The sequence below is a fragment of the Macrotis lagotis genome, chromosome 1, assembly GCF_037893015.1.
Source record: "Macrotis lagotis isolate mMagLag1 chromosome 1, bilby.v1.9.chrom.fasta, whole genome shotgun sequence".
In the NCBI taxonomy this organism is placed as follows: Eukaryota; Metazoa; Chordata; class Mammalia; order Peramelemorphia; family Peramelidae; genus Macrotis; species Macrotis lagotis.
The window spans coordinates 867,546,339-867,618,427 of NC_133658.1; the positions used below are offsets into that span (position 1 = coordinate 867,546,339).

Consider the following 72,089-nt stretch of genomic DNA (forward strand, 5'->3'; position numbering starts at 1 on the left):
GAAAATAAGAAAGATCAAAGGAGTGAGGGGATGACTGCTCAGCATGGATAAGACTGATAGCAAATGGCTACAATAAAGTAGAACTACCCAACTCTGATTTTTCTTCTGTTTTCTCTGCCAATGAAAATGATCTTTGGAGTGGAAAGGACAGAACAAATATGGCTAAGAGGGAGTAGATGCCCAAGATAAGTACAGAGATAGAAGGAAAACACCTGCTGTAGTTTTCTTTTATGAGCCTGATGACTTGTTGGACTTGGAGAGAATGGGCACCTGAGTTAGCTGAGACCTTGTGAAGTGATCTTTGAAAGACTGGAGAATGGGGGTGGCCCCAGAGGTTTGGGCAAGGACAAATGTCCTGATTTTCAAAACTGATGAGAAATCTACATATTCTAGGTCAGTCAGTTCTATTTCTTTTTTTTTTTATCAACATTCTAGAATGATTGTTTTTGTTTGTTTTTTCCTCCCCACTTAAGAATGGATTTTTAAGGAGATGACAAGTGAACAGTAATTAGCAAGTCAGCCTGGCTTCATCCAGAACAGGTCTTGGGAGGCTAATCTTAACTAATTATTGGACAGAGTTGGTAAAGCAGTAGATAAGGAATGAGATAGATTTGATTGACCTATATTTTAACAAAGTCTTTCATGATATTTTTGTGGAAAAGATGGAGAAATGTGGACTAGACAATCATAACGTTGAGTATATGTGAATGAATACAATCAGTTTTATTTGGTGTTAGCTTAGAAGAATGTCTCTAGAATCTGTGCTTTTTAACTTTTTCCTTAAAAAAATGACATATAAAGGCATTTGAATAAAAGGAATGAAAGGACATTTATCAGGCACTTACTATGTGCCAGACCCTGTACCAAGCACTGGAAATACAAGTACTTAGCAAGTAAGATTGTTCCTGCCCTCAAAGAGCTTATGTTCTAATAGAGAAGAGAATATGTAGAATTGGGGAGAGGGGAGAGAAATATGCAAGTTGTTCTGGTTTAGAAATGGTCCAGAAGTATGTTGCATACCCATATTCCAGGAAAGGATCACCTATCAGAGTCTAGGGTCTTAGGGGAAGAGTTCAATTTTTGATCAGAAGAGAATGAAGATGATTGTATAGGTGCTATACTCATCAAATTGGCAGATAATACAAAGCAGGGAGGAGTAGCTAGTAGGCATGGTGGGTAGAATACTAGCATTGGAATCAAGAAGACAAGTTCTTGAGTTCAAATCTGATCTCTAGCTGTGTGACCTTGGGCAAGTACTCAACAGTAAAATAAGCTGGAAAAGGAAATGACAAACTACTTTGCTGCAAAAATCCCAAATGGGGTCATGGAAAGTTAGATATAACTGAAAATGACTGAACAGCAAGAGCAAAGCTAGAACCATGAATAACGAACCCAGGATCCAAAAATATATTAACCGGCTAGAATATTAGGTCAAATAGAATGAAATGAAATTGAATAGGAATAATTATAAATACTTACACAGTGTACAGAACAAAAGAAGTGACAGACCGACTATACTCTGTAGCATCAAGTCACACATAAGTATTAAGTTCAGTTCTCACATTTCATTTATTTTTATTTTATTTGTTTCTTTGAAGTCTAGCCCAGGCTGGAAATGCAAAACAGCTTAAAGCCAGACTTAAATTCTGATGGGTATAGAAGCTTAGCCCTGCTCAGTTTCCAACCCAGACTAGTCCCCATTCTCCCAATAACCACTCCCCTGGAAGGTAGTTACTACAGATGCCCAATAAGCTTTAACCTTGTTATAGTGATTCACCAGCCTCTGTCTCCCTTTTGGGAGGCACTACAAGGTACTCACTCACCCAATTTAGAAAAGAACATTGACAAGGTGGTGAGGCGATTAAATTGTCCCACCTATAATAAAAGAGACTGAGGCAGATAGCTGAGCCAATGACACTTTATCAAAGGGTCCATGGTCCCCTCTAATGAAGCAAATCTCAGAACTTTCTCATGATCTGAGATACTATCTCCTTTTAGTGCCCTGGTTTTCTAGGCCCTGATATGTCAAACATGGAACAATTTCATTGATTGATATGTTCATAGGCTAGACTAAGCAAGAATAAGTAAAATAAAATATCAGCAAGGTCACAATTTGGACATGGTAAAAAGATCTTCATTGACAGGTAGTCATAAGATGGATGGTAGGGATTGTACATATTTACTAGGTGGTCATAAGATGGTCCCTTGTTTTTGATGAAAGAAAGAGAATGGTCCACAGATACAAAATAAATTGGAGAACTTTGCATGAAGTTGAGTCACCTCTGCCTTGTCTTATCACGAAAACAAGGAAAAACAAGGGTGGAGGGCCTCTAGCTAGTTTCCTAAGATTGCACAAGTGATCTTACCATCCTGTACTTCACGGCTCTGGGACTTAACATACAGAACTTACAATCATATCAGATTGATTGATACTGATTAAAATTTGAGTAGGGGTTCTCACTCATTAAATCAACTTTCTCATTGGAAAGCATTTATAGAAGAGCAACCAAGATGGTAGAGACAACTGATTGGTACCATGGACCTGGAAATAGGAATATCTGTGTCTGTGTTCAGATCTAACACTCAGACGCTCACTAACAAGTTACTTCACCCTGTTTGCCTCAGTTTCTTCATCTGTGAAAGGAGCTGGAGAAGGAAATGCCAAACTAATATCTTTGCTAAGAAAACCCCAAATGGGGAAATGATAACTAAAATGACTCAACAGCCACAATTCCTAGGGCTATTGTGAGGTTTGACTGAGAAATGTAATGTACTTTGGAAACCTTAAAAACACTATACACAAAAGCAAGAACAAAACAGTTCCTAAGAATATTATATTAATGGAGACAATTTGGAAATATAGAGATCTGATGATGTTTGTCTCAAAGACAAGACCATGACATCAGGAAGCTGATGGCATGACATGCATGGGAATTGGATTTGAGTGAGGGGGTCCTGTGCTAAATCAACAATTACTTTCTTCTCTTGAACCATCTGATCCAATGGCTGGATATAGATCAAGATGACTAGAGATGGCCCTGGATGCAAAGCAATCAGGATTAATCGACTCCCCAACACCAAACAGGTAGTAGATGTCAAGTGTCTGGAGGTCAAATTTGAATTCAGGTCCTCCTGACTCCAGGGATGATATTCTATCTATTACACCACTTTGTGACAGACATATACAAAATAAATGCAAGAGGTATTAGAAAAGTAGTGCTGGTAAAGGTAGTGGTGAATTAAGTTTTGAAGACAGTGAAAGATTCTACAGGGCAAAAAGGAGGAAGAGAATTCTTGGTCCAGGGAATGAATAGTACAAAAGACCAGGAGAGGTGGAGGGTCAAGTGAAGAATAGTTAGAAGGTCAATTCGGCAAGAGTGTAAAATAGAAAAAAGGAGTAATGTAAAATGATGTTGGAGAGGGAGGTTGAGGCCAAGTCATGAAAAGCCTGAAGAGTCTAAGATAACAGATTTCCAGTCAAAATGGCTTCCCCAATTGTGCCACCTGCCTATTCCAACAAAATTCATAGTAAAAATCTGTACCAGACTGGGTAATAAGCAATAAATACAATGAGAAACCATTGTAAGCAACTTTTTCCACCCTAAAACACACAAAAAGTCAGCCATGCATCAGAAAAGGGCCACCAATAAAACTAGAACCAGTGACTATGAAGCCAGAACCTTCTAACTGTAGAGATTGGTCATGGACATGTGTGGTTTTTCAGTCATGAAATAGCAAGAGTGAAGACTCTTCTGAGAAAGTCTCAGAGTTGTCAGAAAACCTGGAGCGGGAGCAGCTAGGTGGCACAGTGAAGCTGGTGGAGCACCAGCCCTGGAGTCAGGAGTCTCTGAGTTCAAATCCTGCCTCAAACACTTAATAATTAATTAGCATGTGACCTTGAGCAAGTCATTTAACCCCATTGCCTTACCAAAAAAAAAAAAAAAAAGAAATAAAGAAAGAAAGCCTGGAGTATGAGAATTTAAAAGCCTTAGACTGAAATATAGCATTCAGATTGGTATAATTCGGGGATCTCAAATTCTGAGTATTCTTTTCCAAAACATCATAGTTAACTGAGGATCCAGCACTCTGAACCTCAAAGATTCATGGAAGTCTAATCCTAGAAAGTGTAGGTCAACATAGGAACCCATGAGATCCATGGTAAGATTCAGGGTCAATGACCCCACCCCAAAATGGACACAAAGCCCTGATTCAGGAACTAAAACCAAAGAGATACTGATGGGAAAAAACCCACCTATGTGTATTGTGTATTTGTGTGCGTGTGTGCGTGTGTGTTTATTAGATTTAGAGTTCTCTCCAAAAGAGAGAGTAACTCTTTTAAAAACTCCAAGTAGAGACTTAAAGGGGGGGGGGGGAGGATGGATTTTATACTAGAAAAAAAAGAGTTTAGAAGCAAAAAAGGTTAATCTTGTCCAGAGTAAAATTAACTTATTTCCTGAAAACTAAAGTATACTAAACAGAAATCAATAATTCCTTGAAGCAGAAAGAAATATTTTAAAAATTAAGACTTCAAATATATAAGATATCTGAAATTTAAAAACTTAACTGACAGAATACAGCCCAAGTAGAGATCATTTAAGAATATTTGAACTCCTTGAAAACCACAAGTTTTTTAAAAAGTCTAGATATATATTTCAAAAAATCATAAATGAGAACTTCCCAAATCTTTTACAACCAGAAGAAAAAACAAAGATAGAAAGAATATGTTCATCTCCTCCTAAAAGAAACTCCTAAAGGAGAAAAGCCCCAGGAATTTTGTAGTCAGAATCCAGAATTCCATGTCAAAAAAAATATTTCAAATATCCAGAAAGAAGCAGTTCAAGAACCAAGGAATAACCATCAGAATCACACAAGATCTAGCAACTTCTACTACAAAGGAGAAGAGATCTTGGAATACAACATTCCCAAAGACAAAGGATATAGACTTACAGACAAGACTGATTCATCCTTCAAAACTGGGGTTGGGACAGGGGGAAGGAATCTGAAATAAAAAAGAAGACATTCAAGATAATTTGGGATTATCCTGGGTAGTATGAATTGATGAAGAGTAAAGGGAACAGAACCAAGAGAATAATTTATAAAAACATAATAACATTATAAAAAAAAATCTGAAACACTTAAGAGATCTGATCAGTACAAAAACTAATAGAGAATCTATGATAAAATGTATTACTCAACTCCTAACATACAGATGGTCGATATGGTGGAGAAAGAGACAAATTTCTGGGGTCATGTGAGGAAACAAACCCAGATAATCTTGTACCTGAGTCTTAAGGGCCCCTCTAGTGGAGTAGAAAGAGAAGAAGCCCTGAGTTTTGACTTTTGGCCCCTACTAACCAAAGTGAATTTGCTATTTAAGACTCAATGCTCTTTTCTGTAAAATGGGAGCATTAGATTGGATGATTTCCAAAGTTACTTCCAATTCTGAATTTCACCATCTCTTTGAGCTCTTATTGAAGTCAGTAGTTCTTGGGCCCTGGGGGAAGGAGCCAAGTAATTGGTCAGTAATTAACCTATGTCCCTTCTCTGGAAACTATCCAGGACCTTCTGAGAGAGAGGCAAGTGGTCCTGTCTCATTAGCCAGGAGCACACTGTGCCTTCTGCTGTCCTTGGGGAGCTGCCATCTATTATGATGTTGCATAACGGGGAAGCAAATTTAACAAGCCATTCAGACACCATGGCCCTGGTTACCAAAAGGTAGGAGTTAAGAGACTACCTGCAGAGTTTTACCTTTTCTCTTGGGGCCCAGAAGGCAACTTGTTAGCAGCACAGGGGCAGGTAAGTCTGAACGTGGATGTGGTTTCTATCCTCTATGTAGGGTATTTAGCCATTTTGAACAGTCCTAGGAGGTCACTTTGTCCTTTCACCTTAGCGAAAGATTTACAGGGAGGAAGTATGATACAGAGGAAAGAGCATTGGTCTTGAAGCCAGGAAGCCCTGGATGTAGTTATTGACATTCCTTATTAACTATGTGATTCTGAACAAGTCACTTGCCTTTTTTGAGGGGATTTCAGTTTTTAAACTATAAAGTGAGAAAGTTGAACTTAGTGATCTCTTAAGCCCCTGCTAGTTTTGAATCTGGGTCAAGAGTTGGTCCTGCTCCTTATTGACCAGTGACTTTATGCAAAACAAATAAACTCTTTGGCCTCAGTTTCCTCATCTGTAAAAGGAAGGCAGGGGAGGGGGCTTAAACTGTCCTAAAGGTCCCATTCAATTTCTTTTTTTTTTTTAGGTTTTTGCAAGGCTAATGGGGTTAAGTGGCTTGCCCAAGGCCACACAGCTAGGTAATTATTAAGTGTCTGAGACAGGATTTGAGCCCAGGTACTCCTGACTCCAGGGCCGATGCTTTATCCATTGTGCCACCTAGCCTCCCCCCATTCAATTTCAAAAATATGATCCTGTCATGCTTTTCAGCTCTAGTATACTATGAGTCTGGGTAATTTTAATTATATGGCATTCAGCCTCAGGTTTCTAATAACTAAACATTTATTGGCACTACTGGATGGGGGCAGGGTGGTGCTATTGGAGTACAAAGATGAGTAAGACACAGCCCTGCCCTCAGGGAGCTCCCATTCTATTAGGGTAGATAAGACAGTGATACAGAGGGTGAGGCAGAGTGTTTTAGTGGCATAAGGGAGGTGTGGATGGTTCCTTTTGCTTTGGGAAAATCAGAAAAGGGGGAAAATGAGATCTTTTTCTTCAGGGGATAGGGAAGTCTTCCTAGAGGAAGTGATATTCAAACTGAGAGAGCTTTGAAGGATGGGAAGAATTTCACAGGTATATGAAGGACAAAGAGCATTCCAGGTAGCAGGAACAAAATGAGTAAAGTTATAAAGACTGAAAAATAGAGGTGGGTTCAATGAATAGTGAGGAAGTTCACAGTTATATGTCATAGTGGACAGAACACTGGACTTGAGAGTGAAAAAGATCCATGTCAAAATCTTGCCTTAGCCACTAGCTGAGAGATCCTGAGCTATAACTTTTCTGTCCTTCAGTTTCCTCACTGTAAAACAGGAATAATACTATCATCACCTTCAAAAGATGATAAGAATATAATGTTGTGGATCTAATATGAGCAGGGTAAGAAAATTTCATCCAGTTTGGGGCAGAGAATATCAATAGCCAATAAACACTTTTGAAACTTTTCTAGGTACCAGGTACTATGTTACATCCTAGGAATATTTAAAAAAAGAAAAGTAAAAATCAATCCCTTCCCTTAAAAACCACAAAATCTTTTTTTTTTTAGGTTTTTGCAAGGCAAATGGGGTTAAGTGGCTTGCTCAAGGCCACACAGCTAGGTAATTATTATTAAGTGTCTGAGGTCGGATTTGAACTCAGCCTGACTCCCAGGGTCCGTGCTCTATCCACTGCACCACCTAGCCACCCCCAAAACCACAAAATCTAATGGAGACAACAAGAAAATAAACAAACAAGAAAAATAGGAAAATAATTAAGAGAGAAGACACTAGCATAGAACTGAGAGGTTAGAAAAGGCTTCCTGTAAAAGATGAGATTTTAGTTGGGAATCAGAAACTGGGAAAGAAAATAGAGGAGGGAGAACAATGGGATAGGGAACAGCCAGAGAAAATGCCCAAAATTGAAAGATGGAGTGTCTTACTCCCTATCCCTGGAAGAAAAGATTTCATTTTTCCCCTCTTCCGATCCTCCCAAAGCTTGAGGTCTCAAAGTCTTCCTTATACCATTTATAACACTTTGCCTCATCCTCTGTATCATTGACTTATTAACCTATTAGAATAGAACTCCCTGAGGTCAATGCTGTATTTTACTCACCTTTATGCTTCAGTCATAGACCAGGCAAGAGGCTAATAGTATTGAATGAAAGGGTACTGGGGGTGGGGCAGGAATAAGATCTAAGAAGACTAAAGGTAGGAAGGGGGCTAAATTCTGAAAGACAAATGCCAAACAGAGCATTTTCTATTTGTACCTGAAGGCATTAGGGAGCCACTGGAGTTTATATGGTAAGGGAGTGAAATGGTCAGACTTGCACTTTAGGAAATCACTTTAGTGGTAGAATGAATAGAGAGGTGTGGGGAGGACTTGAGGTAGGCAATCCTACCAGAAATCTATTTCAATAACCCAAGCTTAAATAAGCTTAAAACACCCATGTCAGATCTGGGAAGGCACAGAATGTCAGAGCTGGGAGGACTCCAGTGTGGAGAGGGTCAGAGCAGAAAGAGGACATAAATTAATATTAATGGTGCAAAGGTGAAATCACCAGACCTAGAAAACAAATTGGTTATGGAAGTTGAGAGAGAGAGAAGAATCCAGTTGGACTCCGAGGTTGTGGGCCTGAGAAAATGGGAGGATGATGTTGCCTTTGGAAATGAAAAAGAGGAGATAATTTAAGGGGGAAGACAATGAGCTCAGTTATGTATATGTTGAGTTTATGGAGAAAGTAACATGAGGAAACACGATAAAATCCAACTGATTTCAAATTGTGGAAGCAATTAAATGACAAGAAAACAAATCTGAAGTCTATTCCATATGTGGTAGGGAATCCTTAAAGATTTTTTGACCATAGAAAAGGGAAGAAAGAGAGGGATAAGGGTAGGAACATCATGGGGATAGTAAATAGAATTTGACCCCAATGGACAAATTATAGGGATTTTCTTCTGTGACTTATAGTCAAGGCCACTGGCAAAGAATGAATAAGCCTCCCAAGGGAATAATTTTGAAAAGGACAAGCCTCATTTGGATTGAAATGTTTGATCCGTTTATTAGAGAAAAAAACAACACCCTATTGACCTTATAGACACACCTTGGGTGTTCTAATGGGACTCAGTCAAGGTGGGGTCAGAAGAGAGTGAGGTTTGGCTAGTTAGGGGAAGTAGTTTTGAAGACAGGAAAGGTTATAGATTGATATTGGGGAGGGCAAAGTGTGGCAATAACACGACTCTTTCGGAAGTCTGCATTTATCGAGTCACTCATATTGCAAGCTCAAAGTCAATCACCCAGCATCTGTCCATGACCACTCCTGTCTCCCCACCCATGCCCATAGGAGCAACCCTGAGTCAGTCATCCAGTTGCAGAGGCACAGCCTCTTCCTTGTTTCAGATGTTTTCAAGAGGACAGGGTCTTATCCTTATGGTTGTTCCCTACTTAGAAATATTGTCAACTTCCACTGGAAGGAGGCATCATATAGAAGTTTCTGAACTTGAAGTTCCTGTCTTCTTGCAGAGGAGAGTCTTTGAAAAGTCTTCTAGAATATTAGATTTGGGAAACAAAAATGTAAAAGGGAAAGGGACCCTGAAAAATAGAATGTCAGGGCAAGGAGACACTCAATATTAAGAGAACTTTAACATCCCAAATCAAAGAGCTTAAGGAGCCTTAACACAGAGAATGTCCAAGCCAGAAGGGACTTTAGAATGTAGAACTAGGAAGAACCTTAGAACACAAACTGTGGAGAGAACCTTGAATCCACTATATGGAACTGGGAAGGACTTTAGAACACAAAATGTCAGAGTTGGAAGATTCCTAGAACAGAGAATGTCAGAGCCAGGAGGTCCCTTAGAATACAGAATATCAGAGCTGGGAGGATCCCCTAAAACACAACTTGGAGAACCTTAAAATCTAAAATGTCAGAGTCAGGAAGAACTATAGTATATAGAAACTGTCCATTCCAAGACCTCTCCTAATAATACTATTCTGAGTCTTTGAGTGTATTTATTTTTAAACTATCATCTTGAGGAGGGCAGGAACTTCCAACTCAGAAGTCATCTTGACCCAATATTTTCAGTTTATAAGCTAGAAGAGGAAAGGTGAAGACACCTGTCCAAAGGGACTGTGTCTTAGCTAAGATTCCACAGTTAGTAAATAGTTAGCAGAGCCAGGTCATGGATCCCCATCCTAATACTATGTCTCTCTACAAATAAGACAATTTTCAGTAGAGTTTAGTCCTTTTGTATTTTTCTTTCCATCAAGCACAATTCAGAATGAGTCCATGAGAATCTTTGCCCCTGAAACAAGGAGATTAGGTGAACTGGGTTAATGAGAGAGTGGGGTTAAGGCTGGGGCTACAAAAGGGGAGGTTTGGGGCACACACAGGGGTGAAGGGAAGGGTGAGGTCCACATTGTTGGATTAGAGGTTGGGCTGAGTTCCTCCACTCCCAGTGTCAGGAAAGAAGCCTTCTCTGCCCAGTTCCCCACATGTCAGGTGCAGAAAGGAACCTGGACCAAGTCACAAAACTTTGGGGGCTCAGTTCTCTCAATAAAATCCAAATGCAGAACCTTGCCCTCAAACTCTTCCATTGATCTGATCCCTTCTCCCATCTTCCCTTTTGAATCTCATCAAATAATTTCTTGGTGCTCCCTAATAAGTCTCTTTTGAATGGTCTCTTGTACTAATACATATAGAGAGACTTTTTGGGGAGCACCAAGAAATATATATGTATATTCTTATATAGTTATGTTATAGTGCTAGTATAATATAACAAAACATTATTATATGATATGTAATAAAACATATATAATATATAGTATAAATTTATATCATATCGCATCATATTGTATCACATATCATATGTCTCCTTAGTGTACACTATTGGCAATTGCTGATTTTTATCTTTGTTCTTTTGCCTAGATTAGTCATGGGAGAATAATCAGTCATATTTGTATATAACATTCTGAGGTTTACAAAGTACATTCCCCACAACATCCTTGTGGGGGAAACAGTGCAAGTATTATCTATTCAAATGAAAGGAGACCCAGCTTTAGAGAATTTGGGTTGCTTACCCATAGCCATACAGCTAAATTAAAACCAGGATTTGAACCCAAACTTCTTCTGAATCAAGGTCTGCATCTCTTTTTCCTATTTCAGGTCAGGATGATTTGATCAATCATTGTTCAGTGGTGTCTGACTCTTCCTGACCCCATTTGGGTCTCCTTGGCAAAGATTCCAGAATGGTTCGCCATTTCCTTCTCCAGCTCATTTTTATAGAGGGCGAAACTGAGGCAAAAGGGATAAATGACCTGCCCAAGGTCATACAATTAATAAGTATCTGAGACCACATTGTAACTCCATTTTCCTTACTCTAGGCTCAGTACTCTACCTACTATGGCACCACTCAGCTACCCCGATATATTTATAATTAAAAGAGGCTTTTAAGATCATCTTATCCTACCACTTTATTTTACAGACTGAAAAAAAGGAATGTGACTTGTCCAAAGCCACAAAGGTAAAAAGTGATAGATCATCCAGGTTTTCCTGATTCCAAATCCAATGTTCTTCTCAGGTTCACTTCCTTAGCCTGGCATTCAAGGTCCTGACATCCCAGCTACACCCTCATTTTCCAGTACTGTCTCACAGACTCCCTTTTCACATACTCTAGGCTCCAGCCAAACTAAAGTATGAATGGCATCCAAATTCAATATTCTTTTCACTCCAAAACATTGTTTTGTGGGAAACCATGAAGCCTGGGTGATTGACTTTGATATTGTATTACAATAGATAAAAAAAAAAAGATAGTTTCGGAGCCAGAGGGTCTGAGTTTGAATCCTGACTCTGTCACTAATTTCCTGGGTGACCTTGGACAAATTATTTCATTTCCCAGAGCCTTGGTTTCCTCATCAATAAAATGAGAGGGTTGGACTAAATGTTAAGATCTGAGATCTCCTTTCATTCTGTGATTCTATGGGTCTTAATTTTTCCATCTGTTAAACGGGACAATTGGACGAACTTCCCCCAGAGGTCCCTCCTGGTTCTCATTCTATGATCCAGTCTTCCTCTGTGGGTCGCCTCTCAGGCCTGTTGTGGCCCTAGCTCCTCTGGACCTAAGCCTTTGAACTCTCTAAGGTTTTTGCAGAGTCTCAGGTCCATGGCTAACCATGGCAGTCAAGAGGTTGCAGGGAGGAAGGATGCAGGAAATTCTCCAGGCTGCTGCAACAAGCAGGCGATTCTAGGCTCCTACACCCTCTCACATGGGGTTCTGGTGCTGGGGAGTGGAAATTGGGCGGGGTTCTTGCCCTCTGGGGTTGAGAGAGAGAGGGAAGGGATTCAGGGCAGGTCCCTTTAAAAGGTGGGGCGGCTTCTTGAGGCTGGTGTGAAATGTGTCACCCACAGGCAGCCTGGGAATTAGCCCCCTATTTGTTGTCTCCAGGAGGAGATGGTGGGGGGCAGTGAGTAGGTTCCATATCTTAGACGACTTCCATGAAAGCGGAAAGGAATAGGGCCTGGGGTGTCCTGGGAAAAATCTCTGTAGGAAGGGTTTAATTCAAGTTTCAGTCCTCTCACACAACTACCAATCTGTCAAGGTAGTCTCTAGCAAAGTCTTAAAATTCACAATTTATTTCTATAACCCCTTATGATTTCTCTCTTTATTCACATCAATCCTTTATTTTACAGAGGAAGAAATGGAAACTCACAGAAATTAACTGGGTCACCCATAGCCCCTTAGACCTACAACTAAACAATCAACCACAGATTGGGACTAAGGGCTTCTCATGCTCAAGTGAAAAATCAGAAAGAGCTCAGAGCTTAGGTATGGATCCTTACTCTATTCCCCAACTTGATCTATTATCTTGGCATGTCACACCCTCTCTCTAGGTTTCTGGCTATTCACCTGCAAAAGGAGGAAATTGGGCTAGTTGGAATTTTAGAGACTACAATTCTAATATTGTATTCTAAGGTCTTCCTAGCTCTGACATTCTGGGTCGTCCCTGCTCTGACATTCTGTGTTATAAGCACTGTTCACCCCAACACCAAACCCAGTTCTGACATTCTATGTGCTCTGGTTCTTTCTAGCATAAATGAATATAAGTCCATTAGATAGTGTAAATGTACGAAGAGATGATGGAAGAGAATTGCTTTGAACTACAGTTATAGCTAGAAACAGTAACAAGGACCTTCTAGTCAACTGTCCAGCCTAGTTGCAGAGTTGTTGAGAATCCTATTTCCTGGGACAGAATCATTGATGTCAGTTTGAAAGGATCCTAGGAGTCATCTAGTTGAATTTGTACCTGAACAAGAATCTCCTGATGAATGTTCCCAACATGGGATCATTCATTCCTTTGCTTTAAGATTTCCAAGGAAGGAGAACTCACCATCTCCTGAGAGAACACACACCATTTGGTTGTTGTTGTCATTCAATCATTTCGGATTCTTGGTGGTCCTATTTGGGGTTTTCTTGGCAAAGATACCAGAGTGATTTATTTTTTTTTCTTCTCCTGTTCATTTTACAGATGAGGAACCTGGGACAGAGTTAAGTGCCTTGCCCACAGTCATACAGCTAGTAACTGAGTCTGGATTTGAACTCATGAAGATGGGTCTTCCTACCCCAAGACCACCATTCAGCATTCTATCCATTGCATTACCTAGTTGCCCTATACCATTTGGAAATGACTAATTTTTAGAAAATTTCCCTTTACATTGAATCTAAAACTGTTTCTCAGTGTCCCAATCCCTCACCTCCATTGATTCTGATTTCTAGGGCCAAAAAGAACAAGTCTAATCCCATCTCTATTCTAAGACTTGAAGACAGATCTCAAATCCTCCCAGTGCTTTCCATTGGACAAATTAAACATACCCAGTTCTTTCTGTCCTATAATGGCACCATCTTGCTATCCTGGTTGCCGTCAGCAGAATTCTCTTAAGTTTATCAAGATCCTTTCTAAATGGAATTGTCAAAATTGAATTCAATAGTCTGATCAGAATGGACCCATAGATGCTCTTTCATGCTGAACCTCTGCTTTTCTAAAAGCAATCTGTGATGACATTGATTTTTTCTGGCTGCCATATTGCATTGTTGAGTCATAGTGAGTTTGAGGTCCTTAGATTTCTTTCAAGCAAAGGCCCTCCATTCTTCTGTGGAAGGGGCAAATGATCCAGGGATTGGAGAAAACCAACCCAGGGGCATTGCAAGTGAACAAACAGACTGAAATCTAAAAAACAAATAATTTTTTAAAAACATCTTAATCTTGGGTTGTGTGAATGACTCCCACTGGAGGCCAAAAAGGACTGGAGGTTTCTATCCACCCACAACTCCACCCCTTTTGGTTCCCCATGCTGGGCCTCCCAACTAAAGAGACCAGAAAACTCAGCCAGAACAGAGCTGCTGATTTGATAATCAGACTTCCACGCTAATGGAAGAGAGCCAACTTAGAGATAATACCAAACAATGCATAATTTAATACTTATTTCTCTTTGGATTTCAAAGGTATTGTTGTTTGGTTGTTTGTGACCAACACATTTACATTTCTATTTATAGATTCACAGAATGTCAACCCTGGGAAGGGCCTTAGGACATAGAATGCCAGCCTTAGGAGGGCCTTTAGAACACCGAGGGTCAATAGAACATAAACTATCAGAGCTGGGAGGACTTAGAATGCGGAATGTCAGAGCTGGGAGGGTCCTTATAACACTGAACATCAGAATTGGGAGGGTCCTTATAACATGGAAAGACAGACCTGGGAGGGTCTTTAGAACACAGGATGTCAGAATTGGAAAGGCACAGAATGTCATACCTGGGAAGACAAGTCCAGTTTGAAATTTAAAATTTACTATAGTGTAATGTTTTGTCTCCCACTTAAAAAAAAAAATCTTGTTGTAAGGTATGGTTATCCAGAAAAGGAGGAAAGGAAGGATTGTAGCTAACTTAACAAAATATATCAGTAAAAATGTATTTAAAAAAAATTATTGTGTTAATCTCAGATACTCAAAAGCTCCAGTGGAGGTGCGCTCATCCATTTTGGTGTTGCCTCTATAATAATCAGCTTTTTAAGCCCTTTCTGTGTCCCAATTGCTATCCTAAGTATTGAAGATACAAAAGACAAGTCTCTGCTTTCAAGGTGCTCATAACCCAATGGGGGAGACAATATGTCAACAATTATGTAAACATAAGACATATACAGGGTAAACTGGAAGTTACTTATTGAAGGAAGGCACTGTAATTGAGGGCAATTGGGAAAGAGTTGTAGAAAGTGGGATTTGAGCTAGGACTTGAAGTAAACCAGGGTCAACAGACGTAAAGATGAGGAAGGAGAGTATCCCATATATGGAAGATGTCAGTGAAAATGTCCAAAGTTGAGAAGTAGTGGATTATTTTGGAGGAACAACAAGAAGCTGTCATCAAAGAGCATATAGAGGGAAGAGGGAACAGTTCAGGGGTAAGACTGGAAAGAAGGCACCTATACTTACCTCATTCTAAAGGATACTTGCCCATTTCTTCCCATTACATCAGCACAGGGGTCCATTCTACATGTTCTAGTCTAGGCTTTCCTTGAAGATAAGCTACACAGAGGAAAAAATAAAATAACAAACTGCAGGTGGATAAATGAGAGTTGTTTACAAGGTACTAAAGCCTGGCTGGGTGTGGAGGAGTTAAGAAAATTGCCCAACTGATATTATCCACTTATTAACCTAGGGGAAAAGGCACAATTCTTAGTAAGGACAATGATCGTATACTCTGTGACAAATGTTTATGACTTTCAAGTTTACCCCCCCTCTCCAGTTTTCTTTCAAAGATATCTTCTATATCTAGACTATAATTGAGAGCAATTGGGAAAGATTTGTTATAAAAGGTGGAATTTTAGCTAGGACTTGAAGGAAACCAGAAGGATGAATGAATGACGCCTCTGTCTGGATTTTTACACCTCTGAAAGAGGCAAAAACTCTAATTCAGGACTTGATTTATTGTTTTGTTGATTATCTACACTTAAGAAAATGATAAAGAAAATGTTAATAATGCCAATTAAACCTATAAGTGTGTCTCACATTTTTGGAGAGCTGGTTATTAAATATTTACTGGTACAGAATTTATATTCCAACCCCCCTGACTAAGTCTTTGGAAGAGAGAGGGACTTCGGGTTTACCTGTAAAGTGACTAGTAAAATTAAAGTCCATGCAAACGGTGCCCTCTGTTGGCCAGCCCCACTATTCTTTACTAGCAGGTCACCACCTGAGAAATTTCACTATGTTGTTTGCTGCAATGGGTTGGATATAGGAAAATGGACTTTCTAGTCCTGGCCTGAAAACTGATTATATGTGTGCTCTTGAGAAAGTTATTTCACATTCTACCTCATTTCCTCCACTTGAAAATGAAGGAATTGTCAAGTGCATGTAGACATGCATGTATGTATGTGGATGTGTATGCCTTGGGCGTGTGTGTGTGTGTATACACATGTTTTGTCTGGGTGTATTTATAACTGTGTATATGTGTGTTTGGGTGTTTATTGTGTGTTCACATGTATTATGTAGAGATGTATAATGTGTGGCATGTGTGTTTATGTATGTTAATGCATGTGTGTATATTAAGGTGTGTAGATATGCATGGGTGTGGCATATAGATCTAGACATATACATGAATATGGATGTTAACATAAGCCACAAACATATAAAAAGTCTTAAATTACAATGTCCCTTCTGATATTCTTTATTTCAAGACCCCTTCCAGTTCTAATAGATTATTTTGAAAAATCTCTTTGACATCCTATGTCTAAGGTCCCTTCTAATTCTGACATTGGAAGGACTAACATTCTATGTATTCCAAGAGTCTCTCAAACCTAATTTCCTAAGACTTCGTGACAAGATAAAAGTAGTTTCCTAATTTTTTTTTTGTATTTCCATTTGTATTTTAAATTTTCATTTTTTAATTAAGAACTTGGCACATGTGGGTATTCCAATATACTAAAAAGGACAGAAAATGAGCATTGCATATGAAAATGTGAATTTCTATTGCACATAGCTTGGGTTTTTAATTAGCATACTAAGTGTATATTAAATTTGACAGTAGTGAAGTGTATTATAAATTTAGCAGTTGTTCCAACACTGCTTGCCCCTCTTTTCTATTCTCTTCTAGGTTTAATTTGTGTTCCTTTCTTTTCTTTTTTTGTTTGTGCTTCTTTGAATGTGGGGTGTATAGAGATGTGTGTGTTTTTGTGGGGTGTGTATGGGGTGTGTTGTGTGATCATCAAATCTTGAAAAATTCAATTTTTTTCATTGCTACTTGACGCCTCCTGGTGTTTGTTCTGAGGATGTGCAGCCGTTTTTAGTTCGAGATTAAAAAAAAAATACCTGGAATCTTTCTTCAAGGACCTTTGACTTTAGTGTTGACTTCCAGCCTTGAGAGAGAGAAGATAGAAGGGGTCAATCCCATTCCAAATTGCTTAAAGGAAAGAAAGACACAAGAATTCATCATTGAGAATATACAACAGGAGCAGATGGTCTCCATCATGTTCCCATTCCCAGTCTCTATTCCCAGTTTACTACTACAGAGACTACTGGTGATTATGACTCCCTTTGGGTGAGATCCAGGACTGTCTCTCTTGGCTGAGCTGAATGATCTCGCTCCCAAAGAGAGAGCTCCTTCACTGTATTATCTGGTATATACTTTCCTATGAGGACCTTCTCTGGTTTCTATTTTGTTATAATTTGGATAAATGGATTTTCATTTCTTAGTTGTATGTATGACTGACATACAAATGTTTTAATTTTGCTTAAAACATGTTTTTCTCAAGGATTCCTTTGCCACAGGTTTGGCAACAGCTCTTTCTCCCTTCCCTGAAGAGCCTCCAGGAGTCGTTCCTGCCAAGATGCTTCACTCTTACTAATGATACCTAACCTAGCAGTTTTGCCTGCCACAGACCAGGGGGCTGAATGAGTATTTGTCAATTGTTGATGGAGAGGGGAGAAGTGCCTATCTGATACCAACAGAGAGTGCAACATTGAGAATATTTGGGGAAGCTCACTTTAAAATGTGTCTGTAATTGGGGAGGCTAGGTGGCACAGTGGATAAAGCACCGGCCCTGGAGTCAGGAATACCTGGGTTCACATCCGGTCTCGGACACTTAATAATTACCTAGCTGTGTGGCCTTGGGCAAGCCACTTAACCCCATTTGCCTTGCAAAAACCTAAAAAAAAATGTGTCTATAATAAGCACAACCCCCCACAGTCTCTAGTCTGATAATGCCTTCTCACTATCTAGGCTAGATCAGGATCCCCTCCTTTCCCACCTCCCCATATATCTCCAAAAATCATCCCTGATGTTAACTTCCATCACAGCTTATTTCTCTGGTGTCTCAGTTCCTTAATATTACATTTAAAGAACTGGGATCACAGAATACAGAATATCAGAGCCAGGTAGTTCTTAGAACACAGAATGTCAGATTTGGGAGACCCCCTTAGAACACAGGATGTCAAAGCTGGGAAGGCTCTTAGAATACAGAATGTCAGACTGGGAGAGCTTTAGAATGCAGAATATCAAAGGTGAAAGGGTCCTTAGAACATAGAAAGTCAGAGGTGGGAGGGTCCTTAGAACACAAAATATCAGTGGAAGGAGGACCTTAGAACACAGAATGTCATATCTGTGAAGGACCTTAGAACACAGAACATCAGGGCCAGAAGGTCCTTAGAACACAAGATGATAGAGGTGAGAGGTTGCTTAGGATAGTTAATTTTTCAGCTGGGGTGGGAGGAGAGAAGTCTTAGATCATGGAGAGTTGGAGAACATAAATTACTAAAACAGAAAGGCACCCTGTGCCATAATGAATCTCATACTGATTCTAGAATGCTAGGACCATGATTACAGTCCTCTCACTGATATTTATTCCTGTGGCCTTGAAAAGTCACTTCTTTGGGGCTCTTTTCTCATCAATAATATGAGAGGGTTAGACTAGATTTCTCCTTGAGTCCTGTTTGGACTATTGCAATGGGATATTTGTTGCTGGGTCTGCCTGCATGAAATCTTTCCTCTCTCCAATCCATCTTCCATTTCAAGGGAATGTTCTTCCTAAAATTCTAAGTCACTTCCATCTCTAAATATGGTGGGTTCAAAAATATTTATAGCCACTTTTATTGTAGTGACAAAGAATTGAAAATTGAGGGGATATCCATCAGTTGGAGAATGACTGAACAAGTTATAGTATATGAATGTGATGGTGTACTATTGTGCTATCAGAAATCATGAGTGGGTGGACTTCAGAGAAGACTGAAGGACTTGCTTGAACTGATGCTGAATGAAGTGAGCTGACCCAGGAGAACATGGTACACATTAACAGCAACATTGTTCAATGATCAGCTATGATGGACATGGCTCCTTTCACCATTTCAGAGATCAAGGACTATGCTGAGAGACCAGATATGAACAACGCCTTTCATATCTGGAGAAAAAGTTATTCTTTCATAATACGACTAATATGAAAATATGTTAAACATGATTATGCATGCACAATTTATATCAGATTGCTCGCTGCCATGGGGAGAGGGCAGGGAAGAGAGGGTATTAGAAAAATGTGGAACTCAAAAGCTTGCAAAAGGATGAAAGTTGAAAGCTATCTTTGCATCTTTTGGAAAAAATTAAAATAATAAATTTATTATTTTCTTTCTTTTGGAGGCAATTGGGGTTAAGTGACTTGCTCAGAGTCACACAGCTAGTAAGTGTCTGAAGTCAGATTTGAATTTAAAATGAATTTAAAATTTTAAATGAATTGTATAAATGAATTTAAAATGAATTGTATTTTAAAAAATGGCAAATCACTCCGGTATCTCTGCCAAGAAAACCCCAGTTGGGGTCATGAAACATCAGACACAACTGAAATGACTAAACAACAACAATGTTGAGATTGTTTTCTAAGTCTAAACTTTTTAATATTAGGTAGACAGAGATCCTTATGTGAGGTTCAGTGACCCCCATTTCTATTTAAGTCCTTTGCTTCCGAGTACTGAGAATATTTTTTAAAAAAATGCTGACAAGAGCAATGAGACAAGAATAACAAATGCAAAAAATAAAGATGTCACTTGTCACTCTGTCCACTTTGTCTTACAGAAACCAACTTCATTTGTCAAGGTAATTTTAGCATGTCCATTTCCCAATCCTCCTCATCTTCTTACAAAAAAAAATGAACTATTTTTCTATAGTTGTTCTATAAGTCAATAAAAAGGTCAATAAGAATTTATCAAGCCCCTTCTATGTCCCAGGCTCTGTGCTAAGTGCTGGGTTTACAAAAAAAGTCAGAAGATAGTCCCTGCTTTCAAGAAGCTTATAATCTAATGGAGCAGACAAAATGCAAACAACTATGTAAAAATAAAGTATAGAAGATAGATTTTTCTATATCTATATGATATGTATTATATGGATATCTATAACTGGCTATAGTAAATCAGAAATAATCCACAGAGGGAAGCGTTGGTATTAAGGGGAGCCATGATAGGCTTCCTGGAGAAAGTTGGGTTTTATTTGAAAGGTTTGAGAAAGGGAGACCAATCAACAGGTGATGATAACAGTCCAAGGGAGAGACGAGGAGAACTTGCACCAGAACAGTGTCAGTGTCAGAGGAGAAAAGGGGTCCTGTCATGAGAGATGTAAAGATAAAATACATAGTTCATAACAAGTGACTGTAAATGGGATGAAGTGGGGAATAAGGGAGTGAGGAGTCCAGGATGACACGCCTAGGCTGCGAACTGTTCTTAGCCACTAGGTGGCGCCATAATGCTATACCTGGAGTGAGGAACACCTGCTTTAAGTACCTCCTCATTGCCTAGCTGTGCGACCCTGGGCAAATCACTTAACTTTAATCCGCTTCAGTTTCCTCAATTGTAGAATGGGGGTGATAGTAATGCAAGGCTATTGTAAGAATCAAATGACATACTATTATTTTTTTTTTTTAGGTTTTGCAAGGCAATGGGGATAAGTGGCTTGCCCAAGGCCACACAGCTAGGTAATTATCAAATGTCTGAGACCGGATTTGAACTCCGGTCCTCCTGACTCCAGGGCCGGTGCTCTATCCACTGCACCACCTAGCCGCCCAGAGCTACTATTTTTAAAGTGCTTGAAACGTATAGTTCAGTTCATGTTTGACTCTCCATGACTCTCTTTGAGGTTTTCTTTCTTTTTAATTAAAAAAAAAATTTAAATGTTTATTTTAAGGCAATGGGGTTAAGAGTGACTTGTCTGGGGCAGCTAACTAACCTAGTGGATAGAGCACCAGCCCTGGAGTCAGGAGGACCTGAGTTCAAATCTGGTCTCAGACACATAATAACTGCCTAGATGTGTGACCTTGGGCAAGTCACTTAACTCCATTGCCTTGCTTTAAAAAAGAGTGACTTGCCCAAGGTCACACAGCTAGGCAATTATTATTAAGTGTCTGAGGTCAAACTTGAACTCAGTCCATCTGGCTCCAGGGCTACTGATCTATCCACTTTGCCACCTAACTGCCCCCCTTTTCCCTTGTAAATAGCATTTTATTTTTTCCCAAATACATGTAAAGATATTTTCAATATTCATTTTTATAAGATTTTATAAGATTTTGAGTTTCAGGTTTTTTCCTCCCTCCTTTCCCTTCCCCAATCTGACATAGGGTTATACATGTGCCATCATGTAAAACTAATTTCCACATTAGTCATGTTGTGATAGAAGAAAAAGAATAAAAGGAGAAAGCCATAGAAAAACACTAAAAAAAAATGAAAATAGGATGCTTCAATCTTTACTCAGAAATTTCTTTTTCTGGATTTAAATAGCATTTTCCCATCATGAGCCTTTGGAGAATCATCTCCAACCATTGTATTACTGAGAAAAGCTAAATCAAACATATTGATGATCATAAAATACTACTGTTACTGTGTATATTGTTCTCCTGATTTTTCTCACTTCACTCAGCATCAGTTCCAGGTTTTTCTGAAATCTACCTGCTCATCATTTCTTATAGCAGAATAATTTTCCATTACATTCAAATTTCACAACTTGTTGAACATTCCACATTGATGGGCATTCCCTCAATTTCCAATTCTTTGCCACTACAAAAAGAGTTGCTATTAATATTTTTGTTCAGGTACCTTTCTTCTTTTTTTTTAAGATCTCCTTGGAATCTGTTAGTAGTTTTGCTGGATCAAAGTTTGATTGCCCTTTGGGCATAAATAATACCATTTGGGATTTTCTTTTTTTCCTTTGGAATTTTTAAAAGTATAATTTAAAACTATTGTGTGCCAGTAAAATACATTAATTTTTTCAAATGTAAAATTTTATCAACTATTAAAGCATTTGTAAAAACCACAATCCTACTTCAGCTTTTATTATACATTATCTATAGGAAAATATTAATTTTAAAATTAGGAAACATAAATTATGCTTTTAATGTAGAAGAGATGATTTGATTTGAGACAATACCATATAAGAAAATCAACCCAGAAAACATTCAACTTTCATAGGTTACCAAACTCAACCAATGTTACAAAATGTCAGTTTTAAGAACCAGTACTAGGAAATCTTCATGTAATTGTATTTCTGTACTCCATTATAAATCAAGTTTATTTATTTAAAAAACAAAAAAGCTGAAACTTTTTTTAGTGTGAGCAAGTATTCCGAGTAGCTCATTTCCACACTAATTATCATAATTCCAATGAGAAATCAGTTGACCCAATGAAATTGTGCAACCTAGCCATAGAATCATTTCCCCTCATATATTCTGTTTTGGGCAACTTCACAGTCAGTGACTACCACTGTTTTCACTTCAATTATGAGGTTTTTCTACCCAATATGGTCAAAACCTAAGATTCAATCTTTTGCAAAATCAGTTTATAACTTTGTATCACAAAAAAATAGTGTCAAGAACTGTTTTGGTCTTCCTTGAGTCATGTAACCAAAAAGATGGAAGAAAAGAAAGTTCCTCCAACCCTCCTAATTTCTTAAATCTCTCCAAAATAGGAATTATGCACAAGAGATTAAGCAATTTCAGTTATCTTAATGGTCTAGAACACTAAAACCCCTCAAAAATGTGAAAATCCAATGAACTAGTAGCAGAGGAGGCTGATTTCTAATACCTAACATATTCAGTGAGCACTCAAGACACTACTACCCTCTTTGTGGACAAGACTACACAAACAGACACTGTCCTTCCTATCCTAGGGAAAACCAAAAGACAGCATGTCATCAGTGCTCTGATACTGAGAAATAGAAGAAACTAGAGTAGGACACTATGTGTGACATTCCTCTAAATCTGAGGAAAAAACTCAAGATCCCAGTGAAGCCAGTTCTCTCCCCAGAAATCACTTGAGGCAAAGGCTGAGAATGTTGAAACATGAAAAGTTCAGATTGGGAGGAAGTTGAGGGATTTGAGATCCAAACTCCAGGGTAGCCTTTTCCCAAAGGGGAAGGAGTCAGAAACGGAACAATAAGAGGAATAAAGGGAAAAGATCTCAGAAGGAAGAAAGTACAGTTAAACATTTTGAGGATAAGAAAATAAATCCAAAGAAAATATTAATAACAGAAGAGAATAATGTCTCCAGATAGGCTAAAAGACTGTTGGCATCTTTAAATGAATATTGTAAGACAAAGCAAAAGGAATGCTTTTTTAAGGTTTTTTTGGCAAAATAATGGGATTAAGTGGCTTGTCCAAGGCCACACAGCTAGGTAATTATTAAGTGTCTGAGGCCGGATTTGAACTCAGGTACTCCTGAACTCCAGGGCCGGTGCTCTATCCACTGTGCCACCTAACCACCCTCAAAATGAATCTTGATAAAACAGAGAATCCTATTGATTCCCAAGAGAATATATTCTTAAAGCAGGTCATTCCTGAATGATTTAGAAGAGAAATAGAATAAGAAAAACATAATTTATTAATTATTCAGCACAAATAATTTAAAAATGGACAAACTTGAATCCACAGAGACAAAGTTCACCAAAGAAATAAAAAAGAGAGAATAATCAATTTGGAATACAGACATATAAAAGAAGGACTTTTTGAAAGAAGAAAAGCAAAAAGCAATAATGTTTTTTAAAACGACTCCAAAATATATTGATTTTGAAGCTAGACTTAGTAGAGACAATGTAAGAAATATAAAACTCCCAGAAGAACATTATAGCTAAACACTATAATGCAAGAAATAATTTAAGAAAATTGCCTAGAACTTCAGAACATAGAAAACAAAGTTTCAATTGAGAGAAGTCATAGGTAACAACCATAAAAAATGTCTTAATCCAAACACCAAGATGCATACTGGTTAAATTTAACATTTCCAAAGACAAACAATAAATGTCACAAGTGAATAGGAAAGAGACTTTCAAGTGTAAAGAAAAGGAAATGCAAATAATTCAAAACTATTCTGCATCGACCAGAAAATGCTGAAGTAAATGTAAATAACATGTTATAAAGAACAAAGGACTTCAAGATACAACCCAAGATGTTATGCTGTGCAAATTTGATATCATTAATAATAACAACAAAATGATGAATATTCAAATTTTTAAAAGAGATGCTTTCTGTATGTCAGAAAGAAATGCAGACCTGACAAATTATTTGCTTGTCAAATACCCCAGACAACAGGAATAAAAGAAAGATAAAAAAAAAAAAAACATAGCAATCAAGGACAGAAAAAAAACAGTATAACAACAGAGATATCATTAATAGATTTCTTTCTAAAAGTGTACAAAGAGGGGCAGCTAGGTGGCGCAGTGGATAAAGCACTGGCCCTGGAGTCAAGAGGACCTGAGTTTAAATTCATCCTCAGACACTTAATAATTGCCTAGCTATGTGACCTTGGGCAAGTCACTTAACCCCATTGCCTTATAAAAAAACAAAAATAAAAACAAAATCTGTTGGTTTAAAAATACACAAAGAGAAAAGAATGAAAGAAGAAGACAACTAAAAGTGAAGATGGAGAAATAGGCATGAAATATCATGTACCAAAGTATTCACCATCCCACCTAAAGATGGATCAGTTTCTGGTGAGACTAAACTACAAAAGAGGAAGGTGAATAAAAAGAAGGTAAGGAAGAAGACAAAGAGGAATATGGGGTGTATTCTAATCAAGTCAAATGAAAGGGAAATAACTCCTACTTTCTATCAGGAAGAAGAAAACCTACAGAACAAGAACAATGTTCAAGGAGGCAAGAGGATGGAGGGAATGAAATAGATGCAAAGAAAAAGGTAAGCTTTATTTCATTTGTTGGATGGGGTCCCATTGATGAATACTCTCATGGAGGTTACTTTACAGTGGGTATATATTCTATAGAGATTTGATGCTTAGAGATACCACTCATCTTGCCTCAGAAGAAGGGGAATCAGAGATCCTGGGAACAACTCAGAAGAGATAGAACCAGAAAGGTATAAATCTGGGCTAAGGATTCTTTGGCAAATGGGAAAAAAATAAATGATCATGAATAAGGCAAAGGTTAATAATGAACAGAACAATTGGGGCAGAGGGAAATTCCTGCAATTGATCAACAGTATTTTTACCACATACAAGCACTGATATTTCTAAAAATGAAAAAACAGAAAAGATCTGCAAGGCCCTAACAGAAACTTTTTAAAGAGGAAACCTAAAATAGGTACCACAGAAGCTTTAATTCTTTGAGAATGTGAGAAACAAAGGAAAAAATTTAAGGATTGGGGCAGCTAGGTGGTGCAGTGCCCTGGAGTCAGGAAGACCTGAGTTCAAATTTGGCCTCAAACCACTTAATAATTATCTAGCTATGTGACCTTGGGCAAGTCACATAACTGCACTGCCTTGTAAAATCAAAAAAAAAAATAGGGCTATAAATTGTGTTAAAAAAAAGTTTAAAAATCTTAAATCAAAAAAAGGAAGGAAAATAAAATCCTTTGTACAAAAAAGTACAGAAAATGAAATTAAAAAAAAGAATGGACAAAATAAGCTTAAGTAATGAACAAAAGAGATTTTACTTGACTACTTAAGAATGGGGGGAAAGGAAAAGAATTAAACAATTAGGTAAAAAGAAGGAAGAAAAAGGAACTAATAGGTTAAATAAAGCTTCAAAACTAGGGAAGGGGTAAGAAATAGAATTAAAGGACCTATGAAAATTTATAGTAAGCTAATAAAATTGAGAGTGCAAAGAAGTAGAGAAATATCTTCAAAAACATAAAATATACAAACTAATAGAAGAATAAATAGAAATATTAAATACTCCAACTTCAGGGAAGGAAATAGAACTAGCTATAAAAGAATACCAAAAGGTGGGGAGAAAAATCTGTCAGAATCAATGGATTTGCAGAATTCTATCAAACTTTTTTTTTTTGCAAGGCAATGGGGTTTGCCTAAGGCCACAGAGCTAGGTAATTATTAAGTATCTGAGGCCAGATTTGAACTCAGGTACTCCTGACTCCAGGGCCAGTGCTCTGCTGTGCCACCTAGCTGCCCCTTCATCAAACTTTTGAAGAACATGTTCTCATGCTACATGAATTATTCTCAAAAATTGATAAGAAAATTGATAAAGAACATTACTTTTTATTTCTTTTAGTCCTACTACCTAAACTAGGTAAGAAAGAATTTTTAAAAATCCATAAATCATTATAATTTGTAAAGTATCAGTTAAAAAAATTTAGATGAAATCCTGTCAAACAGACTACAGTGATGAATCAAAGAAATCATTCATCATGATCAATTTATTATTCATTTTATACCAGAGATTCAAGATAGTTCAACATTAGAAAAATAATCATATATATAGAATTTATCATATTAAAAACAAATGCTTCAAAGTCACAGGATAATCTCAATAAATGTAGTGAAAAACTTTTGACAAATCACAACACTTAAGTATCAATATGCAGTGGGGACACATCAGAGTCTTTACCAATAAATATATATAAGCCAAACAAGATTGCTCATTTTCCCTAGTATTATTTTATATACTTCTGGAAATGCTAGCAATAGCAACAATAATATAAGAGAAAAAAATTGAATATAAAAAGATAGGTTAAAAAAGTTATCAATATTTGCTGAAGATCTGATGGCTTATTTTTTAAAAATCTAAGAAAATCAGCAGATACTAATGAAACAATTAATAGCTTCAGTAAAGTTGAAATCCACAAAATAAACTCTCAAAAATCAACAGCATTTTATATAATAATAAAATCTAAAATGCAACAATAGAAAAGGAAACCCCATTCTAAATAACAACAAAATATATAAACTATCTAGGAGTTCATCTACCAAAGTGTACAAAATATTTGTATTAATTCAATTACAAAATATTCCTTAAAGACAATTTTTAAATGGTTACAGAAATATTCAGTGTTTATGGTGAGTCATACCAATATAATAAAAATGACAATACTTGTCAACATCAATAAAATGATCAAAGGAATACCTTTCATTAGTATTGTCAAAATCTAATAGAAATGGAAATTGCTAAAATGTTCATAAAAATTCCCTGCAGGCTACATGTTGGATTAAAAAGCTGTATATTAATATTATCAATGTGATTTATTATACTTGTAATTTATTTTGTTAAATATTTACCATTTGCATTTTAAACTTGTTTGGTCTGCTGTTAGGATTGGTATGGGTTGCATGTAGGATGTGAGTCAGATCTCTGATACCTAAGTCCATGCATCAATTGGGAATGGTTCTTAACCTTATGAATTCTGTCCAGTTTCATATATATATATAATTTGAGAAATAAAACATTTATTTTAGAAATTTGCTGCAAAGTTTTTTTTTGTTTCCTTCTTTTCTTCTAGTTGTATCTATATTGTTTCAAGCTTGCAGAAACTTTAAAAATTTTATATAATAAAAAATATCCATTTTACTTCTATTGCTTCATTATGAACTCTTCACTCATCCATTGATTTAACAGATTTCTTCCATGTTTCACTGATTTATTTATGATAATTTCTTATTGAAATTAAATGCCTATTTTGAGCTTATCTTGGGATTTGTTATGACAGACAACATTTCAGTTCTCTCAGCAGTTTTTGTTGAATAATGAGTGTGCACAAATAGTTTCTCAAACACTAGGTTTGTTATGCTCACTTGTTTCTGTATATAGTGTACCTTAATTGTTCCATTAATCAACCATTTTATTTCTTATCCAGTGCCAGATTGTTTTCGATAACTACAACTTTATACAATAGATTGAGATCTAGTACTGTTAGACCCACCCCTACATTTTTATTCCATTGTTATTCTTGCCTTTTTGCTCCTCCAAATGAATTTTGTTATTATTTTTAGCTCTATAGAATAATTCTTTGATATGGCACTGAATAAGTAAATTAATTGGAGTATTGTCATTTTTATTATGGTCACTAGATAATCCAGTGAGTAAAGTGCCAAGCCTGCAATCAGGATGACTCATCTTTGTCAGTTAGGATTTGGTCTCAGACACTTATTAGCTCTGTAGCCCTGGGCAAGTCACTTAACCTTATTTAACTCGTTTCTTCAACTGCAAAATGTAGTAAAAAAATAGAACAAATGGTTTTCACAATAACTGCAAAATATTCACAACCACATGAAAACTTGCTCCCAATTACAAACAAGAGATGCAAATCCAAATAACTCTGAGGTTTTACTTCATGCCTTGAAAACTGGTAAAAATGACCAAAAAATGGCAACAGTCAATGTTGGAAGAGTTGTGGGAAGATAGGCACACTAATACATTGTTGATGGAACTAGAAATGATATAAGCATTTGGGAAGCAATTTGGAATTAAGCAACTAATGTGACTAAAGTATCCCTATCCTTTGAACTAGAGACTCCATTATGGAGCCTATACCCCTAGGAAGCCACTGGGGAAAAAAAACAAAACAAAATATATACTCCAAAATATTTATAGTAACATTTTTTTGTAATAGTGCAGAATTAGAAACAAATGCCCAACTATTGGGAAATGGTTGAACATTGTGGTATATGAATGACATAGAATACTACTGTGCTAAAAGAAATGATTATTGTAGTAAATACCAAAAAAGCACACAAAGATCTATATGAACCGGTGTAAAATGAAGTAAAGAGAGCCAAGAAACCAATACACACAGTAACTATAACAAGGTAAATGGAGAGAACAACTGCATAATTAAAAAGTAAAAGTAAATATATCAAAATTATAAAGATCAAAGGAAGAGATATGAGAATATTTTTCCAACCCACCCCTTTTTGGAGGTGGGGTTCACAGATATCACACAAACTAATAGAAGATTAGAGATCTTAAATTATCCAGTCTCTAGTAAGGAAATAGGACTAACTGAAAAGGAACAATCAAATAGGGAGCAGGAGTCTGCCAGTCTCTAAGGATCTGCAGATTCTATCACACTTTTAGGTTTTGTTTTGCTTTTTTTTTTGCAAGGCAATGGGGTTAAGTGACTTGCCCAAGGCCACACAGCTAGGTAATTATTAAGTGTCTGAGGTCGTATTTGAACTCAGGGACTCCTGACTCCAGGGTCGGTGCTCTATCCACTGCACCACCTAGCCGCCCCTCTATCACACTTTTGAAGGACAATTAAAACCCATGAAACATAAATTGTTCTCAAAAATTGATTTAGAAAATTGAGAAAAAACCTTACATAAAATTCTTATTATGAAACCATGTATACATTTATTGATCAGTCTTTCTGACTTTTTTTTCCCCTTTCTTAAAAAAACACAATTTGCCATAAGGACTAGTTCCCAGGAGAGGGGGGGAGTGGGATACATGGAATACCACAAATAGAAAACATCAATAAAAAATTAAAGCAATATACTATTCTATTGTTTTCTGTTATTTCTAATGGTATGCAATAATTTTGTATTTTTGAACTTTTTTTCCTATATATTTGAAGGTCTCTTCTGGTCATTTGAAAAATTTGTTGTCATTGGAATTATTAAGTTTGACCTCTTTGTGTAATGGAGAAAGCTTATTTTTTTAATGGGGGTGACCTATATACTATTTCAATTGCTTTCTTCTGTTATTTTCTAAATTAGGTGAGTTCTGGTTTGGGTATGACTCAGGTCAATTCCCTGGTAGTTAATGTTCAATACTGGAATAAAATGAAAAACTCATAGATAATCCAATGGTTAACAAACCTCAAGCAGAATAGGAGAAGGATATAACAAGAATTATCTTTGAGGTCATCTCTCCACTATCAATACATTGGGGCCAGCTGGTACTAGCTCTCTAATAATTTTTAAATTTTCAATTTGATCATTTGTACTTCAGAAATCAGAAAATGCTACAAATTGGGGCCTGATTCATTGCTTTGTGGATTACCTAAATTTGAGAAAGTAATGGGGGAAATGTCAATAGTGCAGATTAAATTGAAAGGTGTATATGGGTGTTGTTTTTTTTTTTCTGGGATAACTAGTTGCTAAACATTTACCTGTACATACCTGTGGACACCTCAGGTCAAATGAGCTGAGTGAAATTTTTCCGATTAAATTGTTAGTCATAGTATTTCTTGATAACGGTTTTGCAATTAGATGTCTAGGAAGTGATATCAATAGTCTAAGTCTTCTAAACCAATCAAATTTCAAAGCTAGTTTCAATATTTTTAAAAATTGGGTGGGGTGTTGCAAAGCAATGGGATTAAATGACTTGCCTAAGATCACACAGCTAGGTAATTTTAATTATCTTAGGTCCCATTTGAACTCAGGTCCGCCTGACTCTGCTTGGGCCAGTGCTCTGTCCACTGCACCACCTAGCTATCCCTAGTCCCAATACTTTTAAAGGAAAAGCTAGCTTAACTTGTATAAAGGAAAGGATTAGAATATTGCTTCCCAAAAATGATATTCAGGTTTTAAATTTGCCATATTCTGTGATTCTTTTTGTTTTTGTTTTGTTTTGTTTGACCACTTTTTTTAATTTTTAAGTAATATTTTATTTTTTCCCAGCAACATGTAAAGATTTAGCACTCATCTTTTAAAATTTTAGAGTTCCTAGTTTTCTCTCTTCATCCCTCACCTCCCCTCTCCCTGAGAGAGTAAGCAATTTGCTTTAGGTCACATATGTGCATTCTTGCAAAGCATATTTCCATATTAATCATGTTGTGAAAGAAGACAAAGACTCAAACAAAGAAGAAACTATGGAAAATAAATAGAAAATGAAAAATAGTGTGCTTCAATCTACATTCAACTCCATAAATTCTTGCTCTGGAAGAGCATCATAAGTCCTTTGGACTTGTATTACTGAGAATAATTATGTCATTCACAGTTGATCATCATATGATATTGCTGTTACTGTGTACTGCATTCAGATTCTGTTTAGTTCATATAAATCTTTCCAGTTTTTTGAAATCAGCCTGCTCATCATTTCTTATAGCATAGTAATATTCCATTAAAAACATAGAGCACAACTTGTTCAGCCATTCCACAATTAATGGTGATCCTCTCAATTTCCAATTCTTTGCTACTACAAAAATAACTGCTATAAATGTTTTTGTTCAGATAGGGATATGATTCTTAAGGTTCCTCTGTGTCTGCTGTGTTCAAATTCAAAGACTGATTATTATATAGAGAGATCATTTATTCTTTTTTTTTTTTTAGGTTTTTGCAAGGCAAACGGGGTTAAGTGGCTTGCCCAAGGCCACACAGCTAGGTAATTATTAAGTGTCTGAAACTGGATTTGAACCCAGGTACTCCTGACTCCAAATCTTTGGGTTTTTAGCTTTTATTCCCTTTATATTTCCCTATAATGTTCTGATTCTACCACCTTTGTTGATAAGTGCTTTCTTATGCCTGGACTGCAAAACTACTTCAGTCTCTTCTCATGATAGATTTAGCTTTCACAAGAGCTGGTCCTTGAGTACCCTCTGGAAAGAGACAACCTGCCCAAATTGAATTTCTGTCCCTTTTCTTTCAGAGTTCTCTGCATTAGTTCCTCCCTTGGCTTTCTTGCTTCCTTTTGCTGGGCTATCTTAGTATCTGATGCTTTTTTAAAGGCAGGTATGGAAAATGTGCTGGAAAGAGTCTTTGCAAGGGGATTCCTAATCTGGGGCTGCCCTAGGCAGAAGACAGTATGCTCCCCTACAATCCTTCCTCATATGGGTGAGCAGAATCAATGTCTGTACTTGTTGTTCTGGAGGTGAAGTATGTCAATAAGGTCCCTGTTGCAAAAGGAGATTCCATTTGCACCTCTAAGCAAAAGTTTGCAGAATGGTCTATATGTCCTTTCAGGGACTGGTAGATAAAGGGTGATGAGTAAGAACATATGTTTTCAGATATTATTCATGAGATTTTTTAACCTTATTGTAAAGTTCTTAGTCACCCTGTACATTCAATTCCTCTATGTGTGGTATATAATTCCTCTTTCTAAAGACTGTCTTAGATGATGCAGAATTTGAACTCTCCATTTAAAAAAAGCTTACTTTTTTTTGTTCTTTCAGTTCCAGGCATTTTCTTTAACCATCTCCTAGGTCTGGAATTCTCTGCCTCATGGCTTCCTTTAAATCCTTTTCCCAATCCCTCTTAATTCTGGTGCCTTCCCTCTTTTAATTTTTTCCTAGTTATTCCAAATGTAACTCACATATATTTGCTTATTGTCTTCTCCATTAGATTGGGGCCAGGGCAGGGACTAGCTTTTACCTCTTTTTGTATCCTCAGTATTTAGCACAGTAATAAATGTTTACTGACTGTAGTCCTTGCCCATCTATAGTGCCTCTTTAGATGATATAGGAAATCTTTCTTCTTCTCCCATTTAATTAAACCATCTCTGTTTTCTTGGCTTAGAGTAATAAAAGTAAAGAAAGAATAATAATATCTAAAATTTATGGAGGTTTCAGGTTTGCAAAATACTTTGCAAATACTAATTCAATTCTCACAGTGATCCCTGGAATATAGGTGCTATTATTCTCATTTTACAAATGAGTAAAATGAGGCAAAGAGATTAAATAACTTCTCTAGGTTCAGACACCTTGTGTCTGAGGCTGAATTATGGACTTCAGGACAAGCATCACAGCCACTGTACCACCTAGGTAGCACAATTCTGCTTATTGCTCTCTCTCTCTCTCCTGGCACCTAAACCTCACTCTTCTGAATAGTACCTGAATAACCAAAACCAACTCTCTTCTTCCTCTGAAACAACTGGGCCAGGCTACTTCAGTAATTCCAGAGCTACTTCCTGAAAGATTTCTTAAAGGGATTGAAGCAGCTGCTCCTATTTCAGACAGCTACACCAAGGGATGGAATTTGGAGTCAAGGGAGAGGGAGATTTTGTGGTCCCCATCACATAGATTGTGTGTTATTCTCCTGTATTAGTTGAATTTGGGCCTCAATTTTGTTGAGGAGTAAGATGAGATGGGCTCCAACATCCCATATGATCCTACTGGACTAGGAGTCCCTGAGGACAGGGACCATATATCTTGATTTTTTTTTTTTACCCCTCCCAAGTAGGTACTAAATAAAATGGTGAATGACTAAAAAAAATGAATGGATAAGTGAATGAATGAGTGAAATTATAGAAATATACAGTCAGTTTGAATGACATGAGAGAGCAAAAGATGATCATGAGAATGAAACATATACTGAGACAGAGATAGAAATAAGAACTGGTCCTGCCTAGTTTCCTTTCCTGTGAAGATCCCTTTTCTCCTTCTGAAGTCCCTAAGGTCAGAATTAACTGAAAGTGGGCTTCAAGTTCCCAATTTCAGACAGGTTCTCATCAGTCTATTTCCACAGGACTTCCATGAGTTTGTGGGTATCTGTGTTTTCTTAAATTTACCTGGAAATTGTTGTCGTTTTTTTAATGGTTTCATGAGTTCTCAAGGTGAATATTACCCAATGATTACTATTTCAGTTAGCTTTATGGGACTTTATGGGGAAATGACAGGTAAGCTCTTTTTTATTAAAAATATATTCTATATTCTACTTATTATTAAACACACCAAGAACAAAGTTAGGCCCGCTTCACAACTATTTGCAAGTGAATTCATCACACTTCTCAGGTACTCCCCCTAAATTTTCATTCAGATGATTTGGCTGTTTGTATTCCTCCTTCTTCTGATATGTCCTTTTTGGGTTCATGGTTTTTTTGGTTTGTTGGGGTTTTTTTTAAATTTTTACTTTTTGCTTTCCATTGTTTGATAAAGGTCTCTCCATATTTTTGTGTGTTCCCTATGCTTATAAGTTCATAGAATCCATTTGGTCCAACTGAGAAAAGCTAAGAGAGGTACCCAAGGTCACACAGGAATTAAGTAATAGAGCTGAATTTGAATTCAGATCCCATGATTCTAAATTGTATGGGAAAATCCCTTGTTTTTTCCACTGGATCACATTGCTGATGATCTCTAATTAGCTCTCAAAGTGCTTTTTACCCTGTTGAGAGAGACCCAGACACAGCCTCAGATCTCTAAGAGGTCTGATGAGGAATGCAGTGACTTGCCCTCAAGGAACTCCTGGGGATCTTGGGGAAAGTCATAGTTCCTGCCCTCAGAAAGCACTCCATTAGAATGTGAGCTCCTTAAGAGCAGAGAGTATCTCACCTTTATCTTTGTACCAGTCTAGAGACATACTTGACTCAGGGCAAGAGCTCACTGATGATAGGGTTTTTGGTCCTTGACATCAGGGAGGCAATGCATGTTACAGAGTGTGTGTGTGGGGGGGTGTTGTACTAAGCTCCCAGTCTCACTTTCTCCTCTGGAATCATCTGAGTCTAGGGGTCAAATATGGATCAGGATGGCTGGAGATAGCCCTGGAAATGAGGCAATCAGGGTTAAATGACTTGCCCAAAGTCACAGCTTAGTAAAGTGTCGGAGACTGGATTTGAACTTTACCTACTGTGACATCTAGTTTCCTAAATACTTGTTTAGTTACTGCCCTGAGGAGTCCCAGACCTGACCTGGCATCAGAGAATAATAAATTTAGTTAAAAGGCATGGAGCGGAGGTGACCTGCCCAAGGCCACAGAGTCAGTTCACATAAGACTCTGAGTTTTGAACCTAGGTTCTCTCTTGTACTATACTAGGTGGATGAAGATAATGACATTTTTTAAAAACTACCATTATATGTAGCTGGAGAAAGAAAGGAAAGAAGAAAGAAGGAGAGGGAGAGGGGGAGAGAGAGAGAGAGAGAGAGAGAGAGAGAGAGAGAGAGAGAGAGAAGAAAAAGAAAGAGAAAGGAAAGAAAAAGGAAAGAATGAAAGAAAGAGTAAATAAAGAAGTTTTTATGAACTTTAAGGCTTGTAAATGTTTAACATCAATGAAATGACCTCTGTCCTCAGAGAGCTCTGCCATTCTCCCTCTTCCCTCCCCCTCCCATGCCTCTTTTGGAAGAGATCTTGGATTTTTTGTTGCATCTTTTCTAACATACAGAGTGTGTACTTAGGAAGAAGGGGAAACAGAGTACTGCTTCCAGGAAGCTTTAGGGGAGAAGGTTGTCCCCTAAGGTGCCCCCAGTCTGATGAAGAGATTCACACACATCCTCATTGTCCAAGAAGAAAGTTCAAGGGCCAGGAGCCTCTCCTGATAGTCTTTGGGAGTCTTGGGGAGAGCTGAGACACAGATCAGCACCAGCCAATAGATCTGGGAAGCTAGATGGCACAGTGGATAGAGCACTGGCCTTGGGGTCAGAAGGACAGAAGTTTGAATCCATTTTCTGATACTTACTAGCTGTATGATCTTGGGCAAGTCACTCAACCCTGACTGCCTGGCATCCAGGGCCGTCTCCAGTCACCCAAATGATTCTGGAGGAGAAAGCGAGGCTGGTAACTCAGCACAGCCCCCCCCCCCCCCATCCAGTTCACGTGTTTGTCATGGTATCATTTCCCTGATATCAAGGGCTTCTTCGGGAATGAAGAACAAACTGGAATTTAAGGTGAGAACCCCAGCCCCACCTTTTATGGGCAGTGGGGATCACAGCCAGGTCTTCATGGCCTCCTTTAATCAGAAAGGGCTAGAGTTTTGTGATAGGGAGTTCTGATGATGGTGAAGATGATGATGTTTGTCCTTCAGGACATCAGGGAGGTGATGCCATGACAAGCAGGAGAATTGGATTTGAGTGAGGGAGTGCTGGGCTAAGCCACCAGCCTCACTTTCTCTTCTAGGCCCACCGGGATGCAAGGCAATCAAGCTGAAGTGACTTGCCTAAGGTCACACAGCTAGTGAGTCAAATCTGAGACTGGATTCCAACTCCGGTCCTCCTGACTCCAAGGCCAGTGCTCCATCCAGCGCCCCACCTAGCTGCTACCAGGTGGACTCCAGCCAGGCACACCAGCTCCGCCTTCTGCCAATGTTGACACCGCACCCCGTTTTCCCCACGTTCCTGCGGGGGCCGAGGGCCTGGGGTTGAAGTGCACCTCCCATTCCCCTCCCTCTGCGGGCCCCTCCACACCCCTGAACTTTACGCTGGGGAGCCCGGCCTGGGCCTCAGGTTTCCCCGCCAGGCTCGGGAAAGCCCCGGGCAAATGGGGAAGAAAACGGGGGACGGGTGGGGCCAGGCCGGGCCCTGTTGGGGAGAGCCGGGCCGGCCCAGGGCTGGGAGGACCGGGTGAGAGCCGAGCCGGGCCGGCCCCAGCTGAAGAGTGGAGCCGCGCCCACCGGGCCCGGAGCCCCGACCATGGCCGGGGGCAGCCTCTGGGCCCCGCTGCTTCTCTGCCTCCTGCCGCCAGCTCTGGGTAAGGGGCGGCCCGGCTGGGCCCCGGCTCGGGGGGCGGCCCGGCTGGGCCCCGGCTCGGGGGGCGGCCCGGCTGGGCCCCGGCTCGGGGGGCGGCCCGGCTGGGAGGCTGGGCCCGGGGCTGCGGGAGAGGCGGGCCGCCCCTCAGACAGCGGGTCTTCTGGTTCTCCGGGGCTGTGAGTAGAGTCTGCCGGGAGACGTGCAGGGGCCGAGGGCCGGAGACTGCAAGCCGGCGCCTTCCTTTGCTGCCAGTTGCCTGGCCTCCTTTTCTTCCCTCCTCCTCCTCCTCCTCCTCCTCCTCTCTCCTCCCCCGCCCCTTTCCTCCCTCTTCTCCCCCTTTTCGTCCTGTCTCCTTCCCTTGTGCAAGCTCAAACAGGTCCCATTCTCACCGGGAGAACTGGGGTGGGGGGAACCAGACCCTAACCCTAATGAGCCCCTGGCATGGGTTGTGGGGCCCCAAATTCACTTAATGGGCAAGCCTCGGCTGTCACCACTTTAAGGTCCGAAGGAGGACATTTCCTCCCTGGAAGTTGCTGTACCAATGAAATCACGGTTGACACTCCAAAAAGCAACAATAACTGCCTTGGCCAGAATTTTGTATCTGAATCTTTAAGGTTCTGGAAACACATAACTCCCCTGGTTCTTTCTTTGGAAGCATGTGCAGTGGATGTGATACTTGATGTCTCTCGCAGCTCTATGTTTGTCCTAAAGGTCCTTCTCAGTTCTAACAGTCAATGTTCTAAGGGTCCTTCTCAGTTCTAACATTCATTGTTCTAAGGGTTCTTTTCAGTTCTAACATCAGGGTTCTAAAGGTCTTACTCAGTTTTAACATTCCGTGTGCTAACAACCCTCCCAGCTCTTAACTTTGCTTTTTCAAGGACCCTCCAAACTCCAACATTCTGTGTTCTAAAGTTCCTCGTAGCTCAAGTTTGCTGTGTCTGAAAATCCCTTTGGCCTCTTCCAGCTGTGACATTCTGTAAAGGTGGACATTCTTGGCCCCTTGGTCTCATATCTCTTTTACCTAACTTAGATAAGCGAATGGGCGTTGCTCTGTCAAACTGAGACCTGGGAAAGATCTAGCTTTAAAAGTCCAAAGTTTCCCACTGCACCCAGGGTCACCTCCAGTCCTGCTGATTTATATCTGGCCACTGGATCCAGAAGACTCTGGAAGATTTTTGCATCATTCTCTCATCAAATCTAATTCACTTGTAGGTTATGACATCACCTTCCTGTTGTCATGGTTTTCTTTAGAAATGAAGGACATACAACAGCAGCATATAAGAACTCCCAGTTCTAACATTCCATGTTCTGAAGTCTTTTTCAGTTCTGACAATTTGTTTTAACAACTCTCCCAATTCTAATATTCGATATCCTTAAGTCTCTTCTAGCTCTGAAAGTCTCAGTTCTAACAACTCTTTCAGTTCTGACATTCTATGTTCTTTTTATAAAAGTTCTTTTTTTAAACTTAAATACAAAAAATTTTTTTCCATGTACTCACCAGAACCTGAGATGATTCAAAATATACTTTTTTTGTTCCCTGTTGTGCTTTTTTCTTTATTTTTCCCCCTCTCCCTCACAAGAAAGCTACAATTAAGCTTGGATTATACATACATACTTTATACCATATACATAGTTTTGTATATATTTCCAAACATACACACATCCATACACCCAGACACATACTCATATACACACACACACAGATATATCTACATACATATTCATAGATATCTATAATTGTATACATTATTCCCATAAACATTCATAGACATAAATGTAAGACTGTATTATACTGATTTACACTTGTCGTCTGTTTTTCTGAAGGTGGATAGTATCCTTCTTCAAAGTTTTTCCACATTATCTAAATCCATCAGTTCACCATTTTCTCTACCACAGCGCCTTCTATTATCGAGTTGTTTTAATTGTCTAAAATAATTTTGATTAATATTGATGACATGCAGTATAGTTTTCCAGTTTTTCTCTTTTGATTCATTCTATTTTTGACATTCAATGTTCAGCAAACCCTCCCAGTTCTGATATTCTGTATTCTAAGGTTCCCTCTAGCTTTGACTTTCCTGTGTGTGTGAGAATGCCTTTGGTCCCTTCCAGGTTTGGCATTCTGTGATTCTGCCTTGTGTCATAGCAGCCTCATGAGGGAGAGTAGTGGCAGTGTGTTTATCCTCATTTTGTTGTTGTTCAGTTGTGTCTGACTCTTCATAATTTCATGGGCCCTTGCCTAAGATCCTAGAGTAGCTTGCCAATTTCTTCTCCAGCTGCTCAAAGCAACCAAAGTTAAATGATTTGCCCAGAGTCATACAATTATAAGTGTCTGAGGCTGGATTTGATCTAGGATCTTTGTCTCCAGGCTGACTAATTTTAAAGAAAAAAACAGGCCTGGGGAGAAGAAATAACTTTTCAGTTTTTCACAGAAAGCTGAGAACACAATTGGAACTAGATTCCAGGTTTCTTTTCTGAATTCTAGCTTTATATTTTTTCTACTGGGTCACATATGTTCTTCCTAAAATTCATATAAGGGCAGCTAGGTAGTGTAGTAGTACCAGCCCTGGAGTCAGGAGGATCTGAGTTCAAATCTAGGCTTAGACACTTAATAATTACTTTGCTTTGTGACCTTGGGCAAGTCATTTAACTCCATTGATTTGAAAAACAAAAACAAAAAACCCTTGCAAATATATGTTTCCCTTACCCTCAACATTCACAGGAGTGCTTGCCAGGTCCAGGAATGCACACACACACACACACACACACTCCTGAGAGTTCTTGGGTTCTTGTCCTAGGCTGCACTGACCTACTGCAAGGGGCCTAGAGTTTCCGAGGTATCCATCACTGCCTAACCTAAAGTAAATTGTTTATTTACCTTTTCTGGATTTTAGAGCCAACCCTCAAAATAGATTGCTGGGTTTATAAAACTCTGATATGACTTATCCTTTCATTCCCACCCCCCAAAAGAAAGCCCATATCACAGGATTTAGAGCTGGAAAGACCTTAATGAATATCTAGGCCAGAGATTCTTAACTTGGAAAAGAAATTCAGAGGATAAACTTGACTGGGAAAAAAATTTACATCCATGCTTTCCTCAACCTTGGTCTCCTTTATAAACCTGTATATTTTATTTTTATATATCTATATCTATATCTATACCTATACCTATATCTGCATCTACATCTACATCTCTATCTCTATCTATCTCTATCTCTATCTCTATCATCTCTATCTCTATCTCTATCATCTCTATCTCTATCTCCATCTCCATCTCTATCTCTATCTCTAGCTCTCTCTAGCTCTCTCTATCTCTATCTCTCTCCATCTCTATCTCTCTCTCTATCTCTATCTCTCTCTATCTCTATCTCTATCTCTCTCTATCTCTATCTCTATTATCTCTATCTCTATCATCTCTATCTCTATCTCTCTATCTCTATCTCTCTATCTCTGTCTCTATCTCTATCTCTCTATTTCTATCTCTCTCTATCTCTATCTCTCTCTATCTATATTTATATCATCTCTATCTCTATCTCTATCTCTCTCTATCTCTACCTCTATCTCTATATCTCTCTGTCTCTATCTCTATCCCTATCTCCATCTCCATCTCCATCTCTATCTCCATCTCTCTCTCTATATCTGTCTCTATCTCTATCTCTATCTCTATCTCTATCTCTATCATCTCTATCTCTATCTCCATCTCTATCTCTATCTCTATCTATATCATCTATATCTATAATCTATCTATATCTATATCTATATCTATATCTCTATCTCTCTCTATCTCTATCTCTCTCTATCTCTATCTATATCTCTATATATCTCTCTCTATCTCTCTCTCTATCTCTCTCTATCTCTATCTATCTCTATCTCTATCTCTCTCTGTCTCTATCTCCATCTCCATCTCCATCTCTATCTCCATCTCTCTCTCTCTCTCTCTCTCTCTCTCTATATATATATATATATATATATGTCTCTATCTCTATCTACCTCTATCTCTGTCTCTGTCTCTGTCTCTATCCCTATCTCTATCATCTCTATCTCTCTCTATCTCTATCACTCTCTATAACTATATCATCTATATCTCTATCTCTCTATCTCTATCTCTCTATCTCTATCTCCATCTCCATCTCTATCTCTATCTCCATCTCTCTATACATCTGTCTCTATCTCTATCATCTATATCTATATCTATATCTATATCTATATCTATATCTATATCTATATCTAATCTATATCATCTATATCTCTATCTATATCATCTATATCTCTATCTCTCTCTATCTCTATCTCTCTCTATCTCTATCTCTATCATCTATATCTCTATCTCTCTATCTCTCTCTGTCTCTATCTTTATCTCTATCTCTATGTCCATCTCCATCTCCATCTCTCTCTATCTCCATCTCTCTCTATATATATATATCTGTCTCTATCTCTATCTCTATCTATCTCTGTCTCTATCTCTATCTTTATCATCTCTATCTCTCTTTATCTCTATCACTCTCTATCTATAACTATATCATCTATATCTCTATCTCTCTATCTCTATCTCTCTCTATCTCTATCTTCATATCCATCTCTATCTCCATCTCCATCTCTATCTCTATCTCCATCTATATATATATATATCTGTCTCTATCTCTATCTCTATCATCTATATCTATATCTAATCTATAGAATCTATATCTATATCTCTGTCTCTCTATCTCTATCTCTATCTCTCTCTATCTCTATCCCTATTTCTCTCTATCTCTATCATCTATATCTATATCTCTCTATCTCTCTCTATATCATTTGTATCTCTCTATCTCTATCTCTCTCTATCTCTATCTATCTCATCTATATCTCTATCTCTCTATCTCTGTCTATCTCTATCTCTCTCTGTCTCTATCTCTATCTCTATCTCCATTTCCATCTCTATCTCTATTTCCATCTCTCTCTATATATATCTCTCTCTCTCTATCTCTGTCTATCTCTATCTCTATCTCTATCTCTCTATATCTATATCATCTATATCTATCTATATCTATATCATCTATGTCTATATCTATATCTATCATATCTCTATCTCTATCTCTCTCTATCTCTATCTCCATCTCCATCTCTATCTCTATCTCTATCTCCATCTCTCTATATATATCTGTCTCTATCTCTATCTCTATCTCTCTCTCTCTGTCTCTATCTCTATCTCCATCTCCATCTCTATCTCTATCTCCATCTCCATCTCTCTCTATATATCTGTCTCTATCTCTATCTCTATCTCTATCTCTATCTCTGTCTCTATATCTATATCTCCATCTCTATCTCTATCTCCATCTCTCTCTATATATCTATCTCTATCTCTCTCTATCTCCATCTCATCTCTCTATATATCTATCTCTATATATCTCTATCATCTCTATATCTATCTCTATCTCTATATCATCTATATCTATCTATATCTATATCTATCTATATCTATATCTATATCTATATCTATATCTATCATCTCTATCTCTATCTCTCTCTATCTCTCTCTCTATCTATCTCTATCTCTATCTCCATCTCTATCTCCATCTCCATATCCATCTCTCTCTATATATATCTATCTCTATCTCTATCTCCATCTCTATCTCTATCTCTATCTCTATCTCTATTTCTATCTCTATCTCTATCTCTATCATCTCTATCTCTATCTCTCTCTATCTATCTATCTCTATCTCTATCTCCATTTCTATCTCTATCTCCATCTCCATCTCTCTATATATCTATCTATCTCTATCTCCATCTCCATCTCTATTTCTCTCTCTACATATATATCTATCTCTATCTCTATTTCTATCTCTATCTCTATCTCTCTCTATCTCTATCTCTATCTCTATCTGTATCTCTCTCTCTATCTATCTATCTCTATCTCTATCTATCTCTATCTTCATCTCCATCTTTATCTCCATCTCCATCTCTATCTCTAGCTCTAGCTCTATCTATATCTATATTTATCTATTTAACTATATTCTGATAAATGGTCAAAAGGTTTCATCAGATTGTAACAGGAATCCATAATGCAAAAAAAGGTAAGAACCTTCAATCTATATCGACATTCTAATTTTACAGATGAAGAAACTGAGGCTAGGAGAGGGAGAATGACAACCATTGCCCAGCTACAGTAGTGGCACATAGTAGACATTTAATAAGTTTTGGGGGATTGTAGCAAAACCAGAATCTTCAAAGTAAAAGAAACTTTTGAAGCCATTTTCCCAAGTATAACTGGATGATCTGTTTTAGGTCAAAGGCCTCAAGAATAGGAAATTCCTCAAAGAAATGCTTTCTCTCTTTCATTAAAAACTATATATGGTATTGTACTATATAAACATAAATAATATATGAAATAGCACAGATAATTTTAGTTTACTACTGATATTGCAGTATCCCTCTCCAATCCCTCCCAAGATAACAACCATTCCTTATAATACTAAATAAAAATGATGAAAAAATAAATTTACTCAAATCAACTAAGAAATCTGCTAAGTCTAATAATAGATGATATTCCCTTCTGCATAAGAGATATTTTCTCCTTTCTCCTTTCTGGGACCAGCCTCAGGCACTTTCATTTAGTTATTTTTCATCCAGGCCAGCAGTTTCTAAGACAGAGCTGAGTGAGGATAGAGATGCACTTCTTATAACAGGAAGATTGTCTAACTTTTCCTAGGGCTCAGTTTCCTCATCTGTAAGATGAGAAGTTTGACTCTTGTGGCCTCCAAGGGCCTTCCTAGCATGAAATCTATGATCTGAGAATGCCATTCTCCTTTCCCCAGCCAGTTCTGTTCTAGGAAAGACACTGAAACTTTTTTAGATCAGAATCCATAGTCTTGTTTCCCCTTAGCATCAGTGCTGACTCTGGGAGAATTGTTCTGTGAATATTAACAATAATAATAGTAACTAATGTTTATTTAAAGTTTTAAGGTTTGCAAAGCATTTTCTGGGTGTCACCCCACTTAATCCTCACAATGACCCTGAGAAGTAGGTGATAGTATTCCCATTTTACAAATGAGGAAACTGAGGTACTGAGCTAGTAAGTATCTGAGGTAGGATTCAAGTTCAAGTCTTCTTAGCTCCAAAACTAATACTCTATCTATTGTACCCCTAGTTTTCTCTGATCTCATTAAGAAAGGAAACTATTTAATCTGAGCAAATGTGAGCTTGGCCCAGGGTGAGACATAGCCATGTCTACCTAAGCAGAGCTTTATCCACCTGATACCTGAGAGCTTCTGAGGATTATAACTCTCACATGGCAACTTTAAGTTTCCAAGGCACTTTCCTCAAAACAGAAATGGCGATAGAACATATAAGAAATGTCATCCCTGTTTGACAGATAAGGAAATTAAAGCCACATGAAATAGTATCTAGAAACTTAAGGTACTGGCCCCACCACTTAACTAGCTATGTGACTTTGATTAAGTCATTCCCCCCATGCCTCAGTTTCCTCATCTGTCATAAGGGTAAGGGAATGAAATTCAGAGCTCAAAGTTATCTTAGAGGCCATCTTTCCCAGTACATTCATGAGGATATTGAGGCCCAGGAAGATTCATTGCTATCCCTAGGGTCCCACAGATGGTGGCTGATCTGGAATTTGAACTTTGACTCTAAATCCATTGCTTTTTCCTTAATACCACAGCGCTTTCTTCATAAAATTGAACTAATGGGACTCTCTGGCCTTCTCCAGCTTTGTTTCTGTTTCTATTATGATGTCAGAAAAATGATGATGATAATGATATTTGTCCTTAATTCCCAAAGAAGACCCTAGCATCAGGGAAGTGATGCCATGACAAGCACATATATTAGATTGGGGGAGGGGGGTGCTGTATTAAGTCACCAGCCTTACTTTCTCCTCCAGAGTCATCTGGAGCCAGTGACCAGCTATGAATCAGGACACCTGGAGAGAACCCTGCATGTGAGGCAATCAGGGTTAAGTGACTTTATAAAATGAGGGAGTTAGACTCAGTGACTTCTAAAGCCTTTTCCAGTTCTGAACTCCAAAATTCCTTTACCCATCTTTTATGATTTCATCTTGCCCTATATCTTGTGACTTGTATGATTTTAGAATAAATAAACATTTAAATCCTTCACTTTGGAAATTGTCCCAGAGAAAGGTGTGTTCACACTTCCCAGAAATGGCAGTTGTTTTGCAATCCATTGTTACTTCTTCCCTCCACTGAGCCCTTGGGCCCTCAGAAGCATCTATTAGACGTTCCCAATTGCCATAGAAATCATTCACTGAATGGTCAGAGGTTAGAAAGGGAAATGGGACCCTGTAGAAAGTACATAGGGTCAGAGAGCCAATGTTGAAAATGTAAAAGATACTAGATTAGGGAGAAGAAGGATTCTCTTACTGAAGTACCTAGCTGAGATTTAATAGCAAAAATATGTAGGGGACTCAGTCATCTTGGTTTTGTGACTTCCTTCAACTCTGTTTAGTGTACACAGCATAGGAACAAAGGTGGGAGTTTGAATTTTGGAAAGATATGATGAACAATTAATAAGACATGAGGGCAAGGCAATGAAATTGGGAAGGGAAGTTGAGTGATGGCCTGAAAAAGAAGAGAGGCAGGGAGTGTCATAAATACAGTAAAGACAAAAAATAAGGGAAGAAATCACAAGATAGGGAGAGATGAAATGATAACAGATCGTGATTGGACAAAGGAATTGTGAAGTTCAGAGGATTTTAAGTTTAGGACTGAAAAGGACTTTTAATCTAACTCTCACATTTTATTTTATTTTTAACAAATATTTTATATTTATATTTCCTACTACATACAATGGTACTTTTTGCCAATCATTTTTTTGGCAAGGTTTTGAGTTTTATATTTTTTTCTTCCTCCCTCCCTTCCCTTCCCCCTGCCCCCAATAGAAAGCAATCTGAAATAGGCTTTACATTTTGGCGGGGAGAGCAAGGCAGTGAGGTTAAGTGACTTGCCCGAGGTCACACAGCTAGGCAATTATTAAGTGTCTGAGTCTGGATTTGAACCCAGGTCCTCCTGACTCCAGAGCCGATGCACTGTCCACCGTGTTACCTAGCTGCCCCAATGCTTTACATTTGTAAGAATGTAAATGCTAAACATAGATCAAAATCTAACATATTGTGAAAGAAGAATCAGATCCAAAGAGAAGAAAGAAAACATTAGTAACTCTCCTATTTAAAAAAAAAAAGACTGGAAAGATTTTTTTTTTAAAATGTCACATTCTCGAGGGGCAGCAAGGTGGCGCAGTGGATAGAGCATCGGCTCTGGAGTCAGGAGTACCTAAGTTCAAATTCAGCCTCAGACACTTAATAATTGCCTAGCTGTGTGGCCTCGGACAAGCCACTTAACCCCATTTACCTTACAAAAAACCCCCCCAAAAACCTAAAAAAAAAAATGTCACATTCTAAAGGATTTTCAAAGTCAAACAGGATTTTTATATTTTATTCTGGTGGTAGAAAGGAGACATTAGACTTTATTTTAAGGATATGGGGCCCTCAGGATAGCCTGCTCCTCTTGCAGCACTGGTGTGTCTGCCATTTTAGTGTTCACTACAGTAGATCCTGGTCACAGCTGTACTTTAGGAGGCTTTGGGGGAATATCTGAGTGAAGGATAGCATGGATTGAAATCCACCAACAAGCTATTACAATAGTCCAGGAGTAAAGAGGTCATGTACCAGGATAGGATGGCAGCAGTGTCAGAAGAGAGGAGGTATTTACAAGAGATGTTAATGAAGGAAAAGTTGACAAACTATAGAATTGGTTACTGGTTGGCTATGGGATGTGAGAGAGAGTGAGGCATCAAATGATGGCAAAGTTAGATTGAGAGCCTATGTGATGGGAGAGAATGGTGTCCAAACACAGATAGTAAGTGTCTGAGCCAGGAGTCTAGTCCAAATCTTCTACAATGCACTCCCTCATAGGGAAACAGAACATTTAGAAGTGATGACAATATCAAGGCTATGGCCATCCCTTTATATAGCTGAAGTGGAGGAGAGAAATAGTTGAAGATGGGACTTAAGTAGTTGATGAAATGGGAAGTTAGAATATTTGAGGGAACATCAACCTGTATGTTGAAGGCCTCTCACCTGAGGGCAAGAGTGGAGATGGAGAGGGAGACAATGACTCAGACACTAATTTCACTGAGGGTGGGTAGATAAGAGCTGTTGGATTCTGACTTGGGTAATAAGCTTGAATAATATGAAGGTCAAACAAGAGGAGGTTATTTCATAATGGTGATAGGCAGCTAGGTGGTACAATGGATATTTAGCTCTGTGATCCTGGGCAAGTCACTCCTTTCTGCCTCAGTTTCTTCATCTGTAAAATGAAGATAATAAGAGCACACATCTCCAAAGGTTGTTATGGAATCAAATGGGGTAATATTTTTAAAATTCTCTGCAAACCTTAAAATATTATGCTAAAGTGCTAGCTATGGTTTATTATTATTATTATTATTATTATTATTATTATTATTATTATTATTATTATTATACTATTGGGGCAGCTAGGTGACTCTATACAGAGAGCACCAGACTTGGAATCAGACCTGGGGGAGAAAGTGAGAAAAAAAAGAAAAAGAAAGGAAATTTACCTGATAGCTTTATTATATATGTAAAAGGAATAGCAAGTTGCATACAATAGATTTGTAGTTTCATGTGGAATCATCTTTTTTATCATACTATGTTAGGGAAATGCTCATTTTACTAAAAATAAAATAAATGTGAAAAATTTCAGACTCAGACACTTGTTAGATCCTGGGCAAGTCACTTCACCCTATTTGCCTCAGTTTCTTCATCTGGAAAATAAGGTAGAGAAGGAAATGGAAAACTATTTTAATATCTCTGCCAAGAAAACCCCAAAAAAGGTCACAAAGAATTGAATAGGACTGAAATACCTGAACAATAATGGTGCTACTGATAAAGGGAGAGTCTGGAGGTGATGATGGGAAAGTCCAAAATTGGAGTTTCAGACAACCTTTTTTTTTAGGGTTTTTTTGGCAAGGCAAATGGGGTTAAGTGGCTTGCCCAAGGCCACACAGCTAGGTAATTATTAAGTGTTTGAGACCAGATTTGAACCCAGGTACTCCTGACTTCAGGACTGGTGCTTTGTCCACTGTACCACCTAGCCACCCCTTCAGACAACCTTTTCTAACCCTACAGGGAGCCCAGTGTTGGCCCGTCCACAGAATGTGACCCTGATTTTCCGCAACTTCAGTGTCTATCTAGCATGGTGCCCAGGATCCAACTATCCCAACAATATCACTTATACGGTGAATTATCAGAGGTAGGTAGAGGCTTCTGGCTTGAGGGAGATGGGAATGTAGAAGAGGAATGGGGGGGGAGGAATTGGGAGAGTTTTGGAGTGTTTGGAGAAATTGCAAGGTGAGGTCAAGGCTAACTGAGACCTACAGCCTCACTGGGCCAGTTGCTTCAATTCAGTTCAAGTCAACAAATACTAATATTAAATATTATGAAAAATCCAGCCCTCTACTGGGTGATTTGGAGATAGGGTGGGGTGGGGAATATATAGCTTTGTTCTCAAGAAACTCAAGAAATTAGGGTTATGGATTTCCCTTTAGTGGGGAACTTAGATGTCATTCAGATTAACTCTTTAAATTTACATATGAGGGAAATGAGTCTAGAAGGTTAGAAGTGAATTGTTCAAGCTCATACAACTAGTAACTGCCTTAAGTCAGAATCTGAGCTCAGGTCTTCTTGACTCCAGGGTCACCCACTACTCTTATCAGCCTTTATAAACTATTGTTATTTTGTTGTTTTGTCCTTGTTCTTGAAGGACCATGACATCAGGGAAATGATGCCATGACTTGCAATTGAATTGTATTTAAGTGAGGCAGGACTGTGCTAAGTCACCAGTCTCACTTTCTCCTCCAGAGCCATGTAGGTGAAGTGACAAGATATAAATCAGGATGTTGGGAGATGGCCCTATACAAACTAGACATGAGGCAGAGGGGAACAGCTAAGATTATGAAAGGTCTGGAGACCAGTTGACAAGTCAGTCAACAAACCTTTATCATGTAGCAGACACTAGATTAAAGGCTGCAGTGAACTCTGCAAGGATTGGTAGGGAACAATGGGATGCTTAGGTGAGAGAAGATTGAGAGGTGCAGAATGGCTGACTTCAAGTATGTGGAGCGAATCCCATGGAAAAGTTTTGTTCTACTTGATCTCAAGAGCTAAATCCCAAGACCTAAATGATAGGGACAATTCTAAAGAGGTGGATTTAAAATCAGTGCAAGGAAGACCATCTGGAGGATTGGCAGCCCAATTCTATGGTCAAAGGACTTGGTTTCATATCATATCTTGGGTGCTTACTACCATTTATGATGCTGGGCAAGCTCCTTCCCCTTTTGAGCTAAATAATGGTTGAAATCCCTTCAAACCCTAGTTTGGTGAGGTAATCATGAAAGTGGAAAGGACTGGCCCATGATCCAACATAACAATTCAGATCATGAGTGCTCCATCACTGGAAATCTCCAAGCAGAACTAAGTTGGATGGTCTCTTCTGGGAGCTCCCCAAGGAAACTGAGCTGGGACATGAATGATAATGACTGCTCACATTCCTAGATTCCATTAAAGTTTACAAAACCCTGTCCTCTTGGCATTCTGGCAAGGCAAAAAAGAGCAGGCATAATTATTTGTGTTGTAAAAGTGGGGAAACTGAATCTACAAGAGTGTCTTGGTAGCTTACAAAGGTTTGTTGGGAAGGGCCTCTAGTTGTAAACCAGGAACTTGGCCATGAGTAGACACCAGGAGCTGGGGCCCCATGATCCTTGTTAGCTGTCTTTTATGCCTGTGTTATCCTGAGAAGTCAATTAATCCCTGTTCCTCCTCTGTAAAATGAACTGGTTGAACTAAATGAGCTTTAGTTCTGGAACTACCAACTTATGATGTATCATCTACTCCTTCCTCAGCATTGAGAATGAGCGCTGGAGGAAGGTCAAACATTGTATGAGGATAACCATGGAAGAATGTAACCTCACCTGCCTGAAGCATCAGGATCTATACCTCAAATTTAAGGCAAGAGTCCGGGCAATGGCTCCTGGAATCCACTCCACCTGGGTAGAATCCCCCATCCTGGATTATTTCTTTGATGGTAAATTTCTGTTTCTCTTCCTTTTTACTCTCTACCTTTTACTTCTCAAAAATCCATAATTAAAAAATTCATAGATAAATACTAAAGAATAGTATTGATTGTTAAGAACTCATTTATATTGCATTCATTCATTCACTTTGTTTGTTAAGCTAAGAATTATAAAGATCTGGTTTCACATCCCAATATTAATCAGATGTCTATGGACAAACCATTTAGTTTCAGTCTCACACAACTCTAAAACAAAAGATTATAGAACATTTGTAATCAATAGAGAAAGCTCATACTCCAGCAATCTCAGAGGCTCATGATACACTAATGCTCTCTATAAAGATAATAGTATAATGTGTTTTCAGTTGCCTTGATTATTTCTCCATGAACCAAAAGGATGGAAGGGCCTTCAAATGTCCATCTGCAAGAGTTCTCACAAATCATAATTCCTATCCTTCTCCTTCCTTCCTGTTGTCAGGATGGATCTTCTTCCTAATTTTCCTATTTCTGTCCAGTCAATCAGATTCAAAACCTCAGAGCCATCCCCAATGCTTCCTCATTCCTCATCCCTAATGCAGAATCAGTTTACAAGTCTTATTGAGTCTGGTTGATTGACCATGAGTGAACAAGTATTTCTTAAGCATCTAATATGTTCCAGTCATTTTACAAAGAAAGGCAAAAATAGTCTTTTCCCTCAGGGCATTCACATTCTAATTGGAGAGACAACAGGAGAAGTAAAAAAAGAGAGAAATCAGAAAGGGGAGGAATTAGCCACTAGTGAGGAGAAGGAACCCCAAAAGACCTACAGAAGGTAGGATTCATTTACTCCATAAAACAAATTCTTTTCATGGCATTACACCATACCCTTCTGACCAGGAGTGGATAGTATGTTTCATCAACAATCTTTTCTAATTATGGGTGGCCACTGTCTTGATGGAAGTTTTTACAAATGCTCTTCTTCCTCACCCCTCCCTCCCACAGTTACAAACTCCCTTCAAGTCATATCTGAGGTCACCTCCTACAAGAAGTCTTTCTTGATTTCCACCTGGCATACCCCTTCTACCCTATCCTCTCCCTTCAGAAAATCAAACCCAGGCCCACTGATTTCATATCTGCTGACCTTTTTCCAGTGCCTGTTAATAAGTCCCCTAAGGCTGAGGATTGAACAGGAGGGAGAGAAGTCATAGATATTTCCTGAGCTCTTCTGAGAGCTTATCCTAGCTTAGGTATAGAATTTTCCTCCCTAGAGGGAGGGAGTCAGATAAGATAACCTTGGAAGAGCCCTCCACTATTCCTACTCCATACCAATTGACCTCTTCTATATATGACAGTGGAACCAGCCCCACCCATACTGACCTGGATTTGGAACAAGGAGATGTTAAGCATCAATGCCACCTATGAGTTGCCTCACTGTGTAGGCCTTATGAGCCTGAAATATGAGGTGGAATTCTGGAAGGAGGGGAACCCAAACAAGGTAAAGAATATAGCTGTGATCAGCACTTTCTCTCCCACATTCTATCCATCCCTTCTGACATCCCAAATATCCTTCCTCCCTGTAAAACCATTCTCTGCCTCATTCTATTTTAGCCTAGTGCCATTATTATTTTTAAAATATTACTGATGTATTTTGAGTTTTTACATTACCTTCATTTCCAATATGTCCATCCTTCCTCCTTTGGCAGCGAGTAAACCATATAATAAAGACTGAAAAAGCCAAAGAAAAAGTAGATTTTAAGTTTTATATTTTATTTATTTTTTTTTCAGCTACATGCAATGGTAATTTTCAACAACCATTTTTTCCCCAAGATTTTGAGTTTTACATTTTTCTTCCTCCCTTCCTTCCCTCCTCTCCAGTGGCAAGCAATCTAACATAAGCTACATATGTATAACCATGCTAAACATAGATCCATATTAATTATGTTGTGAAAAAAAGAATCAAATCCAAAGAGAACAAAACATTAGAAGAAAAAAAGACATAATACACAACACAACTTTTAAAAATTGAAGATAGACAGCTTTGGTCTGCATTTAAACTCCACAGCTCCTTCTCTGGATATGGATGATATTTTTTCCATCACAAGACATTTAGAATTGTCTCTGATTATACTGATGAAATGACAAGTTCATCATAGTCGATCATCATCTAATGTTGCTGTTAGTGTGTACAATGTTCTTTTGGTTCTGCTCGCTTCACTCACATGCAGGTTTTTCCAGGCTATTTTGAAGTTCTATTCTCATGGTTTCTTAGAGAACTAAAGTGTTCCATCACATTCATATACCACAATTTGTTTAATCATTCCCCAATGGATGAGCATTCCTTCAATTTCCAATTTGTTGCCGCTATGAAAAGAGTTGCTATAAATGTTTTTATATATGTGGGTTTTTTACCCTTTGTGGTGATCTCTTTAGGATACAGATCTACAGCTGTGTTGCTGGATCAAAGGGTGTGCTCACTTTTGTTGTCTTTTGGGAGTAATTCCAAATTGCTCTCCAGAAAGGTTCATAACTGACAAGCTGTGATAAATTCACAACTCTACCAACAATGCATTAGTGTCCTAGTTATCCCCACATTCCCTCCAACATTGATCATTTTCCTTTTTAGTAATATTGGTCAATCTGATAGGTGTGAAGTGGCACCTCAGAATTGTTTTAATTTGCCTGAGCAAAGTAGATTTTTGCAAAACCATCCAATACATCACTTTAGTATAGCATAATATGCAACACTCTGGGTCCATAACCTTTCATCTTTGTTCTATTATCATTAGCTATATTATGTACCACTTCAATTGCCTGTGATTCCCAAGGTTCTGACTGGTACTCTCTTTCCAGCTCTCTTTTCATTCTTCTTTTAACTTCTTATCAGTTCCTATAATTTCATTATCATTCCTATGCTAATGACTCCCAAGACAAAATATCTAGCCCTTTTCTCTCTGTTTCTCTCCCTGGCTTCATTCCCATATCACCAGCTGCCTAGTCAACATTTTGAACCAGAAGCCCCATAGGTCTCTAGACTAATCTGGTCCATAACAGAATGTACTCCCACTCAAACCAGGCAGTCTTCTAAAATTCCAAGAGAAGTCAATACCGCTACAGTCATTCTGGGTTACTCTTCCCTTTTCTTCTGGACAGAATCGGGCCCAGGCTATCTCCCATGATGAAGAGGTGAAGATCCCTTTGTCTTCAGTTTCTACAGGGAACTACTGCTTGAGTGCACGGACAATATATTTCATAAACACCCTCAAGTACAGCAACTTCTCTCAACCAATCTGCTTCCTGCTGGGGACCCCAGGTGAGACCTAAGAGGAGAGGACTATGGGATGCAGCCAGGTCAGGCCAAGTGGGACAAAAGAGGAAGATTTTCCCACAAGTCTTGATACACTCAAAGGACAGAGGGCTCCCATTTTCTTTTCTCCCAAGGAACCCAGGAAAGGATGCTGGTCTTGGTGCTGCTATTATTCCTGCCAATTGCCATTCTGTCTTGGATGTTCTTCCTGAAGAGCATCTATTTCCAGAAGGCAAAGATGCCACAGAACTTGGTATGTCAAAGATGGTTGGTGGAAAAGAGGGAACACTAAGCCATAATGGTACAGTCCTCATTGACAAGGACAGATTCACATGTAGTGAAAGGGGTTAACTGGCTATATCATGAGGAACATCATGAAAGCCCCATTTCACTCACCTCTTGTCAAGTCGCCTGAAATTCCACTATTTGGAGGCACTATTTTAGTATTTTAAAAGTTCTGTCACTATTGCATTTCCAAATAATCTAGAATGCCAGAGATGAACGAGACATTGAAACATATAATGTCAGAATTGGAAGGAGCCTTAGAACTCAGAATTTCAAAACTGTGAGAAGCCTTAAAATATAGGACGTCAGAGCTGAAGGGACCTTAGAACACAGAGTGTCAGAGTTGAGAGGTCCCTTAGGATTCAGAATGTCAGAGCTGGGAGAGTTCTTAGAATACAGAATGTTAGAACTAGAAGGAACCTCAGAACACAGGATGTCAGAGCTGGGAAGGGCTTTAGAACACAGAAAAGCAAAATTAGTGCATTTCAGTCATAGAATGTCAGTATTACAAGGACACATTGAAGAGAAAGAGTGGAATAAGCATTTAGGCCTATGTGCCAGACATTGGACTATTTCCTTTGATTTTCACAACAACCCTGGGAGGTAGATTATTGTTAGCCTCATTTTACAGTTGAGGAAACTGAGGCAGACAGAGGTAAAATGACTTCCTCAGGACCACTCAACAAGAAATGTCTGAGGTTGACTTTGAATTCAGGTCTCTCTGAATCTATCCAGTCCTCTATCTGCAGTAGCACCACCACCTAGAATGTTGTCAGAGCTAGATGAGACCCAAGGGGCCAACTAGTCAAAACTCCTTAATTTTACAAAGAAACTGAGACCAAGAAAGGAAAAGAGGCTTGCTCAAAGTCAGACAATGACTTCATGTAGAGCCCCAGACTATAACTTGTCTCACATCTCCCAGATATGACCACAATTCTCTAACAAAATGCAGATCTCAATGAGAAAGAACATCTTAGGTACTGATGAATGAACCTCTTTTCAAGAATCAGTTGATGATGTCATCAACTTGAGAACAAAGTCCCAGGGGGTGATAGGGTAGATGAGATAGATGCTAGGGAAAGGCAATCAGGAAGAGGCCTCTGAGATCACAAGATCAGAGAATCGCAGAGGTGGGAGGCACCTGTCCAATTCATCCTGACCAGCCCATATCTCTACACCAATCCACTTCTTGACAAGTGTTCATTTAGGCTTCTCTTAAGGAATTTGAGGGATGAGAATCCATTATCTCACAGAACATTTTGGAAGGTATCAAATGTGCTTTTATGCAGTTTTTCCTTGTTGCCCCTAATTCTACCCTCTGGGGCTAAGGAGAAATCAAATAGAGTCCCTTGTCCCTTTTTGTCCCCTTTCAGATCCTTGAAGATGACTATTACAATCCTTCTTAAGTCTTTTCTTTTCTAAGTTAAGTATCCCATTCCCAAATGATTTTTTTCACATGGTAGGATCTCAAGGACCTTCCTCTTGGATGAATAAGGAAGCAAAACTGGGAAAGCACCAAATATCAGTATCATAGCATCAGCCCTTATCAAGAGAAGCTTACAACCACATCCCCTACTTTCAGATTCATTAACTGGGATTCTGGCATAGGGTTTTTAAAAGGTCAAAAGTGAGATCCTGTCTCCTCTACTCAGGAATAAGAGAGAATAAGATCAAGGGGGAGAGTTGGTCCAACTACATCAGGATAGATGTGGACCTACTGGGGCAAAAAGACAGATACCCTTCACCTATGAAATACCACACAGGTCAAACTGAAACCTAATGATTCCATTCTCCTCTCTCCACCCCAAATTAGGACTTTTCTTCATCCAGATGCCCTGTGAAAACATTAGAACTGAACAGACAAGAGTCTTTTAGGGACTTGCTCATCTGCCCCAAGAATAATTTGTGTAATAGAAGAAGACCATACTCAGGATCCAGGAGTCAAAACATCCCTCAGCCATCTGAGATGGAGGACCATGAGACTGAGGAGGAAAGTGAAGAGGAAGAATCTGAGGATACAGATGACAGTGGAACCTTTGAACCTTACCTTAGAATTCCTCCCTTAGAAGGCCTGGTGATTGGAATGGGGGAAGCAGAGACAAATGTAGAGAATTTAGAGTCTACAGGAACCCCTCTCAGATGTGATTTCTCCCTAGTTATAGACACTTCAGATAGTGGAAATGTGTTTGACTCTTCCTGGGGAGAATCAGATAAGACAAGCTGTTTGATCAAGGATAGCATCTCTGGGGATAACCTCTGTCTGTCATCTTCCATGTTCTTGAAGGAGTCAAAAATTATAAAAGAGTATTCAGAAGATGCTTTGTCTTCCAGGGCCTCCCCAGTGCCCTTGGACCTTTCCTCTCCTGGACTGATGATCCTCCCTGAGGAACCCCTGGCTTCTCTGAAGACATTGGTAATTACCATGGACAGGTCTGAGGAAGAGGAGGATTGGTTTATGGAGGGGGAAGAGGAAGAAGACAAGGAAGAAGAGGAAATGACCAATGGAAATGAGATGGAGGGCCTTTGGAATGAATACCCCAAGAGGCCTAAAGTCAGGGATTATCAACAAATACACTATAGGCTTCACTGACTTAGTTATCACTCTCTCTAGTTTCCAAAAACTCTCTTTGTCTTGTTCTCTTAGTCCAGGCCTTCAGAAATTTTCAGCTTCTCCCATGTTCTAAAGGTCCACTGGATACTTCAAGGAAGTTCAAAGATGAACTCATCAGTATTTGTGGTATAACCAGACTACTTCTAGAACCCATAGTGGCAAATAACTTTTTAAAATTTTCCCAACTATATGCAAAGATAGTTTTCAACATTCATTTTTGGGGGTAAGATTTTGAATTCCACATTTTTTCCTTCCTTTCCTCCTCCCTCCCCCTGGCAGCAGGTAATCTGATATAGGTTACACAAGTATAGCTATGTTAAATCTATTTCAATAATAGTCATGCTGTAAAAGAAGAATCAGAACAAAAGGGGGAATAAACCACAAGAGGAAAAAATGTAAAACAAATTTGAAAAGTTGAAAGCACCATGCTTTGTTCTGCATTCAGACTCCATAGTTCTTTCTCTGGATGTGGTTGACATTTTCCATCACAAGGCTTTGGGTATTGTCTGATTATTGTACTGCTGAGAAAAGCTAAGTCTATCATAGTTGTTAATCACTCAGTGTTGCTGTTAATATATCCAGTGTTCTGTTGTTTCTATTCACCTCACTCAGCAGTAGTCTGGTAAACGATATTTCAGTTGTGTTGAGTGGGAAGGCAAGCATCCAAATGGACCTAGGTTCAAATTCCAACAATGCCATCAACTGTCTGTGTGTCCTTGGCAAGACCTCTGTGAGTTTCAGTTTCCTTATCTGTAAAATGAGTGGGTTTTACTGGATCACCTTCCAGCTTCAGATCTAAGATCTAAAAAGAAATGTCTATGATCATTTAGTCCAATCTTTTCATGTGATAAAGAAGGAAATTCCTAGAAACCCCATGTTATAGAGAAAACCGATCCAAAATGGAGTCAGAACACCAAAGATCTGCTCACTAGGTGACTATAGCTGATTAGTGTGAAGTCATAGGCAAATCCATTTGCTTTGATCTGAGCTTCATTTCCTTATCAGCAGAATTCAATTTAATTCAACAAATATTTTTTTTTTGCAAAGTCCTGTATGAGGTACCAGAGATACAAAAACACAAATTAAAGTCTTGAACCTCAAAGACTTTTCATTCTGATGGACGATACATACATATAGCATGAATGTTCATGCTCATGATAATGTGGAATCTGACCTATGCTTTGGAGGAATCTAAGAATTCTCAGAGGCAAAGAAAGGAACATCCATTGGTATGCTCTGTGTGAAGGTCATTCACCACTGTAGCACTAGCCAAATCAGAATGACTTTTGCACCATGAGCATAGTGTAGATGGTGCTTTGTAAATCTTGAATGTCCTATGGGAATGTGAAGAACTCCATTGTGGGGCATTGTGGTTTTATTTTTCTTTTTTAAAAATAAATATTTATTTGTATATATATATATATATATAAATGTATGTAGTTATATAATTTATTTTTACCATTCTCTTCTTATCAAATTTTGACTTTGAGATTTTCTCTCTTTCCCCCACCTCTCCCCCACTTATCAAGAAGACAAGCAGTATATCAATTATACATATAAAATCATACAAATATACTACTATATTAACCATATTGTAAAAAGAAAAGGAAGAAAAAAGAGAAAGAGAGAAAGGAAGGGAGGAAGGAAGGAAGGAAGGAAGGAAGGAAGGAAGGAAGGAAGGAAGGAAGGAAGGAAGGAAGGAAGGAAGGAAGGAAGGAAGGAAAAAGAAAATTATACTTCAATTTACATTACAACTCTACATTCAGAGTTCATCAGTTCTCCTTTTGGAAGTACACAGTACTTTATTTTCATCATGAATTTTTGGAATTTTCTTGGATCATTGTATTGATCAGAGTAGCCAAGCCTTTCACAGCCGATCATCGTTACAACTTCGATGTTACTGTGCACAATGGTCTTTTACTTCTTCTCACTTCGTGTTGTCTCAGGTCATATAGATCTTGCCATGTTTTTTTTTTCCTGAAACTATCCCCTTATTTCTCATAGCATAGTAATATTCTATCACAATCATGTGCAACAACTTAGTCAATCATTCCCCATTTGATGGACATTTGCTTAATTTCCAATTCTTTGCCACCGTAAAGAGTTGTAATACATATTTTTGTACATATAGGTCCCTTTCCTTTTATCTCTTCGGAGCTACAGATCTAGTAATAGTATTGCTGGATCAAAGGGTATGCACAGTTTTATAGCCTTTTGGAAAGGTTCCAGATTGTTCTCCAGAATGATTGGAACAGTTCACTATTCCACCAATAGTCCATTAATGTACCTATTTTTCCAGTCCCCTCCACCATTCATTATTTATGGTAGGTGTAAGATGGTGCCTCAGAATTGTTTTGATTTGTCTTTCTCTAATTAAATATGATTCAGAGCATTTTTTTCATATAACTATAGGTAGTGTTTATTTCTTCTGAAAACTGCCTGTTTTTATCTTTTGATCATTTACCAAATTATCTTATCTTATAAATCTTATTTTTGCAACTTTAACTCAGTTCCATATATATATATATATATATATATATATATGTTTGAGAAGTTTTTAAATATCATTTTATTTTTTATATCTTTTAGTATAATGTAGTTTCCTTGATTATCTTTCTTTTTTAAATAAATTTATTTATTCTTATTTTTATACAAATGATGATTTTTTTATACATTACTAAAATATTCTTGTTTAAGAGTAAACATAATGCCCCCTCCCCCAGAGATATACCCACATGAATGAAAGTAAAGGAAAGAGAAAAAATTTAAATTAAACATAATAATAATAATAATAATAATAAGTACAGCCGGGTGGCTCAGTGGACAGAGCACCAGCCCTGGAGCCAGGGGCACCTGAGCCCAAATCTGGCCCCAGACACCCAACAATCACCCAGCTGTGTGACCCTGGGCAAACTACCCCAACCCCATTGCCCTGCAAAAACAAAAAAAGATCCAAAATAATAATAATACAATATTAATAATAGTATTATAATATAATATTAATAATAATATTAATAATAGGGGTAGCCAGGTGGCACAGAGGACAGAGCACCATCCCTGGAGCCAGGAGCACCCAGGTCCAAATTCAGACTCAAACACCCAACAATCACCAAGCTGTGCAGCTCCAGGCAAGCCACCCAGCCCCATTTGCCCTGGAACCCCCCAAAATAATAATAATAATAATAATAATAATAATAATAATAATAATGTGATTCAGTCTGTGTTCCAAAACCACCAGCTCTGTTGTGGGTGAATCACATTCTTTATGATAAGTCCATCACAAAAGCTACTTCCATATTTTTCCACTGTTGCCATTGCTGATTTCAACTCTCTCCATTCGTACTTCCCCACTACCATATACTATATTTTCTCTCTCATTTCACTCTGTCCCTCTTCTTAAATGTGCTGTAGGGTAGCTGAGTGGCACAGCAGACAGATCCCAAGCCCTGGGGCCAAGAGGACCTGAGCCCACATACTACCCCTTAGGCCCAGCATCCACCCAGTCCTATGGTCCTGGACAGGCCATCCAATCCCAGGCCCCTGCAGGAAGTAAAAAAGAAAATGTGTTATATCTGACCACTCTCCCCCCATGGTCCATCCTCTCCTCCATCACTCACATCCCCCCCTTCCCCCGTCCCCCTTCTCTCCTTCTTACTCCAGATGTCTATACCCCATTGAGTATATATGTTGTTTCCTCTCCTAGCCACCTCTGATGAGAGGGAAGATTCCCTCATTCCCCCTTGCCTTCCCTCCTTCCATATCTTTGAAATAGCTCATTGTAATGAAAAAGAATCTTATTATGTGAAATATCTTAGCCTATTCTACCTCTCCTTTTTCTTTTTCCAATTACATTTCCCTTTTAGCCATTGACTCCATTTTTAAACCATGATTTATCTTCAAATTCAGCTCTCTCCTGTGCTTTATCTATAAAAGCTCCTTCTACCTGCTCTATTAAATGAGAAGGTTTGTATGAGTATTATCAGGAACATTTTTCTATGCAGGAATACATGTAGTTCATCATCATCATTAAGTCCCTCATATTTTACCCTTCTCTTCCACTCTCCATGCTTCACCTGAGTCCTGTATTTGAAGATCAAACTTTCTGTTCAGCTCTGACCATTCCAAAAGGAACATTTGAAATTCCCCTGGTTCATTGAAAGTCCATCTTTTTCCCTAGAAGAGAACATTCAGCCTTGCTGGGTAGTTGATTCTCGGTTGCATTCCAAGCTCTTTTGCCTTCTGGTATATTATCTTCCAAGCCCTACGAGCTTTTAATGTAATTGCTGCTAAGTCCTGTGTGATCCTGACTGCAGCTCCACAATATTTGAATTGTGTCCTTCTGGCTGCTTGTAATATTTTCTCTTTGACTTGGGAGTTCTGGAACTTGGCTATAATATTCCTGGGGGTTGGTTTTTTTGGGGATCTCTTTCTCAGGGAGATCGGTGAATTCTCTCAATTTCTATTTTGCCCTCTGCTTCTAGGATATCAGGGAAATTTTCCTGTAGTAATTCTTTGAAAATGATTCAAGGCTCTTTTCCTGATCATGACTTTCAAGTATTCCAATAATTTTTAAATTATCTTTTCTGAATCTGTTTTCCATATCAGTTGTTTTTTCAATGAGATGTTTCACATTTTCTTCTAATTTTTCATTCTTTTGGTTTTGAAGTATTGTATCTTTATTTTTCATAAAATTAGCAGCTTCCCTCAATTCTATTCTACATATGAAGGATTTGTTTTCTTCAGAGAGCTTTCTTATTTCTTTTTCCATCTGGCCGATTCTGATTTTTAAAGCATTCTTCTCAATAACTTTTTTTTAGGTTTTTGCAAGGCAAATGGGGTTAAGTGGCTTGCCCAAGGCCACACAGCTAGGTAATTATTAAGTGTCTGAGACCGGATTTGAACCCAGGTACTACTGACTCCAAGGCCAGTACTTTATCCACTGTGCCACCTAGCCGCCCCTCAATAACTTTTTGAACTGTTTTATCCATTTGACTTATATGCTGGTTTTTAACATGTTATTTTCTTCAGCATTTTTTTGGATCTCCTTGACTAAGCTGCTGACCTCTTTTTCATGTTTTTTCCTGCATCTCTCTCATTTCTTTTCCTAATTTTTCTTCTATCTCCCTCACTTGATTTTCAAAGTCTTTTTTGATCTCTGTCATAGCCTGAGCCCAATTTCTGTTTTTTCTTGGTGTCTTTAGATGCAGGAGCTTGTACTTCCTCATCTTCAGACTGAGTATTTTGATCCTTCTTGGGATCATAGACAATATATTTCTCAATGATGTTCCTCTTTTTTCTCTGCTTACTCATTTCTCCAGCTTGTGCCTGGTTTGGGGGTACTTCCTGAGCTTTTAAGTATTATTGGGACACCCCCCCCCAAGGATCTCAGTGTGTGAAACTCTGACTTCCCTCCTGGTCTGTGAATGACCATATGCACCCCCCTCTGCCACAGGGCTGAGGTGGGGGGTGTCTGCTGTTCTATGAGGGACCTAGACAGCAATCAGGATCTGAATGTGGTCAGAGCCCCAGAGTCCTGTTCCAGGGACAGAGGACAGAGCTTGGCAGTCTCTCTCTGCTCCCCTCCCTAGACTGAGCACTCAAACCTGGGGGCTCCTGCTTCCCACTCTGCCTGCTTCTGGTTCCTGGATCTGGGCTGCCACGGCCACGGTGCTTGCTGAGTGCCCTGAGGGCTAGGCTTCATGCTTGCTCTGGCAGAGGTCCCCCAGCTGATCCCCCCAATTTGTGCCTGATGCTCCCCAGGGTGTAGGTTAGGAAACTGCCCCTGCTGCCATGAGCCATGGCTCCCAGTGCCCTGGGGCTACCTCTGGAAGGCTGAAGGTCCTTCACTCTGGCAGGCCACCCCTCCACCCAGTGGAGCAGAGCCTTTCTGCTCTTTTCCAGGTTACTTTGGGCTGGAGAATTGCCTCACTGGATCCCTCTGTGGGTTCTGTCTCTTGAAAATTCAATTAGAGTCTTTATTTTATAAGTTTGGAAATATCAAAGAGAGCACCTAAGAGATGATCCTCTCCTGTTGCCATCTTGGCTCCGCCCCCCAAATAGAGATTTATTAAAGGCATTTACAGAATATTAAGAAAGAGATAGAAAAATTAGAAAGAGTTTAAGAGATCATGTGGATTGCTGATTGAATTGGCCAGGCCAGCTGACCAGGGTTCAGCAGGATACTGGAAGGTGAAAAGGGCATCATCTCTTTCAATTAGATCTAAAAAGCTTTCAATTTGTCTGAGATCATGATTGCTAAACCTTCTTTCTTCATTTCAGCTGAAATATATAATAGGCCATGTCAAACCCATCAATTCAACTCTGTGTGTATCTTTCTGTCCCAAGCATGTCTTTTACATAAAACATGTTCTTGGATTCTGGTTACAATCCATTCTGCTATCTGATTCTGTTCTATGAGTTAATGCATCCCATTTACATCCACAGTTATGATCATTCCATCCCATTTTCCTCTTTTTATCTTGCTCTCTCTCTTTTTATCCTGCCCCCTCAAAAGTTTGTTTTGCTTCTGACCACTGCCTCCCCCCCAATCTGCTTTATTTCCCCACTCTTTCATCTCTTTCCTCTTCTATCTCCCTACTGAGTAAAATGGATTTTTATACCCAATTGAGTGTTTGTGTATACATATTTTCCTTCTTCTTTGAACCAATTCCAATGAGAGGTTCAAGCATTTGCCACCACCTCCTATTTTTCCCCTTTACTATGAAAAGTCTTCTTTATATGCCTCCTCTATCTGCCCTATTTTACCTCTTCCTTCTTCCTTTGCCCAGTACATCTTTCTTTCTCACCCTTACATTCTTGTTTTGGAGATCATCCCAACATAATCAACTCACAACTTGCTCCCTGTCTATGCAGACTCCTTCTAACTACCCTAATAATAATATAGTTCTTAGGAGTTAATGTATCTTCATTCCATACAGGAATATAAACAGTTTAACTCCATTGAGTCACTTATGTTTACTTACTTATGTTTACCTTTTTATATTTCTCCTGAATCTTCTGTTTGAATGTCAGATTTTCTATTCAGTTCCGGTCCTTTCAGCAGGTATACTTGAAGGTCCTCTGTTTTATTAAATAGCCATTCCACCACCACCACCACCCCCCAACACACGCACATTCTATGATATTTGAATTGCTACTTTCTGACTACTAGTAATATTTTTCCTTGACTTGGGAACTCTGGAATTTGATTATAATATTCATAGGAACTTTCATCTTGGAATCTCTTTCAGGAGGTAGATTTTTTCATTTCTATTGTACCCTCTGGATCCTGCGGCTTTCTTAGTCTGTCCCCACCCCAGTGCTATAAACATCTCCTGTGGACTTCCTAAGCTGTCTTAGGCTGGAAAAATCTCTCCCTCTGATCTTTGGTTGGCTCTGCCACTCCACATTTTGTTGTGAAACATTATTTTCAATTGCTTAGAGGGGAATTTGGGGAGAGGTCAGCTTGAGTCTAGCCCTGTTTTTGGTCATCTTGGCTCTCTTTTTGTTCTTATTATACACTTCTTTCTTTCCATCTTCTGGGAAACAAATGGTTTACAGAAATGCATTTTCTTGATCTAAAAACAAGGAGGGGTAGCTAGGTGGCATAGTGGATAAAGCACTGGCCCTGGAGTCAGGAGTACCTGGGTTCAAATTCTGTCTCACTTAATAGTTACCTAGCTGAGTGGCCTTGGGCAAGCCACTTAACCCCGTTTGCCTTACAAAAACATAAAAAAAAGATCTAAAAACAAGGACAAAAGGTTATTTTTAAATGGCTGTGGGCCTATATGTACATATGTACTGAGACATAGGTCTGGGTTCCATAGATCAGTGGGAGCAGATCAGGTGGGAAGAGCAAGGGTTCAGACTGATATTGCTTTGATTCTGATCAAGCATAACCCTATAGGTGACTTGGGCTCCATTCAATTAAGTCAGTAATAGAAAGATTGTTGGATTTGGAGTCCTGAGTTTAGTGTCAATCCTATCACTTATTCACTTTATAATCTTACCCTTGAGGGAAGGGGGCGTCACCTTATGTGTCAAATAAGAGAGTTGGACAGTGACCTTTAAGTCTACCTGAAGTTGCCCATAGAATTTTGGGCAGAGGTGACTCCTCCTAATTCCATGGGCTCCAGACCCAGCAACCTGTGTCTCAACACAAAGAGATACTTAGAGTTTTATGGACACTAACTTTAAATTCAGGAGCCTGTGAATTTCTTGGGATCTCAGCTTTCCCATGAAGGGAATGGTAATGGTAATATCTAGTCTACTTAGATAGACTTAATACATAATTAAAGATGAAGTCACAATTTGAAAAGTTCTGAACTCTTCACAAAAACAAAGACTAAATAACCATCATAATAAAGCTAATGATTGACATTTCTGTTGTTTCTATATGTATGCACATCTATATCTATATAATAATGTGTAAATATAAAACTACATGTAACTTAGGTGATACCAAGAAACACAGAGACCAATAAGGTAGAACCAAGTTCAAATGTGGCCTCAGACACAAGTTTAAGATACCCTGAGCAGGTCACTTAAACTCTGTCAGATTCAGTTTCCTCATGTGTAAAATGGAGAGAATAATAGTGCCTACCTCTCATAGTAGTAGTGAGCATCAACTGAAATATATACTTCAAGTTCTATGTAAATGCTAGCTATTATTATCATTACCCTCACAGCAACCTTCTGCATTAATTGCTTACAGGGATTATTGCCATTTTATTGATGAGAGAAAAGGGCTGAAAAAATTTCAGTTACTTAGTCACTTAACTAGTGGTCTGAGGTAGGATTTGAACCCAAGTCTTTCTTGCTTTAAGGATAGTGCTATGTCCACCTCACGATTATGTGAGCATGTGGGTCTACAAATATGGAACAGTAGGGAATTATTTTTTAATTTTAAGTTTAAGATTCTGGGTTTGACTCCCAGCTGTGCTATTCCTTCCTCTATGTCTTTGGGCTCCTCCTCTCTGCCTCAGTTTCATCACTTGCAAAACCAGGAGGTTGACCCAGATTGTCTCCAAAGACCTTTCCAACTCTAAAGCTTATTATTCCTGGGTGGAGCCAGTCACACTTGCCTCTTCGGGTTCACCTGGCAAGGTCTAGGTGGTTTCCCCTTCCACAATGTTCATTTACCATATTAAAGATAAGAGGAAGAAAATCAAACAAAGAGACCTGGGCAGACAAAGGATGGGACAAGCACAAGTCCTAGAGATGATATTTTTTTTAAATGAAAAACACAGCAGGTTGCCAGACACTGTTTTTATCATTGGCACATTGGAGGAAATCAGTTTATATGCCCATTTGAAACCTTGGTTTTATTCTATGTAAATATGTTTCTTTGTAAAAATGTTTTTAAGAGTCAAATCCTGGTAATGAACTCCATATCATCCGTGATCCTTGGTTAGAGACTGGAGGATTACCTGTTCCAAATGTTAGACAGGAGACCAGCCACTCAGGGACAGTTTGGATTAGAACAGTGATCTAACCTGGGTTTGTGACTTTTGAAAAAAATATTTTGATGCTTGTATTTTACTTTACTTGATTATTAATTATTAAATTATATTTTATTATTTAAACTATATATCATAATTTAGTTATATAATCATATTGTGATCATTAATATATAATTGATTTTAATGTTGAATATATAACAGTTTATATAATTTCCTTCATAACATTGTGTGTTTTATTTTGTGCATTTAGATTTTTTTTTGCAAGGCAATGAGGTTAAGTGGCTTGCCCACGGCCACACAGCTGAGGTCAAATTTGAACTCAGGTCCTCCTGACTCCAGGGCTGGTGCTCTAACCACTGCACCACCTAGCGGCCCCTATTTTGTGCATTTAAAAATATACTTCTGAGGAGGAGTCCATACTCTTCAGCAAGGAGTACAGGACACATAAAAAGAGATAAGAATCCCTGAACTAGTTGGTTTCTTCCAACTTATTCTAGCTAATGCTTAAATTTCTCATCTGTAAAATGGGTATTTTAGCACCATTCTTTTCATGGTTCTATCATGAGGACAGTACTTTGAAAACCTAAAATATGATATGATATTATAAACATATAATCTGATCTATCTATGAACTTGTACAGTTTTAACATTTCTTTATTCTAAAATCCCTTCCAGCTCTGACATTTTATGTTCTAAAGCCTCTGTCACAGCTCTGATATTCTGTATTCTAAAGGTTCTTTCAGCTCCTGATATTCTCTGTTCTAAGGTTTCTTTATGTTCACAGATCTCTTCCAATTTTCATGTTCTACAAATGTATATTGGTAAGAAATGTATGGGATGGTCAGCAACTAAGGCCCTATGAATTTTTTTAAGTAATCTTTGAAAGATGCCAGTTTGTAAAAAAAAAAAAAAAAAAACCTAAAATAGAGCTATTGCCTCCTGGGGAATTACATCAATTACTAATCTAAAAAAAAATGGGCTGAAATAACTACCAGGGGAAGAAAGGACTTTAACTCCAAGCTGTAGGAGGTTATAGCCAAAGTTCCAGAGGTTCAAGAAAAATAAATAGGGGACCTCTACTTAAAGTCATTGAGAAAATTGATCTGTTTTGGTCCTGAAGTGGCATCTTGTTGGATTCTGAGTTCTACCCCTTGCAGCCTTCATGACCCTAGGCAAGTCATACCACCTCTCTGGGTCTTGGTTTCTTTCTCTGTAAAATGAAGGCACAGGGCTCCTTGATTCCCAGGTCCCTTCCAGCTTCAAATCTATGAGCCTATCAAAAAGTTATAACCATTAAAGGTTTGTGATAAAGAGACTGACTTGTCCCTAAGTGTACCTAGACTATCTATGCATCTTTACTCCTTGTACTAAGTTGCTGGAATACTTCACTACAATTCTATGGTAATGTTGATCAATCATTATGTCTACCTACTTGAATAAAGAGTTATATTTTTATAACAAAAGAAAATTTGAGTGGAAAATGTGCTTTTATTTTCACATGAAACCTGTCCCTTGAGAGCAGTCATAGTCTAGTCTCTACAGTCTGCCTAGTGGTAGCTTACTCAATTTGAGGTGTAGGGGGTGTTCTGGGAGAGCTAGCACCTCTGCTATGAGAGCTACTGAGCCCTTTTCATGGCTACTCATCCATCTTTGGTGTTCCTCTTTCACTTCACTCTCACCTGTGGCTCCAAGAAGTTGTAGAATACCCGGCTTCCCTCCCATTTAAAATTGTCTCAGTTAAAGAGCTTAACCAGGTTGAAGACATGTGTTAGGTCTCAAACCTTTTGGTGAGGCCTGGGGTGTCTACCTCAAGCACAGGAACACTTTACCTGGTGGAATGGATGGATGAGAACAATTTGTTCCAATGGCCATGAAGGCAGTTGCCTAATAAAGATTAAGTAGAGTTCTGGATTAAATAAGGGGTGCTAGAACTGGGACAGGTTCTTGAGTCTTGGTTCCCATCAGTGAATTCCATTATTTCCTTGCCTCTTCCTGGTGCTGAGCCTCCATAGTCTTCAGTGAAGTGTGAGTCTGTACTTACAGTATGGACATATACACACATATACACACACACACACACACACACACAAACACATATGCATAATATACAGAGTTGTTGTTCAGTAAAGTTCAATTCTTCATAATCCCATTTGAGGTTTTCTTGATAAAGATACTGGAGTAGTTTTCACTTCCTTCCCCAGCTCATTTTACACATGAGGGAATAGAGGCAAACAGGGTGAAATGACTTGCCCAGGGACACATCGCTAGAAAGTTTCTGTGCTGAACTTGAACTCAAGTCTTCCTGATTACAGCCTAGAACTTTATCTACTATGACACCTAGCATACAGAGACACATATACACAAACTCTCACACACACAGAGTAAGGAAGTTGGGTTTCATAAAGTCTTTTACATAATTGTAATTCTTTTCCCACTCTGGACTTTGTAAATACAATAGAAATAACACTGAGGTAAGTAGTCAAAATATCTAGGTTCAAATCCCAGAAGAGACATTTAAGTAGTATGACACTGGGTAGGTCACCAAATTACATTGAGCCTCTGTTTGCATGGTATGTAAAATGGGGCAATAAGGAAGGCTACCTTGCAAAGTTGTTGTGTGGAGGCACTGGGTAATTTTGAGCTATCTTTGCTATTGTCATTGATGAGCAATTAAGATAGCTGTTATCTGAAATACTGTTAAGACTTTTGTGTTATCAGCAGTGAGAGGTGGTTTTGGAATCAGTCAGTACACAGAGGCTCCAGACAAAAGCCTGGGCTCATGTACTTTCCATGGTCCTGACTGAGCTCTAAGGCCTCTCTCCCTTCTTTGAAAAGGTTGTAAGACCCTTTGTCTATGAAAGAATAAATGATTAAAAGAGCAGGAAAGAAACAGAGACTCAGTCCCCAAATCTAAGATAAGCAAAATTAAAGGTCTTCCTTTTCTATTTTACAATAGAGTTCCAATTCCAATTCCAGTGTTACTGGAACTTGTGATCACAAGAGGAAATATGTGAAAAGATAAATTTGAGAAAGACTTAGACAAACCAGAATCATGACCCATTTTTTTTAGTTGGTTTTTTTTTTTGGCAAGGCAATGGGGTTGAGTGACTTGCCCAAAGCCACACAGCTAAGTAATTATTAAGTGCCTGAGGTCATATTTGAACTCAGGTCCTCCTGACTCCAGGGCCAGTGCTCTATCCACTGCACTACCTAGCCATCCTATGACCCATCTTTAATGAGTTCCTAAAGGAAGTCCAGGATGGTTAGAAATGTCCCTAACTTGGGATGGATGTCAAGGAGAACAACACTGGGCTAGATTCATGAGATGACATCTTCAAAAGGTCAGGGATCCCATCAGGCAGGGTGGATCTGAACCTGAGCCTTCTTAAAAGATTTAATACTAGAATTCCATTTCTAGAATTCTCTTCCCTCTTCATTGCCATCTTCTGGCTTCCCTGCCTGCCTTCAAGTTCCCACTAAAATCTCACCTTTTGCAAGAAGCCTTTTCCATTCCCCCTTAATGCCACACTTTTGCTCTGTTGATTATTCCAATTCATCCTATCATTGTTTGCATCATCTCCCTCTTTAGACTGTGAGCTCTTTGAGGGCAGGAACTGTCTTTTGTCTTTATATCTTCAGTCACTGACAACTGCTGGTCACTTACTGTCAGCAATATCTGTCCTTAAATCTTTTCCAAGAATCCATCCAAACCTTCTTTCCTCAGGTTCTCCTAACATTTCAAGGCTGATTCATGTACCACTTAGGCTAACCATCTCCCATGAACATCTCATGTCCACTCACAACTGTCCTTCACTTTGTCCTTCCTATATGCAGGTAATCACAGATAATTTTCAGCAGTTCATAGGTGCCCAGAATATGCTGCCATTTTTCCTTAAAGAATAAGTTCACCTGAGGCTGAGTGAGATGAGCAGAACCAGAAAAACACTGCACACCCTAACAGCAACATGGGGGTGATGATCAACCTTGATGGACTCGCTTGTCCCATCAGTGTAACAACCAGAGACAATTTTGGGCTGTCTGCGATGGAGAATACCATCTGTATCCAGATAAAGAGCAGTGGAGTTTGAACAAAGACCAAGGACTACTCCCTTTAATTTAGGGGAAAAAAACCAAATATCTTATTGTTATCTCTTATACTTTTTGTTGCTTCCTTAAGGATATGATTTCTCTCTCATCACACTCAATTTGGATCAGTGTACAACATGGAAACAAAGTAAAGACTGACAGATTGCTTTCCATGGGGGTGGGGGGAGGGAAGTAAGATGGGGGGGCATTGTAAAACTCAAAATCTTTGATAAAAGAAAACAAAAAAAGAATAAGTTCACTTCCAGAAAAATCAGTCCAACAAGTCTTGTTTTAGATATCATAAGCTTGGGAATTTCTTGATCATGACAGTTGCAAACCTAATCCATAATATGAGGGTGGTTTTTTCCCAGTAAGTTCTTTTCTGATTCAACTAATTCAGCAAATACTGTCAAAAAAGCATCATGCTAATAGTAATATGAATCATAGTATTGGTTATAGCAGTGAGGCATAATAACTATTGAGTAGATCTCAGAATCAGGTAGACCTGAATGTAAGCCCCAATTCTAACACATTCTGGCTTATGCCCCAAGGCTAAACAGTTCTAACTCTAAAAGTTAGAGAAGACTTACTGATCTGTGTTAATGGAGGGAACTTTCACTCTGTAAATTCCTCATGAAATCAAATCAGTGGAGTCAAAGATCCAGATATTCTCTCTGACAAAAAAATATATGTATGTATTTTTATTGCACATATGTGAAATATATATTATATATCATATAGATGGCATGGAATTGATCGAATTATTATTGTTATTGTAAGTTCAGTATAATAATAATATCAATGCACAACAGAGAAGTCATATATTGTAGTGAGTGGAAACAATATTGGTCTTAGGGTCAAGTAATTTCCATTTTCTTCCTGCTTTGGATACCTCCTTAATTTCCAAAGTCTGTTTTCTCAACTGCAAAATGGAGACAATGGTAACAGCGGCAGAATCACAGAATCTCTGAATTGGAAGAGACCTTATTGACCATTCAATTGAATCCGAAAAAATTCTTCCACGGCATTTTGAGCAAATGGAAATGAAGCCCTCCATCAATGAGGGACCCATTATCTCTTGAGGTAGTCCATTATATATCACGTGTCTCATGGTTAATGTGTGGCCTCTATCAAGTCACTTAGGTTATTATTATCTAAAGACACTTGAAATAATAATATTATAATTAATAATAATGATAATCACTTGCCACAATTATCCCCTCCCCAATCTGGCCCTGAAGAAATTAGGTGGCACAATGGATAGAGTACCGAGTTTGAAGTAGAAATATTTGAGTTCAAATATGGCCTTAGACACTTACTAGTTGAATGATCCTGAGAAAGTTATTTAATCCCTGTTTGCCTCTGTTTCCACAGCTATAAAATGGAGCTAGCACTAGCCACCCAGATTTGAAATCACATGATTATAATACCTACAGAGCACTTAGTACATATTAGATTTATTAATAATATTAAAAACAAATTATTAGGGGTGGCTAGGTGGCGTAGTGGATAGTGCACTGGCCCTGGAGTCAGGAGTAACTGAGTTCAAATTTTGCCTCAGACGCTTAATGATTGCCTAGCTGTGTGGCCTTGGGCAAGTCACTTAACACCATTGTCTTGCAAAAAAAACTAAAAAAAACAAACCCCAAATTATTATTATTAGATGTTGTCTTTGGGATCAAGGAACTTAGAAAAAAAGGAGGCACTCCGAACAGTAGAAGAATCATAAGGAAAAGTGATCCAACTGTACCATTCAAAGATCAGTGATTTTGCCATTCCTTTTCAAGGATCTCTTTTTTTTATTATATATTCCAGAGATGCAGACTATGTGGCAGTAGAAGAGTTATTAAAGTTGGAATCATAGAATCTGAGTTCAAATTTTATCATTTACTACCTGTGTGACTTTAGCAAGGCATGATGTAATTCATAGAGTGTTAGTCTTAGAGTGAGGAAGGATTCAAATCCTGCCTCTGATATTTACTAGTAGCTGTCAGACTCTGGACAAGTCACCTAAGTACTATGGATCTTATTTTCTTCATCTGCAAAATTAGAAAGTTGAATTAGATGACTTTCAAGTTCCCTCCTGGCTCTGTCTGCTTTATGATCCTAGGTTTGATCGGATAACCACTAAGATTTCTTCCAACTTTAGACCTTTCCCCTATGATGCTATAATTCATCCCAGCTTTCATTCCCATCTCCTGAACTGGTCTCTTCCCACTTGTTGGAGAACCTTCCTACCTTCAAGAGAAGCCATTTCTTCCTGCTCTTTATCTCATGACCTGGACTAACTAGGGAGGGGAAAGAAACACCTTCTCTAGTCTTCTCCACTAAGCTACCTGACAGAAAGAACCATACTCTGAAGTCACACCTCTAGTGATGTTAATAATCCCCCTGAACTCATTCCTCAATGATTAATAAACTCCCACCTGGTCACATTCTCTTTATCCCAGTGATTCTGAATATCTGACTATGATTATTCCAACCCTATTCTCTTCCCCACTGTTCACTTTGAGGGATATTTCATCATCCCTCAAACCAATACCCCCCTACTCTAAAGCTCCCCACTTCTGCCACTGTAGTCTTTGTAATGCTTACTCACTTTTAAAAATATATTGTTTTCCTTCTATTACATATAAAAACAATTTATAGAATTCATTCTTTCCAATCTTGAATTCCAAAATTTTTCTCTCCCTCCCTCACCCCATCGCTCCCTGAGATGGTGAGCAATTTTATATAGGTTATACATGTATAATCACAAATCAATAGAAAAAACATGAAAAAATTAAAGAGAGTGAAAAATAACATGCTTTGATCAGCATTCAGACTCTATTAATCATTTTTCTGGAGGTGGATAGCATTTTTTTTATCATGAGTCCTTTGGAATTTTCTTTTTTTGTTTGTTTGGTTTTTTTTGGCAAGGCAATGGGGTTAAGTGGCTTGCCCAAGGCCACACAGCTAGGTAATTTTTAAGTGTCTGAGGTCGGATTTGAACTCAG

General features: G+C 38.5%; 1 protein-coding gene across 1 annotated transcript; it reads left to right on the forward strand.

The window, feature by feature from the left end:
• The first annotated feature begins 36,200 nt into the window (after positions 1 to 36,200).
• Positions 36,201 to 57,885, forward strand: IFNLR1 (interferon lambda receptor 1). The gene is made up of 7 exons (XM_074218120.1): positions 36,201 to 36,274; positions 47,426 to 47,549; positions 49,198 to 49,379; positions 50,699 to 50,841; positions 52,497 to 52,656; positions 52,785 to 52,903; positions 54,749 to 57,885. Exons 1-7 carry the CDS (start codon positions 36,217 to 36,219, stop codon positions 55,523 to 55,525), a joined length of 1,563 nt encoding a protein of 520 aa, XP_074074221.1. The 5' UTR covers positions 36,201 to 36,216; the 3' UTR covers positions 55,526 to 57,885.
• Positions 57,886 to 72,089: the final 14,204 nt, after the last annotated feature.

Excerpts from the sequence above, each read along its gene's own strand:
- IFNLR1 (XM_074218120.1), top strand. The coding sequence starts at position 36,217 with ATGGCCGGGGGCAGCCTCTGGGCCCCGCTGCTTCTCTGCCTCCTGCCG. Across the intron at positions 36,275-47,425 it reads CCTCCTGCCGCCAGCTCTGG|GGAGCCCAGTGTTGGCCCGT; the intron begins GTAAGGGGCGGC and ends CTAACCCTACAG. Across the intron at positions 52,904-54,748 it reads CAAAGATGCCACAGAACTTG|GACTTTTCTTCATCCAGATG; the intron begins GTATGTCAAAGA and ends ACCCCAAATTAG.